At 48.6% G+C, this 52526-nt stretch overlaps 1 long non-coding RNA gene across 2 annotated transcripts; it reads left to right on the plus strand.

Moving 5' to 3' along the window:
* Nucleotides 1-2143: 2143 nt before the first annotated feature.
* On the plus strand, nt 2144-22463 carry LOC112590083 (uncharacterized). 2 transcript variants are annotated; one of them, XR_003113981.1, is made up of 5 exons: nt 2144-2794; nt 3140-3405; nt 3861-4093; nt 18095-18212; nt 21706-22463. It is a non-coding gene; the product is annotated as an uncharacterized LOC112590083 (long non-coding RNA). The 2 variants fall into 2 exon arrangements; XR_003113980.1 differs by lacking the exon at nt 18095-18212.
* Nucleotides 22464-52526: the final 30063 nt, after the last annotated feature.

The following is a 52526-nucleotide window of genomic DNA, read 5'->3' on the forward strand; positions in this document are numbered from 1 at the left end:
CCGTTTCTCATGCGAACGCCGTGTCCATAAAATGTCTCGGGCTTCTCGCATCTTTCTTTCCCTGTGCGCAAATCGTTCGCAAATTTACAAGGAATTTCTTCCGAGAACGGAGCTGACGGAGCAGCGCCGAAACTCGCTCGTGTTGAAAGCGGCGCATCGAAATCGTCGTGCCGATCGGCGAAAATAATAAATATCACAATTTCAACGGGGATATTTTTGCGCGTCAAAATGGGGAGACGACGCGACGGATTCGCGGCCGATTCCTCGATCGCACTTGTCGATTCCTCGTCCGGAAAATACAAGTGACGCACTAATGCGTCAGGAGCGTGCGCCAGTCGATATATCGACACATGCGAGGAGCTGCGCGCGTATCGCCAGATTGATCCAGGAGCGACTTGACAACGGATCGACGCTGCTGCAACATAATGGCCCCAACAACCCACGAGGGGTTGGGTCGGTAGCTCGGTTGCCCTCAAATCATCGCGGGGGTGTGAGTGCAAATGACGTTCGGCCACGCAGAAGTAACGTGACAATGGCTGCCATGAAAGGCCCCTACCGTGATATCTGTTGCTTTGATGTGTCCTCTTGGTGCCTCCATGCCTCTCACCCTTGGGCGACTTCCATTCTTTTCGCCGGCACTTTGAATCCGCACAACCGATTCGTTGGCTTGATAACGTTTAGTGCAGTAAATCTGTTAATTGTACGCTCCCTCCTCTCGACCACGCGCGCGACCGACGACCTCTAATATAAAACTCTATTGCGTCTATATGTACGGCGTCGAGACAAGAGCTGTTTTACAATTTGAGATTATTCGCTCGTGGGGTAAGCGTCTTCGCGTGTTGCGTCAGGTACCTGGACTTCCACGCGAAGTTGAAGGAGCGATCTCAGACTTGTCGTAACGAGTCATGATGTTTCCAGGAAGTAAAGGGACTCTCATGGAGAACAGTCTGGTGGAAAGTGGGCGAGAAGAGTCGCGGTGCGTTAAGAGCCAGTTAGCGTGGGAAAGAACGCCGTCGCAGCGTGTCGCCGTAAGTCGCCTGAATGGCGTATTTATTATCGGCGACTTAGAAAGGGCCGATGCGAGCGCGGGGGGGGGAGGGGGGGGCCGGTAATCCCCCATTGAGAAAAGTTAGCCGAGCATCTCAGGTTAATTCGCTCAATGCTTGCATTCCACTCAATGGCCACACGTGAGCGCCGCTAATGAATGGGCACGCGACGAGATGCGCGGATGGGGTTGCTTTCGCCGGGGATGGCGCGTTCCTCCGAGTGTCGCAGACACGCCGCGAACCGTCCGCGTGAATTCGCGACTTTGTCGCGGCGGTTACGCGGCTTTCGTTAATCCCGGGAGAATCGCCCGAAAATCGAGACCCGAAGAGTGCCGGTTGCTTAACGGATCGCCACCGTTAATAGGCGATAATTCGGCGAGACGTCGCGCTTCGTTCGACTCTGCCGAGCGGCTTCTCCCGACGGGGTTTCCTTTCGCCAGCCTGAAGAAGCTTCGAACGCGATACAACATTCCCGTCGGCCGCATTGGCAACAATTTGTTACAAGCTTCATCCCGCGGCTCTTTAATCAAAGTCCACCGCCTGCGTCGTTCGCAAAAACGCGGCTCAAGCTCCCTCTTCGCTCTCCGCGAGCAGCAAAAATCGATAAACACAATCTTCATCGACTGCAGTCCCTCTCAGCTGCTCTCCGAAAGTGCTCACGGCTCCGACAATCGGAGCAACGATTGTCCGCGATTACGGTGTGTATCCCTATCAAATGAAGATCGCCGAAAAAAGGGGAATTACTTAGCCTCCATCACCGTCGGCGATGCAGCTTGTCGTCGTCGTCGTCGTCGTCGTCGTCGTCATCGTCGCCGTCGCCGTCGTCGTCGTCGTCGTCGTCGTCGTCATCGTCGCCGTCGTCGTCGTCGTCGTCGTCATCGTCGCCGTCGTCGTCGTCGTCATCGTCGCCATTGCCGTCGTCGTCGTCGTCGTCGTCGTCGTCGTCGTCGTCGTCCACCGAGGGACAGACGCGTTCGTAGTCGCAGTTTGTCGGCCAATGGGACCAGACAGAAACGCAATCGCAATGCAGGCCAATCCCTTTGCCCCGTTCGTCCACCCGCTCTCGCTCGCCCTCCCGTGCCCGGTAATGACAATCATTACCGGGGAATGATTGCAGCGTCGAGGCCGCCAGCGCGCCAGCCGTGCTATTGGGGGATGGAAACCACCTTATAGAGTCTCTCCTCGGTCCTCGATGCGAGCGGATTGTCACATGCTCCTGCCACGGCAGAGCGCGTTTCCTCTTCTTCGCTCGCACTTCCTCCGTTCGATTTTGCGGTGGAGGACTTTCTTCGTGGTGTGAGGCACCGAGAGACATGGCGGTCGGCGCGGACAAAAAAAGTAGCGATCGGAAGAAAGTCACGAAGAGCTCTCGGGACCGCACGTTTCCGGAACACCCGCGCCAGCGCGTATCGCGACGCTTCTTTTCGAGAGTGAACCGTTTGTTCCTGTCCTCTCGCTGTTCCCCGCCGACTTCCCGTGAATTCTTCGTGGCGTGAGTGTATCGTACGCGATGGAAGATGGCGGCCGACCACGTGTGTTGTTCCGGCAGAGGTGCGACGCAGTGAAGTTTTCATGCAGTTTAGTGATCGTTTTCCTTCTTTTTTCTTTTCCCTGTCGAATGATCGATCAGAGATGAAGAGTTCCGCTCGGCGGAACTCTTCCGGGAGGCTGAAGGGACGGTGACGGGCTGACGGGCACGTGTTCCGGCCGAGCGTCAACGTCACTTTCCATCGCGCAGGAATCAGCGGGTAAGAACACCAGTTGCGTTTCTGACGACTTATTCGCGAATTGATCGCGGCTGGGCGACGGGTATCGGCGATCGCCGTGCGTACAATGTTACGTAGCATCGCCGTGGCTTTGTTTAGAGTGGCCCTCGACGGCTCCCGGTGAAAAAAGGCCTTCCTCTCGTGCGCGATGAAGACGTAGCCGGCATGGCACACATGTCGCGCTGGCTGCGTGTACACGCTTAGTATTGTTCCGCCGCCGCGGAATTGGCGAACTGCGTCCGTCGAGCGTCGTCGCGCTCAGCCTCGCTGATTCCTAAATTCCCTTCGAGATTCATATACTTAACGGTCATTGCGCATCTGTTGCAGCCGCGTTTAATGATAGACATCACATCGCACGGACGTAAGGTGGCGGCGGCTACACATGGCGTTCGAGTCCATGAGTGGAGCATGAGAGGAACTGAAAGGAGCAATATCGGGCAATATCGTAAACGCATTTTCCAACGGAGAGAACGCGCGCGGTTGCTGCTTGCTGATTACGTAAAGGCGCCGTGATCGTCGACGAATATCTTTTCATCGGAGGACTTCTCTCGTGTATCGCAAATTGGACGGGGAGAAGAATTATCTATCGCCAGGTGATTATGTCAATCGATTCTATCGTTACGTCCGTATGAAGAAAGTCTCGCAGCACTCCCAGTGTGTGGCGCGCGATAGCGCACAATTCAATTGCATAACATATAGATTCGTGCGCGTGGTGCTGTGTCTCTTTGATTACGCAAGGAAGAAAAATCCGCGTCTGAAATGTCAGTCCAACGAGAGTCACTCGCCGGACGGTCACTCTATCGAAGCTGGGAAAAACGTTTCCCCGTTCTCTGACGCGGATGCCACGACACTCATGCGAAAGTAAATTTGACGAAGATTCCTTGGAAAAATCCAAATCTCACGTTTAGTACGCGCAACCGAGTCGCGGAGACGGCCGAACTCGCCCGAATAGAAGGATCGCGCCCCACGAAATCATTCTCTCTCACATTTCCGATCGGCGAAATACCAGCAATTAGCTGTAATAATCACTCCCGATATTTCGGTTCAGCTGTCGCAAGTATTATTGGCGTCGCGCCGAGCCGCGCAAAACTTGGAAACCCAGCCAGACTGCAGCGTTTACGACTTGAGAGTCGGACAATAATTGTCGCTTGAGAACCGATCGTTTGTGGATACCTGCGAATTTATGCCGTCTGCCCGACTGCGAAGGACATCCCTCGGCTCGGCGGAACAACTCTGAGAAACCATTTCGCAAGAACTACGCGGGAGAGATTCGCCGGGAAGGTAAGGATCATGTTTTCTTACGCAAGATGCGCGTATTCTGTGCAGGTCTTGCATGAATCTGTCTTATTTCTGTACTTTGATCGACAAGTTTGATAAGACAAGAATTCACATGAAAAGATAAGCGGCGGGGAAGGCTGCTCGATGAATAATTCGATATGTAATAATTGATGTGGGCCCCCCCCACCCACTCCCCCACCCCCCGCCCCACATGCCCAAGCAGTCGAGTACTCAAATATCACTGCGGTATCATTGAGATTTTTCAGATATTTTTCGATCATCAGAACACTCAATTATTTTGCAAATTGTCTGAATAACGTTGGAGCAATCGAGGGAAAAATAAGCAGATGCGAAGTCAGCCGCGAAGAAGCCAATAATAAATGGTAGAGCTGGCTACCATTTCGGTGCTACCTCGATTTGTGGACCCAAGTACCCCAAGGTATTCGATTATTTCGAGCAGCCGGGGGTGGTACTCGCGTACTTAAATACTCGGTAGATACTCGATAGTTTGCACTGACAGTCGTGTTTATACTCGGACACACAAGCGCTGGTAATAACGGCCTAACTGTATCTCGAATGGACACGGAAAACGCTTAATAAAGTAGTAAGCGAATTAAAGCTTGGCCTGGGCATTATAGGAAGCAAATAAATTACAATAATTGTCGCGTATGACCGATACCGCTGATACACCCGAGGACGCAATTGGCAGAGCAATCGCCGTTAGAATCAATCTCACTGGCGCATTAACTTTCAGATCGTGTCATGATAATGGAAACGATAGTACAAACCCTACGAGCGATTATATTTCCACGTTCGCGAAACGCCGCCAAGTCGATCGCTTTCAGCATTATCTGATCCCGGCTTATAATGATAGCGGCTGTTGTATTTAATCGTTACGCGCGATCGAGCGTTATTTCGATCCTTTTGGTGAAACTGTAATTTCTTCCGGAAAACGGCCGAGCCGGTAGATCAGCTCGATATCGATGTAAACGCCGCGGATGCCAAGAAGTATATAAAAGTGCCTCTCGTCGAAATTATAAAGAATAGACGAGACAAACCAGCACGATTTCCGCGAAAGTACGTGCGCAATTAGATGATGCCATCGCCGGGATGAGAAATTTCGTTTTTTACGGGTTACAAAACGCCAGTTCGGCGTGCTCTTATAACGGAACTTTCTCTCCTGAGATGATACGATGTCGCTGATAAGAAAGACGGTCTTACATTCACGGGGAATGCAGCAACTTAAACATCTTTTTTCCTTTCGAAGTAAGCTGCCTTGTTTCCGGAATCGCGGAATCCTCCGCTTTCTCCCATCCGTACAATAAATTATTATTTTACGCGCGCAAAGAAGTATGCACTCTCGAGTGGATCATGCGAGAGTGTCGGCGTGGAATGATCTTTGGGTTACAAAGGTCCGTTTTCTCAATAAAACTATCTTCCCCGGAGGGAGCAAACGTCAGCGTTACAAATAAACTGCTACGCCGAGCAACCATTATCATTCGCGATAATGACAGATGTCCGCGCTTCTACGGTCTACCATTCCGGTCAGTCCAGTTTCTACTACATGCTTATGTCTCTTTCTCACAACTATCGATTACAAAGTATCAGAGCTCGCCGAGCTGTGTTTAAGGAAATGAAAGAACGTACGGCTCAATGGTGACCGCGTTCTGGTCCACGCCCTGGTGGGCGCCGCGATCGTACACGCCGCTACTGCGTGTGTGCGCCATAATTTCTGTTGTCGTAAAAAAGAGGAGTTTAAGAAAGCGACATATAAGACATATGTCCCAGCTGAATCTAATTCATATCCCGTGCGTTGCGTTAACGTCGCAGGGTACCTCCTTATCCGCCATATTACTTTTATAGAATAGCGGTTCTTCCGTCACATCGCGCGAGCGGTTGTTGAGCCTCGTATCTTCTGGTATCGAGAATTACATTGATGCGCTGCTATAAGAAACAATTTGTCGGAGATACGAATATTCCTTCCCTTGAACCATTCCCCCATTTTTTACCGCAAGACTGCTGTATTATTTAGTGAAAAATATAATGCTGCAAAATTCGCGCACAGAGAGACTTCTTCTTCACGGTGGCCGCGTTCGTTCGTTCTGAAGAAAATCATGATGTCCGCGTAGTAATATTTTCACACATCAATTAATAATATCATAATAAAACGTGCCGTTGCAATCGATGAAACGAAGCACGAATATCCGGGCACCCGAGTACTTTCTTCACCATTTCTTTACCATTTGAGTACTGTTCGAATGTCTCTCAGTGCCCGGATTTTTTAAGAAACTCTTCACGTAAACTCGACCGAGAAATTCTTGTCTCGTGAAGGATCGGGACCGTCGTGAAAATGGCCCAGGATCATCGTGAAAATTCATCGCGATAACTGTGCTCACCACTGAGAGAAAAGGACAGTTAACGCGCTGCTGAAATTTTATAGTTACCTCGGCCTCGGCTACGTCATTTCGTTGTTTTAACAAAAATGTAATTAGCTACGGTGTACACGCATAATGATTATCGCTACAGCTAACACCTGCTGTACGAAAATAATCCTCATGACTCAAATTCTTCCACGTTGTACTTATAAATACCAAACTTTCGTCTGAGTGCGGCAAACGCCCAGGGACGTCCCTGTATCCTTTTCACCAGTCCACTTTCTATCCCCCGAGACGCTCCGAGAGTGTCCGTTCTCTAGAATATTGACTACAAAGTATCAGAAACAGTTCTCGTGAGGATGCGGATTTACGGGAAGCGAGAGGAAAAACAAGGCAATGGCTTTATGTCGCTTATGTCGGGCCGCTTTATATCGGTACCCGCGCGCTGCATGCGCTCTCTCTCTCTCTCTCTCTCTCGTCTTTCCGTTGCGACGCGCACGCTCTCCCGCGCGCCCGCGTTGTGCTGCACATGCACATGCTGCATACACAGAAACGCAGCGCTCGTTCTCTCGTTCGTCGTTGTGCGTCTTGCCGCGGAAAACATAATGATGGCGAGCGAGCGAAGCTGCGAGCGTGCGTTCGTTCGTTCGTTCGTTCCTTCGTTCGTTCGTTCGTTCGTTCGTTCGTTCGTTCGTTCGGCCGGGACTCGCGTTGGAAACCGGCGATAAGGAGGGAGTGTCTACTGCCGCCATAATGATAGCCCTGAGCGCCTCTCCGACTCCGTTGCACCGCGCCGCGCTCTCTACTGCGACGGCAATGCACGCCGCGCGCGTATGCACATGCACCGAGTCTCGGCGCTCCTGCACGGCAATGTGCGCGTTCGTGCACGCACTTTACATGCCGCGTCGCGCATGAGGTAGAGGATCATTTTTGAGGCTCCAGATATCTGGCTCTTTTGAGGACACACTTACGCGCCCCCGGGGCCGGGGGGAGGGGGGAGGGCAAATAAGGTCGAAGCGGTCTTGGAAGCCGAGAGAACCCATTGCTGATTTTCGTTGGGTAAGTGCACGGGAATTTGCAAGTTCTCGTCGTCGGGGATATGAGAGGACGTCTCCTCCGGGAGACGTGGTACTTGTTGAAATGTCGAGCCGAATCGAGCGAGAGCGCGACATGAATGACGAGAGCGTCTCGGCGGAACTTTGATCTCGCGGATTCCATTTTTCTCGGAGAGTCACACGCGAGTGCGCGCGACTTATTCGACTGTGTGTATCGACGTGTGGACGTCCGGATGAAATGTGCAAGTTCATCGCTTACGCAACGAATCGCCGATGGCCGTGCGTAATGTTCATGGGATAAGGCTGAAGGATAAAAAAATGCGTGTAGTCGCGTGAGTTCTCCGGTATTAACCCGCTGCGTACACCTCCGGGGTGGCCTCAGGGACGACACGTAGTTACTTATTGATGAAGCGAATTAATTTTTAAGTGGCCGCTCGTGCGTTGAACATTACTCGCGCACGGCGAGCCCACGTAGGGAAATTTTCATGCTTAATTATTATAACGTCGGTTTTTATTATAATGCTGTGCCGCCGAGCAGAGCAGGTCTATCCGGTGCCTGTTTGGTGCCTGTTTGGTTGCCGTCGCCTCCAGTCGCCTCCACCATTAGACGCATTGAGCGAGGATGACCGCGAGAGAAATGCGCCTCCCTCCCTGAAATAGCGGTCTTCGCGATATATCGGGATGAAGGAGAGACGAGAGATGCTCCTTTATGGAATTCTCGCGGACAACTGAATGAGGTCCAGCATTGGCATCCCGATTGACGTTAACGAAACGAAACGAAACGAAACGAAACGAAACGAAACGACGTTACGTCCGTCGGTCTTACGACATCAACAACAATTTCCAGCCCGGGAGGTTAACGTAGCGCGCATTATCAGCCGAAAAAATCGCGCCATAAAGCTCCCCGCTAATTCGCGCTCAACCCCGATCGTGTGGGACTCGAGTCACCGATCGAAGGGCACCACACCCTTGGCCGGTTCCGCGACGTAGCTGCGAGGGTTACATCGGGCACAAGCGAGAGCGTGGTACGTGGGCACCGCCATTGGTCGGGTCGGTTCAGATTCATTAGCACGCGAACGGCGATTGGCCGGCTGCGAGCCGCTCGTCTTTTTGCTTTCCGCGCGCGTAATGACGTGCTGCGCGTCTCGGCCTATATGCAACCGAGCGATCGTGCATGGTAGATAGGTTCTGCCCGCGTCTGCTGCATGTGCATCGTCTACCGCGCGCGCACACATGTAGGAAGCAGCCCGCTAAAGCTGGAAGATACCACGGGGGGTGTGGAGTTACTTGCATCGCAAATGGGCCTTCGCCACGCAGCTCGGCCCCGAGCAGTTCGAAAAGATATATATATATATATATATATATGTTTATATGTATTTCTCTCACCCCCAGCCAGGCACGATCTCTCGAGGGCGGCTAAATCGTTCGATCGGGATTTTCGTGCTTTGTACGAGAAGGCGTAATTGTAAAAAAATTCGGACCGTCCGGAATATTGTAATTTCCGCGACGGGGGGGAGGTGTGTCTGAAATTTTCAGGCCGGCCTCATTCCGTTTTCCCGTGCTGTTATTAGCTCAGCGGACTTATGCGTGCCAAGAGAATTCATTTCTCCGCTAACTTCCGAGAAATATCTCGTTCTTACGTATATGTAACATATGTAACATATGTACGTGTAACGTTTATCGAAGCCGTGAGTCCTCGGGTACTCGGCGACCACGAGGCGGTCGAGAACCTGCGTACTCGGAAACGGACGTCGCAGGTAATACCTGTTTTGTTGTCGATTTTCGCAGCATTCGATTTTTCATCAGCTAATTTCGTTTTACCTTTTGTTTTCTCGAGGTCATCATTTATGCTAATCATTGTGTTTGAGTACTCGGGTAGTCTGCAAAATAACCGAATATTTGGGCGCCCAGGTATAAGTACCCTGTTATTTAGGATATTCGAATATTGACAGCGCGCTAAAATGCGAAATATCGAATGTCCTTTTGCGAGGGACAGCAATTTTGCCAGACGCAGCAACCAAATTTTCGTGCTGTTGTTCGTAGAAAGCACTCGTAATAAAATCGACCAGCCGGAATGGATTAATTTTTTGTCATTTGCTTTCTTACCCGCGAGCTATTACGTGGCGTAATCAAGCGCCAGACACGGTAACCCCTGACCACTTGTGTGTGAATGAATAAGAAATCAGGCGCATGTGCATGCGAAAGGAGACGCATTAAGGTGCAAATTCGCGTCCGCGTAGGAACACCCACTTGAACCTGAAACAAAGATATTTTTAGTAAAGGTTTATGTTAATTCGAACAATTACGCGTAATGCGCGATTTATCGCGTATCAGGTGTTTTAAGGCCAACACGTGTTCTTGCCTCCATTTAATAGCAATTTCGTGGATGTTGCGCGCCGTCAGATTTATCGGATATTAATGAGGATGTTGCCGACTCAACTGGAACATTGTCCGGGTGTTGGGGGCGCGCGAGGGATACTCCGAAGCGACGGATACAGCACAATCCAGTGTCGCGCAAATCCGACATGAACAATCCGGCTGGCGCGTACTCGTTGTTAATTTTCGATGTGCGCCATTATTTCCTCTTAACGTCGTAATCGGTTGTAGGAGCGTGACTCTCAAAATCGACGCTCGAGGAGCAATGTGGAGCATTGTCGCGACAGTGCGCCCCTATGCACGCTCGAGAGGGCGCCTGCTCGGACGTAGGGTAGTAGTTTCAAAGAGAGTCTTCAGAGCGTCATTGAGAGAGCCGTAGGTGCGAGGCCTGCGAGCGCCGGATTAATGTGCTGGAAACAATTGTTTTTTATTATCGAGCGGCGCTTCCGCGCGGCGGCGCGGCGTGAGCACGAGAGGTGTGAATGCCGCGGAATAATTAATCACGCGGGACATTATCGGTGTTGACGGTCTAACCGCCACTGTTGCGTTCGTTTAATGATACCAGCGATGATAGCCACCGAGCGTAATTAATAATTACCCGGCGGGCACAGTGCTTCTTCGGATATTCCAGAACGCGCAGTAGCTGTCTTCGATCCGAGCAACCGACGAACGCAACTGTCGAAGGAAAATTTTGAATTTTCTTCTTCTTCTTCTTCTTCTTCTTCTTCTTCTTCTTCTTCTTCTTCTTGCAGACACATGGTTTATCGGTACGACGAAAATAAGTGCACACTGTGAAAAAAAATCTCTTCGTGCGGCGGAGTCAAATTTTTGCGCAACTGCGCACGTAATGCCGCACGTTATTGCAATATATAATTATAAATCATTGTATAATTACAGTTATGTGGAAAAGTCTTTCAGAGGAAAATTTAATCTCTTGAATATTAAAATGCACGCGTACACGTTGACGTGGGCAAAAATTTTCAGCCTCGGAAGCACGTCGGCGCACGTGCATTTCGGACGTTTCCGTTGCTGCGCAGCCATCGTGGAATTTTAAACTTAAAATGCGAGGTGGAAGATTTTAATTTCACATTTCTTTTTCCTGCCGCTTCGGCCGCGGCTTCCAGTATTAAAAGGTGAGCAGAGCGCGATGTGTATCAAGTGCATCAAATGATACTCGGAGGCTATGTGTATCATCACCGTGTAAATTCACGAAGCCAGAGCTCGGTGGAGATTACATAAAAAGGAGAACATGTAATTACGAGGCATCATGCAACTTTGTTTTTAATAGCCGCTTCCTTGTCCTTTGTTTCAAGATTTTTCCCAGCCAACTTGGAAGAGCACACATGCTCTTCGGATTCTTTTGTACTTATGTGCGAAGTTTCACTTTTGTTGTCGCATTCGGTATCATCGCGCTGTGTATTTACACTTCATGCACGGACCATTCTCTCATTCACGTTGCTGAAGGAGGGAAACATTTGCGCATGGCGCGAATAACAGCAGCTACTGTGACATCTCTGCGTTGCGACATGTTATTATGATAAAAATCGCAAATTACATTTACGAATATTTACGAAAGGAGCGAACGTAGAATGGCACAGGCTTCTTCTAAATATTGCGATGAATAGTATCGATACATACGAACGATACGAAATCGATACATTTCGCTACATAATTTATCAGGTGATACATCTGTCGGATAGTGTAATGGAGAAAAACAGTAACAATTAGTTGAACAAAGGCTCTCATATATAAGCGTTCAAAATGAAATATGGCGTGAAATGAAACACACACCTATTCTACACATTCAACGTACACATTAATCACGCAAGATTAATGACGGACACGGCAATACTCGAAAATATTCTTCGGCCAATGTCGACACAAAATGGCCATTCAAACGTGACTTCACGTTAGCAGATATGGATCGCGCCCTCCCTGACGGTCGGAGGAATCCCTCTCGGGGGGATGGCAAACGACCAGAGGACGGGGTTGGTGTCGCCATGGCAACAACGATCCCTCAGTAGCCGAATCCTCCTACACCCTTCATTCAACTCTGCCACCCCTATAATCCGCTAGAATTCGAAGACAGCTACTGCGCAATTTTCGCGAGAGGATACTGCATCATGGGGAAGAGACTAAATTCTGGCGTGTATCAATCGCACGGGAAAATTAATCCGACAAGAACGTGACAAAATCCACGAGAGGTGTCTCGAAGTCGTATTTTCGTCGTCGAGTAGTGCTCGGAAACCAGCTGAAATATATTTGTCAGTGTCACGGGTCGACATTCTCGCATGACATCTATTGTTGAACATAACGATAAATCTCACTTGAAACTCGTCGGCCGGGTCGTAAATTTCTATCAATTCAAAGGAGAACGGTAATTGGGTTGGTAAATCCCCAAGATTAAACCGAGTTATTCTCGACTCGTGGAATCGACCACAAAAGAAAGACGCCAATATAATCTCCCGTCAATATTATTATAATATCAATTCACGCGGGTTATTTTATTATTACATTCCGAAATGATTATTACGTCGATATAATGCTCGGAGGTAACCCAATGAGTGAGGCGAGCAACAAGACTTGAAATTATACGCGTTAGCTCTGTCGACGGGTAGGCCGTACAATTTGTGATGCAATTGTAACTACAGATCGTGGATATTTTGCCACGGCGGTTACGTATGTGACGGCAATTAAAGTTACTTCAATAATCGATAGCACCGTGCGCACGAGTGTGAAGACGCGTTGATCCGCAGACAGCGATGCCGTGAATCGCTTCCAGGAATTCAGTACGTATGATCACTCCTTTGTGTGATTGCACAATATGGTTTCCACCTCTGCCATCTGCGTTTTCATCTCCACCAAAGGAGGATTTTCGCTTCGTTTCAATCCTACAAAATAGCGCGTAAGCCATTGTGGAAGATAAAAAAATACAAACAAGTATATGGTTGCACTTGGCAACTTGGACGTTCTAAAATAATAAGCGTAACTATCGGGGATTACAATTACGGTATTCTACAATTCAAAGTATTGAACGAATTGTAGGCGATGCGTCTGAGAACAATTAGACAATATTTGACTGTGCAGGTACGCGAGTCTTTGTTAGAAAAAACTTGACTGATTAGCGGGCGATGTTTTATTCAATCAGAATTGCCGGCCGAGCGATTAACTCTTTCGGCACGGCAATTCCGATTCCCCTAATCTGCAAAGACGAGCGCAAAAGGTGACACGAATTCAAAGCGAGATTTCCCCGTATCGGACTACCTGCGACGATTCGGCAACCTTATCGATCGCGCGTATTCACGCTCGACCCCGTCAGAACAGACGCCGTGAGTTAGACGACGAGTTAGGTGGGACATCTTCGCGACGTCTAATTACTCTGCAGAAGTTAAAAAGGGTACGAGCGATGATCGAAGCCCTTTGTCGAGCGACTAACGAAGCATCAAGCGGCCATTTCTTACCATCCAAGTCTGATCCGGATAAATATTCATAGGAGACAGAGCGGTATCGACGGCGAGACGACGACTCTCGCGCCGCTCTCTTTTCGTTTATTAATTATTTTCTTTCCTCCCACTCCCCTCTCATTCTTTCTCTTTCTCTCTCTCTCTCTCTCTCTCTCTCTCCCTCTCTGCGACGTCCTTTCCCCGAAGAGATGCGCATACATATATGCATACGCGTGTGGCGCAGTACGTGGGCGAAAAATCCGAAAAAAAGCCCCCGGGAGAAGAGAGCAACGCGGCCGATCGCATATTGTAATGTTGCCGGACCGATTAACATAATATCTCTGCTTCGTATTCAAAACGGGCCACCGCCGCGGCCTGGATAATGGTACTCCCGATCCGTGTTTATACTAATGCTAGGTTTCCTGAGACGAGCTCTAAGATCATAATGAGGCTTCGATCGAATTAGGCAGGAGGGTGTCTCTCGACGCGCTCCCTCTCGATTCCGTTCCGCCGATGCTTCTTCTTTTTGTCCGGCTTGTGTCGATTCCTCGTGGGTACCATGATATTCCTTTACAGCGACGCATTATTAAAACAAAAGGGAGAAGCGAGAAGGGGATGAGGGAGCGAGAAAGGCGAAACCTCTGTCCTTCATTCGATCCTCTTGGTATTTCATGAGTCTCGAGGGACACGCTTGTCCTGTCGATGGATTCAGCCAGATTGGTTTTGATGAGAGAAAGTTTCGATACATTGATTGCAATGTTTCTTTCAATTTGTTGCAAACTGTTCGACTGAAATGTCGCGAGTTAATAATGCGCGATGTGTGTAATATTGACATATTTTGGACGGATTTTCATTTTAATTCGATTTGACGTCCAACTCCAAGCTGTGCAGATCTCTCTCTCTCTCTCTCTCTCTCTCTCTCTCTCTTGAGTCACACGAAATTCGTCGATTGATCAATTATTCGAAAAACGATGCAGTGGAAAGGTAACTTCTTATCCGGGGAAAATCAACAGTTTTCCCGCGGAACGAGCTTAAAATCTCCCCCTCGTCGGTCGGAGAAGTGCCATTAGCGGTGGTGACGGTTAGCGAAGCTTTAGAAGCTCTAGCTTCTCCCACGCCGCATCGTCGCGCTTTCGAGTACATCGGTCGTCACTCGTTGTTCTCTCATTGTCAATGACGTTCGTAATATTGCATCCGTTCCCTTCATCGCCGCCTCACCCCTCGTCGGGGGTTGACTGAATCGCTGCCTTTTAATCCTAAGTGCGGAACAATGCCGTTGGATTCTCGCGATGACAAATGCAAACTTTTCTCCGAACTCTCGAAACTCTCTTATTAAACGTCGTCGGAAACAAAGCATTTCTCTCTTTTGCTCTCTTTTCACGTTACTCTCCCTCTCCTCTGATTTTTATTTTTCTATTTCTCAGTTATATAATCGTGAACCAGATTGCATTAGTTTTGCATATTACGCCAGGATTTTAGCAGAAACGACACGCGGCGGTAGCCGATATCGCTGTGCTGTGGACTGAGGTACTCGAGTACCGCCAGTTCCATCTGGTATTCGAGTGTTTCTCGGATATTCTCGAGTACTCGAGTACCGTGATTAAGTGCATGTACATGGTATCTTGAAGGAAGAGATACGACACCAGCCAGTGTGAGAATCAATAACACATGGCGCTCGGATATTTCCCGAGTACAAACGCGATCGCTGGACCCAAGCACGCAAATACTCGATTATTCCGGGCAGTACCGGTTCAAATTGGCGGCACTAATCTCTGCCACGGGAGGATGCGTTCGTCGAATTCGACGCAACTTTCCTCGACGTATGCGCGGACAAAAACGCTAGTGCGCGCGGTAATAGCGCCATGCGCCTTTTACATCGTCTCGAATAGCACGCGTGCGATGCAAAGTCAGCGCTTGGTCGTTTACGTCGTACAGTCGGCATAAAGCGCAAGCCGACGGCACGATCCGGACCAAAATTCGGGATTAATGCGTTTTTAATAGTGACATAACTGCGCCGCCCGTTCGCCGGCGCTTTTTTCCTGGCGCGCATTCCGCGGAAAGCCCGAAACTACATGGCGCCGGCAGAGTGGATTTTTAACGATCCCCGAAAAGGGATGCGGGATAAAGGCAGAAAATCGCGTGCATACGTTGCAGCCTGGAATGCTCCACTTCTTGCGATGCGCACGGAAACCGGAGAGCACGGGACACGCATTCTACCGGTTACGTTGCTGGCTGCCGACGATTTAAGAGCGAAGAGAAATCTTGATGCACCAGCGACTGCGCACTCTGTTTGTCGCGAGAAGACATTTCTGTTCGGTCACTTCGTGAAAGCATCTCTCCCCCTTCGCGTATCGTTAACTGCAACAAGCATAAGGGTTTTCAAAATTTAGTGTATTATTACGTATATATTAAGGAGAGATACGATGAATCTCCCTGTCTTGTTACATTTTGTCTCGAGTCTTTCTGTTTGCCGCCATTTTGCGATGAAGCCGAAGCTCTTTCGTTGCATTAAGCTCTCTCTCTCTCTTTCTCTCTCTCTCTCTCTCTCCTCTCCCTCTTTCCCACTCTCCCCGTGTCCCTTTTCTTTCGTTTTTTCGCGGTCCGTTTCGTCGTCCTAATCATTGTTATTACGGGAGGTCGCCTCGTTCGCACACGCGCTTTTTCTCCCTTGCTCATCCCCGTGCATCCCTCCTGCGCACGGTCTTCTCCACCCTTGGCGATAGATTTCGGTCAAGCCAATTACATTTTTTCCTTGGCCGTGGAAAGAATAAAACCATGATACTCGCCGGTATCGCGCCGCTCCCCAACTGCCCCGAACAACATCGGCCGACCTCAGAAACCCCAGGAACGATCTCGCAAAATTCGTAGGCGCGACAGACGCGCCTAATGCCAATAATCATGGTGGCGGATCATCATCTCGTGATTTTCGTAGTATCGTATTCTAATTCCCGCGCATCGTCTCAAGCCCTCACGGGATTACGTGGAAAAATATCGGCGCCGCCGAATTTCTACCTTAATTAATGCGCGCTCCTTAACATAATCTCTCTCTCGTTGGAAATAGCAACTTCTCTTCCAAGTCACATGAAGATTAAAGAGGCCGAACGAGAGTCTGACGTAAGAGGCATCATCATCTGATTGAGTACTATGACGATTAGAAGCAGCGATGATAAACAGTGCAAGAACTTGCACTTGATTAGGGGACATGCACCATCGAATCCCGTGAAGCGAAAGGTCAAGCAAACATGCGTTCTCATTAAGAGATCATCGTACGAGGCCATAATCGACAAAAATCTAGGTAGCCATAGCGTATCATCAGGGCAGCTCCGGACCAATCAGGAATCACGAAGTCGTCGTGCTTCACACGCGAATCTCGTTACTCTCCGATTACGAGGTCTAACGAGTGCGTCACGGCGTCCTCTTTCGATCTCGAAGACAGCTGGCCGGCCGGCGTAGAAGAGGGCCTCGTCGTCAATTTTCTGCCTGACAGATCCGCGAATCCGCGTCGCCGATCCGCTTCCCTCGATCTAAGGTCCTCCACCCGCGCCCGCCGACCTCGCCGGCTTTCCTTCCACTCTCCGTCCTCGTAGTGTGTTTCCCTTACTCCTCCGGGCCCAGTAATTGATATTATTATGGGCCGGAGAGGCCCTCCCATTACGTTATAAATGTTACACGGGTCGATTACCGTTCTTTGTTCCGGACATGCTTACATTGTCCGCGAACAATGCTGGACCCCCCTTCCTCCGTCACCTCCTGTTCCTTGGGCCTGGTGCATCGTACGTGAAGGAGGAAGAGAACGAGGCAGAGAAGAGAGTTAACCCCTCGGTTTAACCTGCGAGATATCAAGGTATCGGTATCGCGCTCTTTTCTCGGCACGATCACAGTGCCGTCTTCGCCCCGTGACCACCCTTGGCGAGAAAATGTGATATTTATTTATACTTGCGGTGAAAGTGGAATACCTTCGGGGAGAGTGGGGTATTCAGCAGATCAATGGTGAAAATGATACTGATTTATAATTTATAATTACTCTCGTCTACTCTCTGCAATCATGGTCAGGTCCAAAGAGCTTAGACGGTTTTCCCGTCTAATACGCTTCTGAACTAAAGTCATACATACAAGAAGTTGAAGACATTAAAGACTTCACTAAAGACCTCACTTTTCTTTTATTTCTCGAGGGGGGGGAGGGGGTTGCTAATGCAATCTTATTGACCGACTGCAACTTTGGTTGGCGACATACGAATATACTGGATTATGAACTTCGCCCTATCAACATCTTATCTTGGAAGTTCTTCGCATAAAATAGCTCAAGAACAGTCTGAGTTGAACCTTGAATAGCGGGAAAATTGCAAGTAGCAACCGGTATAAACTGAATATTTTTCACACCTGAAGACTTTTATCCGAGTACTTATCCCGATACCTGCCCGAGTACCCATCCGACTACGACCTATTCACCTGCGTACTTGCCGACTGATTGCCTGAGTACTTGCTTGATTTATCTACCCAATTACCTACCCTACCTTGATATGTTTGTTTATCGCGCCGTTTTGGTGATAGAATTTGGTAATAGAATTACAAAGGTATTTTCCTCAATCGCGTGGGGAATAATTGCAGCTGCGATTCGGGTCGACGGGTCGTGGCCAAACAAGCAGATGCTCGTAAAAGGAGCATACAAGTCACAACAATGCCGCGGCAAGGCCGAAAACACGCTGTAGTGGACCCAAACCCCTTCGATTTTTAATTCAGTCCCTCTTCTCGTAGCGTTTTGTTTAATGGGGAAGGCGGTAACCGCGCACAGACCTGCCGACCAATGGCAGACCGGCTGGAAATCATACACGGGATCGCCGGCCGTGCGGAGGCCTCCGAGAGTGGAAGTGAGGTAAGGTTAGACGAAGTTGTGCTCGCTCCCCGCGTATCCTTAACTTTCGACGGGCCTGTCCCGGCACGGCATTGCTCTCACAAGAGGTGGGGCTCCCTCTCTTCGATCGGCGTTAGGTATTTCTTCTCCTTCTTCCACCAACTTCTTTGCCTCCCCCTTTTCCTGAACCTGGCTTTATTTCTGATCCTTCTCTTGTAAACGTATGTCTTCGAGCTCGTCGTCTTTCTCGCACTTGATTAAATTCGCGTTCTGGATTAATATTTATGGCTTTATGGCTATATGGTTTGTGCTAAAGAACGTACGCGAAGTGAGAATTATTGTTTCGATAATAGCACGTTTAAGCCTGAATAATGTCTTGATAATGGCACGTTAATTGTTTATAAACAAAGAAAGAAACATGCACGTTATAAGGATTAAGAGATAGAGACAAAAAAACTGGAAACTCTTATATTATTCAAGCAACATATTATCATAAAAAAGGAAAAAAGACATCTTTGGATTTTGCACGAATTTATAAAGAAAAAGTCAAATGTCAATTCGCGTTGATCCTCATAATTGTAAACAATTGATAATTGCTATTAGTGCTATCAGTGTCTAAATAGACGAATAGTAATCGAGAATTTGAACATCAGGTTGGTATTCAGGGCAAATTGGGCTGATACTCAAGTAAACATCCAAACAAATAACCAGGCAAGTAGCTGGGCAAGTACTCAGATGCTCAAACCAAACATCAAGCATTCAGGCAAATAGGTTTTAAGGTAACTAAAACCTACAAGGTTCGATAGTTAGGTTCATACCAAACCAAACCAAACCAAAACCCAGGTAAATGGTTTGGCAATACTCAGGAAATATATAGTTGGATAAGTATTCGAACTAGTACCCACGTAGACATTTAAATGTATAGTTGGATAGATTACTCATGAAAATACCTAAATAAGTATTCAGGTAGGTATTTAGGTATAAGAATTATTTGGTTCACAGAGACAGCACTGGCTGCTGTTAGCGAGTTTCTTGGTCCTCAAGGAGACCCTCCACTTCTCTCACACACTCCGTCGTTTTTCCGTGATAAACTGCGAAACATTTTTGTCCGATATTGAAGAATACGACTAAACTAGACAATTAAAACGGTCACATGGAAACATCAATGGCCAATGAACCAATCGTTGGTGTCGCTCGGGACTTAACGTTTAAACGATCGATCGACAGAAACTAACCGAGCCTCCATTCGCTAATCCGTTCATGAAGCAATTTCTGACTATAGGATAATCGCGGCAGACATGTACGATAAAAAGGGGTTTCCTCCGCGAGGGTGATATACGACCGCCTTTTTAGCGCGCAACTGAGTAGAACGCTGTCAGTTATAATCGTGCCGCACATTGGAATTACACACACGACATCACTCGCAAGTTACACGCTTCGATCAAAAGTCATTTCTGATGTAGCGCAGTGGAACTGAGACCGACCGTACCAACAGCCATTAAACTTGGAATGCGTTCTCGGTGCATTCCAAGACAGTTATATTTGATGAGTAATTATCAGCTCAAATCCAGCAATACTCTATTGTGATAGTCTCGCATTTGATTCGCAGTTGACTCCACATCTTGAATATGAACTCAGCAACTTGGATTGTTCAGTTACATATACACACGCAGCTACTTCATTGCACGAAAATTAAATAAAAAAAAGTGATACCAGCAAAATAATGATGTCACCACAATCGTTAAAGATTTAGCACGTAGTTGTCGACTGCCGATTGATGCCCGGCAATACGTTCATCGGCAATTTCTTGCCAATATGGACAATACAAAATTGCGTATACCGCGACGTAAGCAAGAGGGATAATGTCAGATTTTTACCGCAGATCGCGTGATTTGCGTACTCAGTAAGCAACAATCACGTGACAATGCGTTGCTCGCGTGCTCCATCTCCGCGGTTCGATCCAGTCGCAGTTCGATGGAAAGTCGCAATTTCGCCCGGTCTATCATCGACTTTAATTATCAATTGCGCACGCGGGTAAAACCGTGTTTTTCATTAACTCCTCGCTGGTATCATGTCGAATTGGCGATTTATCGCTTCCACATAATTGCGGAATCATAAGCGTCGCCGTCGCGCTGCTGCGGAGAGCGCCCTTATCGGGCGGCGTGCTTCCGTAACTTATGCGGGAAGCCTCAATCACAAATTAAACTGAGAAAGTGTTGTCATTGCTCGCTATCGGGACATGCAATTAATGCAAATTAAGGATCGATCCGGCGTAATTGTTAAATTAGGGGGCGTCAATTCATCACGCGTTTATTCATTAACACGCGGCCGAGTAGCTAACTAATAAACTCCACAGACAGTGTTTGTTTAATTATTAAAGTGCCCTCTTTGCGTGTCGTTCCACCGCTAAAACATTCTAACCGCGATTCTCATCGGAGGAATAAAGTAGCGCGTTTATCAGCGGTCATTATAAATCTAAAAACGGCGATGTCGCGCACATTGTAAAGACACGCATGCAGTGAGGTCGAGCTCCTCGCAGGTTTCAATTACTTCGCCGTGGAATCTTTTTTCTATTTTCTGTTTTCTTGTCTCTATTTTTTTTTGGGGGGGGGGAGGAGGAGGAGCGGACAGAACAGAGGTATAGCACACGCACACAGGTAGGACGTCTCGGCCTCGGTGTCTCAGCGAAAGACGCGAGAGACGTCGTGTGAGCGAGTACTGGAAATTAGCATTGCCGCCATTGATGCGCCTGCTTCTGCTGCCCCTTTGTCGATTCTTGCATGTATTGATCGATGCCACCGTAATTTTCGTATCGCGTGCCACATCACCTGCCACCTTTCCTTCCAGGGCAAACCATATCGGCTCGGACATTTTTCCCTCAAAGTCGCATTTTCTTTTTGCCGCGCGGCCGGCACGAGAGCCTCCGAGCGCGCTCGCGCTCGCGCTCACGTTCGGGCGCGTTGCGCGTACGATAATTTTCTCCCGTGGATGTAAGACCGTTTTTTTCCGAAACCACTAATTCCGCGATCTGATTAATTGCCCTGCGCCTCAGAGATAAAGAAATTATGGGGGGGGAGAAATTGCGCATGACCGCGGCTTAATTGCTGCGCTGAGTGCGTAGCACGGGATATTGGGATGGTATATGAAAAAATGAATGGTGTTTTTAAATATGTATATGTATTGTATATATATATATATATATATATTGCATAAAAATATATACTTACACGAGAAAACATTCGTGGGAGATAGATACACTTTCAATAGGAATGTACAAGTCAATTTCATCCCGGCCAGATAGCTTGTATTCAAATTTCATATCCGCCATAATCGCAATGCGGATCAAGACTTTCATGTGGTTGTATATCTTTCCTTAAATCAGCTATCCTGCCTACGACCACCATCATCCGCAACTTCTTTTCACCTTCCTCATGTTTTGTGCCCGCTCTTGTTGGGACTGGGCGTGCGCAGCGGCAACATCATAATCACGTTTCCGTGTTCTTTTATGTTGCAGGTGCAACACGAGACAAAAAGAAAAGGACAGGATGGAAACCTTGAACCAATCGTAAATGGTGGCGGAGTGAAAGCGGTCACTACGGTTTTCCCAGAAGAGCGCAAGTCACGAAAAAATCCAGTTGAAGCTCGCTCCTTTTGCGATAAATAAACAGACCTTCGGCAGTCAGGTAGCGATCTGTATTCACGAAGAGTGAAGAGCGTAATCTCACGTTATCTAATCGTTTGACTAGATAAATATAGTAGTCCCTTCGTCTCTTGCATCATCTCTCGTTTGCGAATATTTTACCTTTCGTCATACCAGCGTCATTTTTGCAAGACCTGTTTAGGTTAACTCTTCTGTCTCATCGTGAGTGCAAACTATCTAAATAGAAAGGAGAAAAATCGGTCGCATGAGACGCTTCGAAGGGAAACTGCAGACAACACGTGACGCTTTCGTTCGAGACGAGATAACACGGTGACACTATGCGGACAATACTCCGTGACTCGCACGATTATACACGAGCACAGCTTAATCACCGTAATAGGGCGAGCATAATGGCTGATACGATCTGTATTTGCTTGTTAGATTCGAGCTATACCTTCCTCTCTCCCTCAGCCACGTACGGAAGAACGTGCTTCGTCTTGTTTATCCGTGTGCAAATAAAAATTACGCTATGTGTTTGCTTTGCGCGCTTAAATAGCGATCTTGTGTGAACGTTTTTGTACCATGATACGTTACAACAATGAAGCGACATGAATTAAACGCTATATTTAGCACAGGTATACATTCACATGTTTACTCCTTCATTTCTTTTTATTCCCGTTATTCGTAAGGATTGGCACTCAACACTCAGAAATTCCACATATTATGTCGATAACGTATCGTTCTCAATATGCATAATAATAAGATTTCTCGCAGATTTCAGGCAGAAATCGGATCTCGAAGGAGTTCCATAAGAATTTAGCTTCTCCTAATACTTTTTTAATATTCACTTCTTTGTATTTTACGGCATATTTGTATCATGAGATAATAATTTTCTGTATAGACATCGGAAGCCACGGCAAAGTATTACGCGTTGCATCAGACTGAGAAGACTGTATGGTACCGAGGGCGTATGCACGCGTAGGTTTCGATTCCAAGGCGCCTGAATTCCGCGGGCACGTCGCCGTCTAATTGAGTCATCGTGTCATTAATCGCGTAATAATCGAGCTTCGCAAGTAACCCTCGATTGGCCTCGATGGTGGTGGATCAGAGTCGCGGAACAGACAACGCGGGGCCGAGGATCGTACGTAGATCGATGTCCAATTAGATCCAATTACACGCACGGATAATCGACGACGGTCGGTGGTGAAAGAAAGATTATTCGTCGAAGCGAGGCGGTACGTTCACGGGCGACAGGTTTTGCAAGACCGCTCGCGTCGACGGAACAAAGACAAGACAATCGCCCAATAAAAGGTGTTAATCGAGCGGCTCTTGCGAAATTTACGGCTGTTCATATCTCGTCGATGCAGCAATTATCAAGTAGTTGAACAGCCAAGTGTGTCTTGCGTCGGAGTGATGCGTTAAATTACGTGAAAATTTACTTACGTTTTGCGATGTAAATTTCACGAAGTGGTGGTACTGCCAGCATAAACCGAATACTTTCTGTATACCGGCAGATTCAAGTCCGCCCAGTATCGTCTGCAGGTACTCAAATAATACTCGAAATGTTCAAGTGAGAACCATTTGTCATCTGTTATCGATTTCTGCAGCAGCTAATTCTGCTTCTCGGTCTCTCAAGATACGACCGACACTAATCATAGTACTCGAATGATTTGCAAAACTTTCGAATACCGAAAGGGAGGTACGCGGTGAAAAAGAAGGCCTCAGAATACCGCCGCAGAATTTTCGCAGATTTTTACCAAATCTTGCGCATATTCCTTCCCTCTGAATCGACTTACAGTTTCGTATTGATCACTCAGCGCGGAATCCACCGATGGCGCCGTGCATGTCTCTGCGACGAGTTGTGTACCAGAATCTGACTGGCCTGAGCGAATTCCCTCTCGATCTGGCATCCGAGCGATGGCAAAACTTTGCACCAGCGGCAACGGCACATCGCGTGTCGCCGAAATATTCTGGGAATATGCTAATTACCAGTTAGTCAGTTTCTTGTGGCACTGCGCCCATTTCTACGATCGCCGGTGCCCCCTTTTCGCTGCCGCCCGTTCTCGTTCCTTCGCTCTACCACAGCTCGTGGCTTCCCTCGATATTGCCGCTCTTTGTTCACCGCAATCCCGAGCAGTCGCGCTTCGTTAAACATGCGATGGATCGCTCTCCTCTTCCGTTACCTCTGACTTTTGTTCTCTCTGGCGACACTGTTTACCGAAAGACTGATCACGTCCGCGTCTTACTCGCGAGCCAGTTCCCCGTCGTTACCACCTTAACGTCCGGCAGAAAGGCCTGGCAGGCTTCAGCACCCGGCTTAAATCCGAGAAAGTGGATGGATCGCGCATGAGCGAAGCGCGATCCACAGGGTGTAGGATCTATCGCGTGTAAACGCAGGCATATTCAATTAATGCAGAGCGGATGTTGTACAGCGCGAGGCGATACAAGCGCAAGGGACGCGCTTCTCATTCTCATAACAGGAGAGCGGCCGTGTACGCGGTGGAGTTAATTAATGGGAGCGAGAATAGAGAACGTGGAGGGCCGCGGTGTACGTACAGCCGAGAAGTAAGTCACTGCGTCGGCAGGGTGTGGACTCGCAAGTGAGCTCGGCGACTAAGAGTGCTCGCGGACTGGACGTGGATGATCTTACGTATTGGAGGATCTTACAGCTACGACGAGTACGGAACTACGCGTTTGACGATCGGCGTGTAGGCCATCCGGAAACAAAGACACAGCGCCATTATCGGCCAGAAACGCAGCGCGAGCCGGCCAAAGTCCCATCGCCGCCGCGGAGTTCCAGGTACAGCAGTATGTTGTTTTATGGTGCAATCGTCGGCACGGTAATAATCATTAAATCCGTGGCTGGGCGAAGCTGAGCGGAGCCGTGGGCCTGGACATTCTCTCTTCGACTATCTCTCGTCCTTAATGTGACATTATTCGACGAATTTGTTCTACGATTGTTTACGCGCCTCTAGCACGTCGGTGAGTTCATCGGCCTCGTTCAGAATTCACCGCAGAATTCACGGCAGAGGCCGCACGCTCTCTCGTTCACGCGAGTCAGAGGTAATCAAAAATAATGAGACGGAAGAGGTGTTAATATTAACAAATTTCTTTGATAGTAGCGGCGATAAAATCCATTGGTCGCTCGTCATTGTGGCTCGTCATGATAATTCCTGAAGAATCTCCTCTTCCACTGCGCCAATTAAAAGCCATTGACCTGCTTCGCTGGAATTTGCAAACTTATTGAGAAATCCCTCTACCGCGGGCGGAGCGTATTACCAGCTATTTCAGCAGCTCTGGCTTCACCTTTCGCTCGTACTGGAAGAAAACGAGATCGGGTGAGAAAGAGGCTGGCGAGGCGACGGCAAAGAGGGTGAGAAGATCGCTCGAAAGAGTTTGTTATCCGCGACGACGTCGCGGCGGTTAGTTAGCCGGTTATGGTGGGTATAATTGCGGTTTACTGTCTCAATAAATATATACGATGCACACACCGCTCTCTCGGGGATCAAGCTGAATGGCGAGGCCTTCCGAGGATTTGAAATCAAGCGACGCGTATATGCGCCCTACCGGCGGAGTTTTATAGTCGCTGCTTAATATGGTTTATGGTGTTTCGTCCTGCTTGCGCCGGCCTGCCGCGGAACTGGAAGGCTCCTAATGATCCGCTCAGGACGTCGCAGATGACTCCCAGGGATGTTGAAGACCCGGTTAGACTCGGTAACAAGGTCTTGTTACACTGCTTTTTTGCAAAATACATAAAGTGCAACCTAGATGTCACGCACTTTGTTTCTTGATGAAAGGTAGGAGATAAGAAATCGGTGTTGTCACATCAACTTTTATCTGAGAGTAACTTTGTCTTTGCTGAATCCACTCGAAGATACGCTTAAGATACGCGCACAATAAAATATTTGTATCGATTAATATTATTGGTTCTTGTAAAATGAACGTTCGATAATAATTCCGCTCATGCTAACTGAATGATCGTAATGGCTTGACCGCATTGGTATAAATAAATTGCAGATAATACACTGCTCGATAATAGGCGGAATGTTAATGGTTCATTTTTTCTGATCTATCGCGCATGCGATACGAAGAAGGACATACGCAACGTATCTTATCACCATATACCAATTACAGGTCTAAGTTTGTCGCTGTAAGTGCACAACGAGCGCAACATTGTGCCACTATCACACATGGTGGTAATTCGTATGCAAATTGCTAATAACAATTTTATCTTAAGCACACACACATACACATACGCACACGAAAGGTCAAAGAATAAAATAATATCGTACGTAAAATCGTCTTAACATGCGAATATTAAGAAATAAATTACGATAGATCGCGCGAGCCAATTGCATCAAATGCTTTACGCTCGATCGATAGATCGTGTATAATAAAATACGGTTAAGCATACCGCGGCATTAGCAATCTTCCTATAAAGTCGCGCAACATATCACATGTATAAATCTAAAATGCACTCTGGAGATGTGTATAATTTGCTTATCGCGTACTTTTGTCCTCTTGCTGAAATTCCATTCTTGCTTCATGCGCTCAATTAAATTACGCCGCACTAGCGATTTAAAATAAGAACCATGAGCGAGAATAATAAGACGCGTATGATCCGGGCAACGTAAAAATTATACAATGCGCCGGAGAATTGATACGTACGACAGCGTTCGTACGCAATATCGTTATCGATAGTGTCAAAACGTTGCCCGTGTTTACGGCTAATTTATGGCTAAAATTAACGACAAGGACAGCCTAATCGGCTCGTATTACGCACGGCCGTATAAGCGGCGTTAAGCGAATAGCCTCGATTCAGCGGTGTATTATCGGCACTGTAATTTTAATATACTAACATTTCCAAAAGATACCCGTAACCAGTAGGTTCTACAATAAGTTACTTGTAGTGAGAACTCCACAATAAGGTAACTGCAGTATTCGCGGTTATTTGTTGCATTTTCGATAAACGCGCGTTAAACCCCCCGCCGGTTGAAGCTCACGACGCATTAACTGGCGTGGCATGCGTTAATTCCGCGTCACTGCGAAAGTGCGAGGACTCTAACAGTTTTATGATTTATTTTATGTTCTTATAGTTGTATAACTCGCCGGTTGAGTATTATTATGACCGGTACGATTAGCAGCGACTGTTTAGCATGCGCCGGGATTTAATAATTATTATACCGTCGTGCAATATTCAACAGACAGGTTAGTAGTTTGCGGGTCAGCGGCCATTACTTTGAAGAAACTGTCACGCTACGTCTAATAGTTTGTTTAACGTTAATTTGCAATACATATAATTGTACCATTTAATAAATGTACGTCAGTCTCTCTTTCTCGTCACAACTCCGACTTCCGTTGCTGTGTAATTTCGCCAACGACGATTATGTTTGTCCTCGCGGTTTAAGAAGATGCTTCGTGTCGAGTTTTCCCGTTGCGACACTTCAGCCGATATCGTGTAGTCGCGGCGTTTGTTGACTTTAAATTTGCGATAAATAAATAATCTCTTTTTCTACGTAAACAGCCAAAGAGACATTCGACGCAGGATTTAGAACACGAGTTTTCGCTTCCTCGCTTTCTCGTCCCAGCAATATTTTGCACTTCTAGTCGTCGTTTCGTAATATGTTTCCTGCCGTTGGCGCGTTAATGCCCTGTTGCGACCGTTCTTTGTTCCGTCGTCGGAAAATTTGGAATCGAAGCAGCTTGGGCGACCCTAGCATTAAGTCCGACTTATTTCCCCGTAATGACAGTTCGCCGCGGACTGTGCGGTGCCTCCCCCAACGGAGACTCCTGCGCCTGTGCTCAACAACACACCGTAGTCCTTACTCACGACATTCCGATCTAACTGCGTGCGACGCACGAAAATGAAGCTATCCTTACAATAATAGTAACTTGAATCACAAGCATCAACATCATCCGTGCCCCGCGTTTTGCATTAAGCCCAATCTCTAAAGCGTCTTCTTAGCGTCGTATATCTGCTTAAGCATGAAGCTCAATAACAACGTGATTAGATCGAAAAACTGGAAACCCCTCAGCGCACACGCGGGAAACTAATGACCGTTTGAGTAGCGTAGCGATATTTATGCTGATTTTTCCCGCCGGTAATACCGTACATCGCGTCGTGCACGTTGCACGCGGTGGCATTACGCGGATAAAAAGGGAATTCTATAACGCGTCGTGTGGAAGACACATTAACCTTCGCCAGTAATCCTATTACTCGTCTTCATCTCGGCGGTCTTTCTATCCGACGCGCCGCGAGACGCTTGCGCGTGACAGGAAGAATGCAGCTGCCGCGATAAGAAGAACGCGGGCCGTGCATTCTTACATAATAATCGTGAGCGTGAGGCTTGTAAACTGCGCCGTATCCTGGCATCACTCGAGTTCGACGAAGAGGAGGAAAATAAATGAAATTTATGTTCCCCCGGCGTGCCACGAGTAGCGTGTCCCGCTTGTTTCTTCCCTGCCAAGCGGGGCAGATAACGCGAGTGCGCATGCGCGCGCGCGCGAGCGAGTGAGCGAGCGATCGATCCGGCGGAAAAGCGCGCGCGGCGTTTCGGAAGAGAAGCGAGGAGTACGCGCGCGCGTGTGCGCGTGCGCGAGTGCGTATCGTAATGCGGGTAAAAACGTTTCGTGGAAAAAAATATCACGCGATATGTATCGCGCCGGACGTATCGTCGTGGAGAGTTCCGGATGTGGATCCATCGATCGTTCTAGCCTCGTTTTTCATTCTGCGTGACACACATGCATAAATAATCCAGCAATAGCTTTTTCTCATCTCACTCGCTCCGGGCTCGGTATGTCTGCAGTCACGTCACTGATGATACTGTGAGAACTTGCGTATTCGTATCAATCGATTGCATTCGTTCGATAGTACCACCCGGTGTGTAGAAGCCAAATAGTTCTCGCACTTTGTAGACACCCTTGGGTATAAAGGTATCGGTATTACCACTCAATTTAAGTGTTATGGATGAGCTTAAAGGATGCTTAATTTTCTAGAAAAGAAAAGTTGCTCGGCTGCAGGATAGAATGACGAGTTGATCGAAGCTTAGGTAATAGCTCGGGTCAGGTGTTTCGTACAAAGAATTAGGGTAGGTGTTTGTGTTTCTTGGTGCCATCTGGGTATTCAGGTAGTATTCAAGAACCCAAATTCGCAGGTATTACTTGTGTATCCGGTATTAAGAGCTACGGATGCTACCTGAGTACTCAGGTGATAGCCGCAAGAAAGCTCTTGAAAGGTATTATTTAGATAATATTCAATGATGCATTGGTAATACTTGAAATTGATATCACAAATAAGGAGTTGTGGAATGTATGCAGGATTTATAGGACTGTTACATTATCGATTCAATGTTTGAGCCATCCATTGTCATTGATTTGTGATTGTGCCTCTCGTTATGCACACTTAATTAAATTAAGATTAATATTAATTGTCAAATTCTGGAGTTTATATCATCTTAATTCTCAAGCTGGACGGACCTCTTCTTCTTTCTGTACGTCTTAATTAATAATACGATCACTGTCACAATCGACAGCTGTTCCTTCTGTAATGTCCACCCCTCCGACGTCTATATATACGTTCGATCCCCACAAAGAAGCTCCTGTCCGTAAAAGGACAATACATCCGCAATGTGTCTATAACCACGAGGACACGTATCCCCGATAACTTTCGCCGAGTAATCTTTCTCGCGGTGAGCGACGAGCGGTGCGATCGATAGCAACGGAAAAAATGCGGTCGATGCTGCAGAAAGGACGCGTCATGGACACGCTCGAGGGAGGGTGCAATAGTGTCGGCGCTTTCCGTGAATGTCGGCGGTTTCGTTTGATGCTTTTTACTGGGAACTCTGGGTACCGAGCGTTCCTGCAGTTTGATTGGATCTTTCCGCAGATCTCGACTGATCATTGGTCCTTCTCGGTTGAGATTCGGTAGCAGAGTCTGATAGTTTACGTACGACGGTTATGATAAAATAAAGGGTTTGTACCCTATCGAACTTTGTTCATTAATTTACCAGCAGCAGTTATCTACTGTATTTATACCGCTATTATGTTCTCATGTACGGTAAAAAAAAGTTTACATTCTAAAAATTTACTGATCTGAATCTGAAAAATTGTTCCACCATATTGGATATTGATAATCTTTGTATATCTCTTAGATTCCGCGTAATTGAGTTTTACATAACAAATATTTAGAGAGAAAGAGAGAAACAGAGAGCCAAGTCGTTTGGTAAACTATTATACATACAACATTTGATTTTATCAACATACAAAAATATGGGAGAATATAAAATAAAGTTTGAAGCAAATGGAAAATCATTAGCCTACTTGAGTCGGTTAAATGATTCTCGCTTCCTTCAAAGTGATTTACCTCAGTCGAGATTAACTAGGAACAGATAAGAATTGTGCATGCGGAATGTTTCACACGCGATCATTTGTGTGATACCTGATTTACATGCCACTACCACATACAAACGTGACGTTTCGCCGTCACTAACCGATCCTCATATTCACCATAGTTTGGTTCCCCACTTCCTGAAGAGATGGCGCCACCAGGGATAGTATCTTCAGCGTGATCTTAGTACCGCACGCGGCCATCTAAATCCCTCCTCATAATATTCTCCTCGCGAGAAAGTCGCCGTGGCGCGGAATACACAACCGGGCAACGCGAATATATCAATGTCCACATGGACGCGCGCGCGTGTCTCCCGTCGTTTCACCGGATAATAACAGAGGATTTACGCCCGGAGTAATTAAGATAACATCAATTAACGGAAAATTAACGCCCGATAATTCTCAGCGAGGAGCGAACGCGAGCGAGCGAGTGAGTTCGGCCTATAAATCATCGCGAGAGCCCGGCGATAATAGCGCCATCTGTTTATTTTCAAATGCTCGCGATGCCGCTGAACGCGCGCCGAGTGCTGAACTAACAGTTCGCGGCTAAAATCGCCGCGAACGGATATAATCCGCAGTTGCTGTGCGATAAAGCGCGTGTAACGTCGCGCAATAAAATCGCAATCACCGCGATCGCCCCGACGACACAACGAATTAACCACATGCTATCCCTGTTTGCGGCGCGCGCGCGTCGACGTATCAGTGCAGCGATTAATTATGCATGTGGCGCTATTATGCCGTGAACAGCCGATGGCGAGCGGAACGCGCGCGCGCGAGTATTCGAGTTTGAGCGCCGTGGAGCGCCCGCGGATTCGCGCGCAAATTGGACCGGCAGGTAGTTAACGCTCGTTGATGAGAGTAGCACCTTAATCGCGATTACTGGCGTACGCTTCACCGGTTAACTGCGCTACGACGCGGCGCTCGAAAGAATTAGCTTACCGGTTTGTGGGTGCGAACGGAAAGACGGAATTACATACGCGTGATCGCGAGTAATTAGTTTCGTGCGCAACTTGCCGTGTTATCGGGCGCTGCTTACCCGGATTTCGCTTTTCGATTTACCTCGAGGTCCAAGACACTCGACATCGGGTCTCGCGCGCGATGCGACGGCAGACAGTGGAAATTTGCAAGGCACGGCAAGCACACGAGTGGGTGAGTTCCTCGCCTGGCGAGAACTCTTCTTGGAAGTGAGCCGCTGATGTAACCTCGTATCACGGAGGAGCCACGGAGGAGGCTGCGGCACACGTGGAAACTGCCAAAGTCGAAGTGGTTACAAAACATTCAGCCGCAAGAGGTGGAGGAGGGGTCCCCTCGCCGTTCCTTCAATTCAATTGAATTCTATTCCGCCGTGCAGTTGATATCATTGAGGTCGCCACTTAAATCTTCATTGTCGTCCGTCGCTTATTGTTTCACCCTTCGTGTACCAGCGTACACGCATACGTACGTTTCTCTTTCACATCCGTGCCCGCACCTCTAACCGGTCGAAGGAGAGCAGACTGGAGAGTCCGTCGCAGGGCATCGACAGCGAAACAGTAGCTGATACTTAAACAATGCCATCTCCCAATTGAGAACATTACCGTGCACATAACCTAACCTAACCTAACCTAACCCAATCCAATCCGCCCAACTTGACTGCATGGCGTGCACGGATCATTTTTCCTCACATATACGGAACATGCCGCGAGTGGTCTCGATTCAAAATATCGACACTTGACAATTTGGCCATTGTCCTCACTCAGCAGTTAACGAGTCCCTTAGGCTGCTGGAGGTTGACAACGTAGTTGAAGAGAAAGACGCGACACGGAAAGACGAAACTAGGGGAAAGGAATAGCGAGCGTGAAGAAGGAACGAAGCGGCCGGTCGACGTTCCCATGTATTACCACGAGGTCGATCAGCACGGTTTGTTCGAGCGAGCATGTGGGCCAACAATGCCCACTTCGGGAGAGCGACCGCGACGCACTTCACTCCGTCCATTATTCCGTACACGTTTTCATGCGGCCGCTGTGGCGGCGGGGGTATTCCCCGTCGCAACGCTGTCGACAGCATCGAAGGGTGCTCCACCGGCCGTGGTTGAAAGACGCTGAAGAGCACTCGTGAAAATTCGCAACGCGGCAAGTAGCGTCGACTCGCGCAACACACGCGGGACTCTACCTGCGCTTCGGTGGTGAAGTCGGAACTGAAGTTCTCTCGGCGGAGGAAGTTCGACGGCAAAGTCTACAATTCAGCCTAGGATCCCAAGTAATCGCGGTGACCCCTGTCAGGTTCGGGGAAAATACTGCGCGCGATTTGGAGAATGTGGATCAGCTCTGCGTTATGACTTTCTGTCTGATGCCGATTATACAGGACATTTTGCGAGAGACGGCGAGATCCGCAAGTAAGACGAGTCGCGAGTAAACGTAAAGGATTGAGTAAAACCAAATCCTTTGGACCCCACCACCCGCAAAATGTAAATTGCGCACGAGTTATGCGCAATACCGATTGTCAGTGTTGTTTATCAGCGTTTGCTTATCAGCTCATAGCTAGTCGGAGGGACGAACGGTTGCGAACAACAAGCGCGATGAATTTGATCAATTTTTGCGACGGCGATTGACGGCGTGTTGACAGAGAAACGCCGCTAATGCGTCTTTCACGTAGGACCGAGGCTGATAAATATCAATGCGGAGGAGATCCCGCGATACCCCGTGGCGATCATGTAAAGTGAATTATCCCATCAGATTATATCGTCGTTGTCATTAGGGCCCGATCTCTATCGCCTTCTCTTCGTCCCAGCCACCTACGGTGCCCCCGTTAACAATTCCACTTGATTCCGTCATTGGCGACGTTGGAGTTCCTGAATGAGTTCGTAACGAGATGCACAGCTAGAGGGCTGGCCCACGTCGGGGTTGCCAGCACGTGTCCTCAATGGACCAATCAAAGCTCACCCTCTTCTCGTCGAATCTCTCCCCGACGTCCTCTGTTTCTCACTCTGTCTCCGTCTACGCGACTGCCGGTTTATGCACATTAGGTTAATAAGGCGCCTTCACTGCACTCTATGAATCCGAAATTTGAGTTCCTCCTGATGAGCATTCAGGAGGTGTCACGCGGAGCTGTCACTTTTCTTCCCGCGTATAAACCGCCCGCGCCGGGCCGAAATTTATCATCTATCGTCTTTTCTTGTTGGATTGTGCTCTAGCATTTCAGCCGCGGTAGAAGCGATAGATCGCGGCGGCAATAAGCGATAATCCACAGCGGTAAGTTAAGGATCTCTGCGGTCGCGCGTTGTACTCGCTGAAGCGTTTAACGAACCGATAGCGATTACGAAAGATCTCGTAATGAGAGAGCAGCGGTGCGCGCCTGACTTTTTCTGTATTTTAATTTACATAATGGCGCCGTCGACGCTTTGATTTTTTGGGTCAGTAAGAATCACTTCCAGCAGCAAGTTCAAGAATTACTGCGGTCGCGCGGCACGGTCGTTCCCGCGCGGAGCGATCGAACGAGATCGTGGCGCGCGCAGTTCGTCATTTTCTCCAGCGAGAATCCGTCGCCCGACGGTTAACGACTCGTGAACTCGTAGTTCGTAATTAATCATCGTAATGCTAATGATGTTCCTTAATGGTAAAATCTCGCCGCTTGCCCGTAATATGCGGCCGGCTTGAAAAATGGGTTATCGCGGGTGCCAATGATTCGTTCTCTCTCTCTCTCTCTCTCTCTCTCTCTCTCTCTCTCTCTCTCTCTCTCTCTGTCTTTTGTTAAATCCCCGCCAAATTAACGATTGAACGGTAAGAATTTATAGCCCACGGTATTATCGTTACTCTTGCGTCGGCACTTGTTTTACAAGCGCCGAATCCAACATCAAGCGTAACAATGCATGCATTGTGTGATCTTTCGACGGGAGATTCTCTCCTGAAATTTTCAGTAATCTCAATTGCGCGTTGTCGTGCTCATAAATTGCAATTTGATTTGACCAAACGAGAAATCGACGTTCTTCCCTCCTCAAGGAATAACATTCCCGTCGAGAGATACGCGTCGAGAGAGAGATGCGTGTCCCGTTACAGGCGAGTCGTCCTTTTCCCTTTTTCGTTTCCTATGGGATGTGTAACGAGGGGTTAATGCAGCCTGTTGAGCGACGGTGATTCGAGGACCAATGCGCGCCGCGTTCAGGCGGACGAAAAAGGCACGAGTCGCGCGAGCGTGAACGGGCTTGACGGGACTCGGCCGATTTCGCACGTTAATCAACGAACCATTTAATTGTTCGAGCCACGTCGCGGTTTATCGTTAAAGTTACGGCAACGAATTTTGCGGATTAAGATCACTTGAGCGAACGCACCATTGAGCGAACGTGAAAGTGGGAAGGACAAAAGTTTTCTTTCAATTCCGAACGAGCCCGATTCACGTCTGTGCGCGCGCGTACGTTAATTCAAAAATAACTTTTCTCTCCCGGCTGACGAAGTGGCACAAGACCGCAGCGTGATGTTTAATCGTCCGTTGTCTCTGAATTACGGAATTCGTAGTTTGCGGATGTGTTTGTCAGACAAAGCTCGATGAGCGTCTTCGAGGGTAAATACTTCGCGTAAAAGTTCGCGGAATTCGTGTCACCTCAGCCCTCAGACTGCACGGACCATTTCCTTCCTCTGATTTACGTTGCGTTCGAGCGTTGCGCGATCATGCGTTTTCTCGCTTCGGCGGCGGCATGCATTTACGGGCGTGTTAAAAGCACACGGCTGTACTCCGAGCATTACAAAGTCCGAGAGATTACAAAAAGACGCACGAAGTTGCGCAGCTGGGCGCAGTCGCACATCATCGTGCTGGCACGGCGATTGTGACACGACTCTTAACAACCACTCTCGGCATCCACGGGAGAAACTTGTGACATCAAAACTTCGGCCGGCTCTCGCGATTATTGCCGCCGACTCGCCGCGATATCTGAAGAACCCGCCGCCGCGCTCTGAATGTGCCCGGACGCCAAATCGCGCGTTCTCCATTGTCTTGAGCCGCGTTGTGCGGCAAGTCCTGGGAATCACGCGCTTCTCACTTGATCGAAATCCGAATAAGCGTACCGTTTGCCTCGAAATCGAGGCGTTTCGCTTGCTCGCGAGCGACGCGAGCGACGAGAAATCGACGGAATTAGACGGCGCACGAGGATGCAAGAATAAACAAGACGACGCTTTTATTTCCATCTTGGCTTCTGAGGTGTATATCTCGTTGCTCGCGCTCCTTCGGTTTTATAAAAGGAAGCGCGCTCAGCGAATAAAACGAGCAATTACATCCTGATGAAGTTCATGTATGTTTAATGAGCCACTCGTTACCCGCAGGATTTCGCGCAAAGTTGCCGCAAAGCTTTTTCTTCTGCTCCGCTATCTACCCGTATGTTACTTGATACACACACAGGTGCAGTTTCGTTAATTTGGTCGAACGTGTCGAACGTGTTTTATGAATAATGCAGTCTACTTTCATAGCGGCGGATTTTTTTTCTTTCTCATCAGATAAGCCAAGTGCGACTGGTAATTGCATCCTCAGTATTTTGTCTCGAACTTCATTATCGGCAAAAAGAGCTCGTTATTACAGTTCGCTGTTCAACACTTGGCAAATTATTGGCCAATATTCGTGCAACAATAATATTGGCAATGATTCGTACGAAAAAGGCGGGAATACGCTTCTTGTTAGTGGAATCTTGCAGAAATGGGCTAATAGGAAGAGACGCGATGGTTCCGCAAAACTACCGAATTACAACGTAGTGCATCCCGAATGTATGATTCGGGAGCAAGCAGATCTTCGCAGGCATCTCGTCCGACGCTGAACACGAGGCTGAACGTAATGTAAGAGATCATCTGCACATTTGCAATCGCACACTCCCTTCAAGCGTCGTAGGAACATTAAGTCGCCCAATTGGTCGCATCTGTTGACTGGTCACCGGGTGACCTCGGCTCTTATCAAATGCGTCGGCGACGCGATAGGAGTCGAAAGAGCCGTCTGTTGTGCGTCCACGTTCGAGCAGAAGCGACGGCAGCGACAATGACGCGCGGAGAAACCCGATCCTGATTGTCCGGTCGATGTCTCAGGCCTGACCCTTCGTAGGGTTCTCTCCATTCTTCGGTCATCTGAAGCTGCGGCGAACGGTCACGTCAATTAGACAATTAGCGAGAGAAAGTCCTTTGAATCTCTGCGACACGGCTGACCCAACAACGGCGAGCGAATCATCTCCGAGGCGCGTGTGGGCCCGAGGTCGAATAAATTAAATTCGTCTCCTTGCGTCGATGCGCGCGCGCGCGCGCGCCGCGGCGGATAAGTGTCTTCGTGGGATTTGTGTGTCGCGGTTTCGTCGTGTGGGATTCAACGTGCGTCGCGGAAACTCATTAGACGCGATGAGCTCTGCACTATTCGTCTCCGCCGTGCCCTCCCCCCCCCCTTCGCCCCCTCCGCCGCCGTAAAGTAGTGGTTTTGTTCTTGTTACCGTGCGCGCTCTTCTATCGACCGTAATTTTGGAGATTGCGTCGCGCCGGGTTGACAAAAAATTCAGTAGCGCGTCCTTCTCAACGTGACGGCGTTCGATAGAGACAGAGAGAGAGAGAGAGACAGAGAGAGAGAGAGAGGGGGGAGAGAGAGCTTGTTTGCTCTCGCCGGATTTGTGATCCCAGGGATGGAAGCCGAAAACTAGATTGCTGGCTGCGATTAGCGCGAAAGAAACTCCGACAACAGCTTGACAGATGTTTCTGGTGGGCACCGGGCGTGCGCAGGAAATATTTCCTCTTGCAAATCTTACGCTGTGTGACACGTATCCCATAATTTCTTTTCATTAATCGACGCGGCTTGCCGGCGTGGGAGAAGAAGCGAATGTCGGGAAGAGGCCGAGGACAGCGCGATTAATCGAGGAAATTCGGTGAAACCGTAATTAGCGGCGGCGGCGATCGTCGTTATAGTCAGGCCACGAAAGTTCGCCGGACCGGCGGCCTGATGAACTTGTTACATATTTACACGTTGTTCGTGCCTACCGAGCGCGGCCTGGCGAGCGCAGAAAACCACATCGAATTAAGAGGTCCTCTCGCAAATTGCAGACGAGACACGAGAGAGCGATTTAAGCTCATCGATCCACGACCGACCTCTGAAACCGCTTCGCACTCACTCGTGCTAATGATACCACACAGCTCGATCGTCAAATAATTTCATCGACGTAAAACACTTTCTTTCGCCGGTACTCGCCGGCTCACACACACACACACACACTCTCTCTCTCTCCCGCGTGTGTATGCGTGTGTCTGAAATAAAATAATTATGTTTAAACCCCCTTCGACAGAGAATGTTCATTACGCGCGCGTGCGCGCGCACCAGCGCGCGACAGCACAGATATCCCACTTCATCGTGAGCGTTTGTTTTAGTAATTCCCACACATTAGCTATTCAAAATACTCGTTTCATCCGGCGGCTTTATCGCTTATGATGAACCGCACAACTGCACAAGCGCACAGCTTTCCATCTCTCTCCCCTCCCCCCTCCCCCTACCCCTGTCGCCGTCTCCTAAAACCGAAGATCAATCATCGCGCTACGAGAAAATCCGTACGTCGCGCGCATTCACCGGCTAAGTACCGGCTCTCAAGCGTAATTATCAAAAGTCCGCTAATAATCGCGCTGGGGGCCGCTTCTTCAATGAAACGTCGCTTTTTATCTCCTCGAATAACACGCGAGGAGCTATGCGGAAGTAATAGGCGCCGTGACAAGCAGACAGCTTCGACGCGCCTCGCGCGCGCGCGGGGTGGTTTCGTGCCGTCGAAGTTGTCGTGGATCCACTCTGTCGTCCGGTCTTCCGAGTTCAAGGTCACCGAGTGCTTAGGAGGGTCGCATGTCCAAGAACGAGCGACGATGTATTGGCGTTCAGTGGTCGGCCACATGGTGAATTAAGGGTCAGCCCATTACCGATTTGACCTCGGATGACCCGGCAGTGTATACAGAGCTGGTTGCGTGCTGCTTGATTCAATTAACCCCACGACACACAAACACTCACGTGCACACGCACGCGCGGCGCGGTGTGCATACGCGAACGCGTTTGCGCGTGTGCGCCGGCTCGCTCGCTCGCTCGCTCGCTCGCTCGCTCGAGAGAGAGAGAGAGAGAGAGAGAGAGAGAGCCGAAGCCGTCGTCGACGAGGCGACGAAAGCGCGTGAGATGCAGCGACTAATCGATGGGCCTGTAGCCACCTCTTCGGGAATTGAACGAACGCGAATCGCGGTGAGCGACTTGTCTTCCGGAATGAAAGCCGGCCGACTCGGCAGAGTCGCGCACGAATGCGTCTTCTCCTTTGGATGTTCACCGTCGGGATCGATACTCGTCCTTCGGACACACACTCGTGATTGATAACTCGCGCGTTCCTTCTTCCATCGTGATTTCTCGTCGTTATCAAACACCGAGTAAAAGTGGCCGGATAATGCGGACGCGAATGCTCTGTACATACATGTAATTAGCCGTCTCCTTCCGGCATCATTGATCTTACCGGAAATATGCGCGTCTATCGCGTTTCCTAAGCCGCGGGAGTCGAGTGTGACCAATATTTCTTGATTAGAAAGCCGCACGGCATATCGGATGTGCGAAGGTGTCCGCGCGCGGCTGAAAAGGAACAAGAGGACGAGGAAGAAGATGAAGAACACGGGGAGCGAAGAACGGGATACAGGCAACGCACGCTGAAGAAGAGAGAGAGGAGTCCCATCTGGTTCGCCGTGGACCACTCGTAGAGAGGATCCATCAATCACACGTATCCCGCACCTCTTGCCGGTAGCAAGAACCTGCAGAACCTCCTCGCTTTTACAACGACGTCGCCGAGGAAGTCAAGTCCCATCCTCTGCCCCTTCATCGTCCTGAGGTCCCTCTCGCAAAAAGAAGGCGTAATAATCCGCGGCCATTGTGCTCAGACGGATATAAAGAAAATAGTATATGCGCGTGTTCTCAGTCGCCTAATCCAGTGTCTGCTGGAAAGGATCGTGCGCGCGGCTATTGACAAATGGCCTCAGCTTCCGTAAGCTTGCCTTCTCCGCAATGCGGTGGGCGACGGCTGGTATGCATTCGGGACTTCATTCGTAGGATTATCTTAGCGTTGTAACAGCACCGCAATCGTCGTGCCCGATATTATTATTCGTGTATTATTCGCATTTGGTTCAGCCGGTCGTCGTTACTCACTCACGACTTTGCATCGTCTTCAGGGTTTGCGTGTTCGTCTCCTCTCGCGTTTGACTCTCGCGTGTTTTCGTAACGCGCACAATGAATGTGTTCTGTGCTCTCCGGTCCAAAATGTAGGAAACGCGTGAGGAGAAAGTCGCGTAGAGTAGAGAGATGTTGAGGAACTCGGGGGACTAGGACAGAAGAAGAGGAGAGATTGTCCAGTATGGAGAGAAGACCATGGCTCGGCTCTCTCTCGGAGGCGAGATTGTGTGTTAATGTATGGCTGGCATTCGGACGACAACCGTGACAAATTGCTTTATTAGGTTGGCAACCCGGGAGCCTTTCCACTCGCAGCTCGCACCTCAGGGCCGCCACTCATCGTGATTGTACGCTCTATTCTCCTCCGCCTCCTGTTCTCTTCTCCATTCTGCTTCGTCTTCTCCTTTCGGCACGCGGCGGAAGACAACGTAACTCACGGCTGGATGAATGGATGAACGGGGGGATGCGCGCCGCGGGAGGCCGGTGCTTTTTTGAAATCGAACCGATCAACGCGCAGGTTGGATCCCGCGGACCTGCAACACGGGATCATATTGATCCAGCGTTATTGGGGAGCTCATGCGCGCTCCTTTAATCGTCCGCCGCCCCGAGTTTTGCAATCTTTGAATCTTGCGTCACAAACAGCGCGAAACAATGTATTACGTTGATATCACGATGCAGATTACAAATGAACGAATAAGTGTCATAACGGTTGCTCTCAAATCATGCACCTCGCTGACCGAAGACTGATTCTTCGAGGCGTGATCTTTTGAGGAAGATATATGCAAACACGTAGAAAAAAAAACGAGCGATTTTAATCACCTTCGGCTAAATGTGGGAAATGAACTCACGATGATTTTTGATTTTTCTAAAATGTCCAAATGAGACGAGTTGCGTTGATGAAGGTATCAGGGAACCTTCCCCGCACAGCGCGACACCTTTCACATCAATGATACGTCTCCGATTATGTTCGGGTATATCAGTTCCCAACTCGCGTCCGCTCGCATCAACAGTCGCTGCTCAGCGAAGTGACAAACAGTGATGTGGCGAGCCAAATATACCGGATATACCGATGCCGTCCGGATGAATTACAAAGTGTGATTAGCTTTGACACGGCACAAAAGATGTTGCTACCGCGCGGCGTTGAGCCCGCTTCAGGAAGCCGATACATCGGCTGGATCGGCTACCATTACGTCATCTGGACAAGGTTGCTACCTTGCAGCTCGCGCGACCACATGGCAATCCGGGCGAGAAGGCGCGGATTATTAATGTTCGCGCTGGCCCGTTAATGGATCGGGGTCTTCCATTCGAACACGGAGCAGCGTAGTATGCGGGTCCAGCTGTGGACGCGTTATAAGATCCTTTTTTGCGCGGTACAATGTCCTGGCGACTCCCGGATGCGGCGAGTCATTAAGTCGCCGCTCGCCCTCCTCCCCTGGCCCCCCCTCGTCCTGGTTCACCGGTTTCTCCGCGAGGCGAGTCCGGGCGTCACTGGAGACCAGCCACGGTGCCGAATACCAAAGCAGGCCGCTTTTATGCTCCCGGTCAGGTTATTAACTCGAGATAATCAGCTTTCGTTACTTGAATCGAGTCAACTGTCCGATAATCTATCGTCACCTCCTCCGACATCGCTCTCTTCCCTCAGCGTCGGTTCTTCTTCGGCAACGGTAGAGTTGCAAGTCGTGCACTGCACTTACAACCTGCACTTGAGCGAGCCAGGCAGGCGTCCTTCACGACACATCTATACGTTAACGGAACGATACGTGTGACAGCGGTGATGTTTAGGGTTATTCTTTCCACGGAATGACTGATTTATTTAAAGATTGTTAGGTGCCCGTCCGGCGACAAACGCGCGCGCCTCAACAGGCGTCTAGCGCTACCATTGGGCTTCTGCGGGAACGTTTAACGAACGTCAACTTGACGTGTCCAAGTGAACGACGCAAATATACTTGTAGAAGTCGCGGGTAAGCTCCGACGGGCGCGATTAGCGACGACGAGACAAATCCGACGAGCGAAGCGGGAGCATCCACAGCCCGGAGGAGCTTCCAACGGCTATAAATATAGAAATGTTTGCGCGCGATCGTTATCGAGCGTAATGTTGACTCCGGGGCTATCAGACATCGTCTAAAGTCAGACGCGTGCGATTGGACCAAATGCCATAAGTGGAACATGGGAACAGTCCGGATTTCTGGTCCACGATCACGTCGGGCACGTCGGGCTCGTCAATGAATAGATAACGAAGGAGAATGAGCTAGTTGAGGCGGTTTGATACATCGGCGACATCGCCGCAACATTCATCTGCATAATTCATTCTTATCAGTACGACTCCCTCAAGCAGAGATTCTCAACCGACGATGTCGAATACCTGGAGGAACACGCGCGCAATTTTACGTGCATCTTCCGACGTGCTCGCACCGACGCACGATGACGATGCCGCCTTGGTACATTCTTGAGCGCGCATGCTACAGCGAGTACATATGAATGCTGCCATCTATCGTGCATTTTGAGCATGTAAATATAGTATATACGGGGTTCAGTAGAAGAATTGACATTGAGCCGTCAGTCGCTGCTGTCGAGTTGTTCCTCGTCGAGATACATTCTGAAGAAATTGCGACTGCCTGAGAAATAAACTCTTGTTTTAAAAGACGTCTTATTTTCCTCATCTTTATTCGGCAACGATTCGATTTCGAATCGTTGCTGAATCGAATGAGATTCATGAATCAATATGTTGAAAATTGAGGATTTGCCTTTTAAGATAAGTCGTAAGAGAGAATAAGTTTCTCGATGTCATCCGATCAATTTTTAATTTTCGCAGTTGCGAAGATGTGAGTAAGGGTCACAAGAGGGAAGAGAGAAGCTGAAGCGACAGTTCCGACACGATGAGGCAATATTAAGCGCGGTTCACACACAGGTCGCGCGGATCGCGTTCTCCGCACGTAAGAGCAGGACGCCCACCGTATTTACCCGCTCTGAATTCCTGAGTCGTGGTTCGCCCCCTCGCGAATTATTGCGTAGCGCAAACCCAAACTCTTAACTTTTCAGCTCGCATGACTCGCTGACTTGGCCATATACCAGGTGCTCGAAAACGTCCGAATAATCTATTGCAGGCGATAACTCGCGAATTAATCGCGAATCAACGCAGCGCAGATGCTGAAATGTCGCCTCGGCTCGAAGGATACAACGTGGAATAAGAATTCGCAAGAGCCTGACCAGCTACCAATTGACAATTGACAATAACAACAACAATAACACGTACGAATTTCAAATGCTGCGCCGTGAGCAACGTGACAAAATATTCCCGTCCGCCCGAGGCTCGTGATCGTTTATGGCAGCGCTCGAACTGGCATCGTAAATATTTAAATTGAAGATAGGAAGTCAGCTCGTGAAACGTGCGAAGACAAATCGAGGTACTTTAAGAACACCCTGTACTTATACAGATGTTTAAGAGCTAAGCAACTACTCAGAGCGAGTGAGTTGATGCGAGCCGCGTATCACGAGAAGGAAGTTCAATTTAACCCAATAAAGGACAATCAGAGGCCGACGGCGACCAGAGACGAGTACCTACTACTCTTCTGATGGTTAAACGGATCTGCCGAGGGACTTCGCCTTCGGCTCTTTTCCATCAAAAAGTCGAGAAACCGCTCGTTGACGAGAAATCACACCGTTAAAAAATATCGCGTCATTGGGGCTCGCGTTCGCTAATGATAATACCGGAAGTACCCTGCGGAGAGAACCCGCTGCACCTCGCTTTGATTTCACGTGAATGCAATCACGATTAGCTAAACCTTACCAAGTAGCTGAAAAACCTATCGAAATCAACCGTGGGTGTCGTCACATGTTGTTGCGGGAGACTGAAAGCAAGCGTCGCACACATCACGCCAAATCACGCCCGTTAGATTCAGACGTTAGTCAGAAACGTTATTAACAAGGTCGGCCTGTTTAATATCTGCGCGAGAGTGGAACGCGCGCGACGGTATCCTGCTATTCCGCAATAATAAGAATGAGGAAAATGTTCACTTGACACACACCGCTGAGGTCTCTCCTGCTCGTGGAAGCGTATTACGGAGACTGGCACTCTGTGCGAAAATGGAAAAGGCCAATTCCAGCCATTCTTCGAGCTCGGCCTCGTGCGAACGAGGAGGAGCACGGAGCTCACGATGCACCGAAGCGTAAAACCGGTGACATGGACCAAGTGGGTTTTCGTGCAGCAAATTTCTCACAATAGACCGCAAAAAGGACGCGCGCGTATCGCGTGGAAGTACGGGGCGGCTTAAGGCCGCGGGAAAGGGGATGCGACGAAATGGCTCTCAGGATCCGCGAGTAGTGTATCGATCATGTCGCTCCGCGGGATCGATCGTTGGAAGTAATCCTTCCCGACGTGCGCGTCCGCAAATGGACGGGCGAATGAGAACGACGAATAACGACGTTATTGTGGAGTATGAGGTATGGAGTTTCACGATATCGGGCATTCCACTTGGGACAAATTGATCCTTATCTGCACCTGCTTCCGCCTGATTAGCGCCCGTTGGACACTGAACTCTCCTACGATTATGCTAATCGTGCGAGTGCTATCGGGACGCAACCGAAACGGCAATACGGCACCGTGAGACTGTTGACAATCGCGCCGGCACCGTTTTACAATACAGGACGCTTCTGAAACGCGTCATTTTACGTCGTGGAAACGCTGCCCTGACTTTCGTCACGTCACGTATCGACGTTTATCTCCTGCTCATGCTATATGCACGAGAGCAGTGTCGGCATCGAGATCTCACGAGGTCCATTCGGGAGCTGGTGATGAAAAGAGCGAGAGGTACCTAGTAGATTAGCGGGGGCTCATCCTCTGCTCACCCCGCAGGTTGGATAAGGGGGTTCGAGCATTAGCGATTATACGCACCGTGGCACCCATACATCGGGTGTCTCCGTGTGGAACTAAACAGACAAAATGGCCACGCTCTGGCTCACCCTCGATTCCGTTTTCCTTTTGCCAGAGGCGCGCGCTCTCTCTCTCTCTCTCTCTCTCTCTCTCTCTCTCTCTCTCTCTCTCTCTCTCTCTCTCTCTCGTCTCTCTCTCTCGCTCCTCCTCCCTCGTACTGCCTCGTGCCGACGAGAGCGGCTGCTATCTTCGTTTAGGAGATATTTTCACGAGAGGGAAGAGAGTCACGAGATTTTCGAAAGTGCTCCATGTTTTTTACCGGAGAGAGATATACGCCTCTGTAGAGCGGTGAAAAGCGCGGTGGTTCTCCTGCGCGTCACCATTCGCCGCATTATTGTTGAACATCCTCAATCACGCACTTGTAACTCGAAATTATGGAGAACAACGGTTCGTGCTGACACATCACGGCGTGGCATGTTGGAAAGGACAATGAAGGACATTAGCATATAAATAATAAATAATAAATAATAAATAATAAATAATGTTCGGAGACGTCAAAGTTGTGTGAAATGTGCGATATATATTTACACTGAGGTGTCCAATATTTCCAGCCTGTCGTAGGAGCCTGTCGAAGATTAAGAGAATGGAAAAAAAAAAACAAAGAAGCTCGGGCGCAAAAAATTATTTCCTACGTATATTGTTATCGTCGATTCGAAAAATCATCGTCGTTTGATTCGGCAAATTCGACGACTCGCGGTCGTCGACGGGAAAAGCACATCCCTCCGAGGAGCGCGGGCGCTCCAAATTTCCTGCAGGATTCCTGCTCGCATCCTCCGCGCCATGCGACAGCTGCGAGCTGGCCTCGTTTTCGGGCTCGGCGTCCTCATCTCATTGTCAAGGACATCGTAAGAATGCCGTGAGATCACGCCCCGCGTCACGTACTTCTTTCTTTCCCTGCGGGAGACCGACGGGGCGCACTCTTTCGTGTGCAACGGATATGCACGCGGTAATCCTCTTTCCATCGGGGCCGGTAAACATCGGCCATTGAGGAGGCCACTCGACGACCCCCCGGATAAATTCCAGGCCGCGTTTAATACGATTATTTCGGAAATCGGATTTCGAGGTATTGTCCTCGTGAAAGGGATGACACCGATCGTACCTTTCATATACATTAAGGCTGCCCCGCTTACTGATGCACACCGCAACACGGTGTGACAGTCCTTTAAGGAGCGGGCCTTACCCGACACGAAATGAAGCGCGAGGGATGCGGGTGTTATTGAGAATAAATACAGCGGGACGATTTATCTTCAACAACGAACAACGCGATGCACGAACATCGTGCGACTTCGAACGAGCTCGTCGAGATGTTTGCCTCTTGTTTTTTCACTTCCTTTTTTTTCCCAACTTCCGCGCTTCTACGATACGGTGATAAGTCAAATCAGGTAGCAGAGTGACCTTGCTGACATCCGATTTGCACGAAAGGCCAGACGAGTCGCGGGAAAAACCGTTAGCGCGATTTCATCGCTTGCGCAAGGCGCGGCTTCTTTTTTCTTCGATAAACGAATGCACGTTTGTTCGTGAGCTAATGCAATTACGAGCTACTTTATAAGTGCCCGCAGCAAAGGACGTATTGCCGACAAAGATCAATTATAATATAGCGTTTAATAAAGTGATTACAAAGTTTCCTCCGATGGCTATCTGTGTTTATTGATCACCGATCGATAACGGTAATAACGATGTTTCATTGCCCATGCGCGCTTGCGCGCGATAAACTTTTCTAGCCTGCCTTTTAATATGCCGTGCCGTTGCGTTTGCTCTTCCGTGACGCGAGCTGCGGCGAGTGTTAAATTTAAATATAAATTAATGGAAGCGCGGCTTAACGGAAATAGGCGATCGCGAGATTATCAGCTATCAAACTCCTCTCGTGCATTCAACGACGAGAGCCTGCGAAAATAAACGATCATTACGCTTTTTCTTCCCTCCCGCGTCGTTCGTGCCGCCCTGATTTATGCATGTCGATTATTTACCATCGGATCGCGCTTAATCGACGCAGTGAGAGTTCCGCACAAGACGTCGTTACGCGATCATCCTGCATTATCGCGTGGTGTGACCGTCAATTGCGTAGGCTCGCGTCTTTACAGGCCGCTTCCGACCTTCGAAACAATTACTCGCAATTAAAGTCGTCGCGGTAAAGGCTGAAGACTCGTTGTCTTCATTTCGGCACGAACTTCCTCCGCGCGAAGGAGAGAGAGAGGAACGCGACTTATGGGAAGTCGAATGTGTGCGATCGGCTTCATCCGGCAGCATTGGAGAAACCGAGATGCATAATGCATAAGTTCTTCGATTCTCTCCTCCTTCTCTCTAGTCGCGCGTTTATTCGTAACGAGAACAGTTGCGAAAATTGTGTCATCTACATATGCGAGCTCCGTTATGATGAGAGAAAGAGAGAGAGAGAGAGAGAGAGAGAGAGAGAGAGAGAGAGAGAGAGAGAGAAATAAAGAAAGGAGGAGGCATTTTTGAAAGCAAGTTAAACAGATATCCTGGACGAGGCATTGCCATTACATTCGCCCGCCGCGTCGCGGTTTAAGTTATCACAGTTATTACAGCCTAAGGAGCCCGCGAGTGCCTGCGAAGAGTTTATCTTGAAAATGTAGCAGCGTTATTATTTCGCGTAAGTGCCCCCCGTGCCTCTTTAAGCCCTAATAACTATTCGCGGCAACTGCGGGATGACGTGTAACGTCCTCCCGGTCCGCGCACGAAATAAATTATGGTCAACGTAACTCCTGCGTAACTCCTGCGTAATGTCCCTGTCACGATGGGAATTATCGTTCGCCACTTCGGCCGCCTGTTGAAAAGTTACTCCCGCTCAGGAGCGAGCGAGCGTAAACGACAACGGATGATAAAAAGCGCAGAGAGCGGACAGAGAGAGAGAGAGAGAGAGAGAGAGAGAGAGAGAGAGAGAGAGAGAGAGAGAGCGAGAGAGAGAGAGAGAGAGAGAGAGAGAGAGAGAGAGCGGTGTGCACGGCACTTGATGCTCCTCTCCGCTCTCTTTGATCCCACGACGCTGTCGAACGAACCTCCGGAGGCTTCAAGGTCGCGCGGCGCGCAGATGTAATTTCGCTTTCGGCCATTGTGTCACTTTTGCACAACAGCTACGTGCGCAAAACGCGCGCTCGCAGCGCGTGGGGCTCTTACCCCGCTCTTCAAGTTCCGGGGCACCTGCGAGTAATCTAATCGAGCGCCGGCGCGGCGGCTCTTACCCCGCGTGAGATTTTATTCCTTGCCGACATCGCTCGCCGTCGCGATCAGAGACTCGGGAGAGACGCGGCAGCGATCGTGATGAGTCTCGATCGACGAGAAAGAAAAGGCGCCTGCGTCGCTTTCGAATTTACCGCTCGCTCTTAATGAACATCGGAATAAAACGCGAGCGCGGCGCTCTACTTTTTGCTATTGAGCGCGGAATCAGAGGAAACGTTTTCCCTATCGTTAAGATGACATGCGCAGTGCTCGTGTAATAACGACGACGACGACGACGACTTACTGTGGCCCGGTCGGCGTGAGTAACGCTAATGGCGTACATTTAACTGTACAGTCACGAAGGCAGCTCGACTCGATATAGCCGATAAGCGAGTTCACGAAACACCTTCGTGAATATCGCAGTGCTAAAAAAAAAAAGCGGCGTTTAGTCTCACTGTGTTATTAACCTCGCGGAATTGCCGGCAATCCGAATGCCGAGCCCGATCCGACGATCAAAATGCCTCCCGCGAGAGAAGGAAAGAAGCGGACGCGGAAGGCCGAAGGTGAACGAAATCTCTGAGGTTGAGGAACAACCGTCACGGGGATTATTTTCACGCTCGCTTCCTTATATGCTAAACAAAATATATACAACTGGCGGAAGAGACTTTGCTTTTACATCGTAGATTTCATTCAATGAATCACCTCTGCGCGTTGATTCTATCATTTTCAACCGCCCGTGTGCTCGAAAGACTATTAACATAATAGTTAATTAAACATCTGCGCGGTACGACGCGGTGTTTATGACAAAAGGGAAGGGAAAATATAGATTGCTCAATCAGATTATATCAATCTCATCGGCCGCGCGAGCGACGAAGATCCTCGTTAGAGAGGAGCGCTGAGAACGCTTTATTTCCGCGCGCGTGCTGTGGCATAAATTAAATCTCGCTGGAATTTAATTATATTCGAGGCGCGTCACGGAAGGAATATGAAAATCAGGTATTGTTTGGGATTTTTCATGCCGCCTCACGCGGCAAATTCCTCAGCTTATAAGGCTCGAGCGTGACACCTTAATCCCGCGTATCAGAGAGGTGTTTTATTTATTTAGGATAACGAAGTATCCTCCGACATCATTCTTCACACCTTAATCAACATCTCCACGCCACGAGTAAGCAGTGGCAATCGGCGGGTGAAGAATGCGTGATATATCTCGTAAAAAACGCGTACGAAGGCCGCAAGGTAGCGGGTCTCCCGCTCGCTCATCAGCGCGGCAGCCAGGTATATAAGCCGAAGGGATTCTGGGATTCATTAGTGTAATTAACGGGCCCTCATTAAGCGCATTACGGAACGAACGGGCCCGTCCTTAGCAGCGGGACGCGGTACATCGGCGGTATAGCAGCTTTCTGCAAACCGGAATCACGCGTCAATTACATTCGAGTCGCGTGCTTCTCTTTCGGCGCACGCGCGCGCGCGCGCGTTCGTCTATCGGCAAAAAAAGCTTGCCGTTCGTGCAAAATTTATTTCGCGCAAGCCGAAAGGGGTTTGTTACACCGCTTGTCCCTCCTACATCTCAGAGACATGTTCAGGTATACGACTCTAATTCCGACTCTATTAATTAACGCCGGAATAGATTTGCGAGCTGCGACGCCCTCTGTACTTATGACTTTTCTTTCATAGAGTCAAGAGTATACTTTGCAGATCCGATTGTATTCCGCAAGATTTTGCACCGCAAATACGCACAATGTGACAAATTGGTTTACAAGAGAAAGATCTCGAGTGAAGCGCAATATGGAGAATTTGAGGTAAACTCAACATGTTTCGCGGAAAGTAACTCCGTTTTCACGAAAATATTTTCGACAGCACTTCTTTATGATGTGTGTGTGTGTGCGTGCGCGCGCGCGCGCGCACGCACGCACGTGAGCTAAGCGCTTACGCAACGCGGTTGAATGTTGAATATACGCGTATTCGAATATTAATGATACATTATCGAAAGAATAAGAAAAAGGTACGACCTTTCCGTCCAGCACTTCAGCCACGGGCGTTTTATACATTTCTTTGCGCTGCTCATCAATTAGTCTCTTGAACAAGATGAATCTATGCACACATATAGGCATATATATTGCTATAAATATTCTTGCCTGTCTCTCTTAATAATTTCACAACGTGCAATAAGAATGTTAATAAGCATGCAGCTACGCGTAGTTGTGCGGAATTGTAACTAAGCGCAAATGACTAGTTACAGAGTGGACATAGATATTATCGCATCTGCATATTATTATAGTTTGTACACGAGCTCGGGAGACATGCGTAATAAATAATACATTTGTAATTAATAGATATTGCAGATTTAGGAACTGAATTACACTGCAGGAGACAAGAGAGAAGGACGGAGATACACGTCGGACGGATCGATCAATCTAAGAACATGTAAAAGATTTCGTTTTTTATTATTACCGCAATTCAAACAGGAGACAAATAAACAATATTGTCGTTACCTTTGATTTGCCTTTATCGCTATCGCAGCGATTCCGCTCTAATCTTGTTAGCTCTTATATTCGTGAATACTAGACCAAGGGGACGGGATGTAGAACGAAGCACGCGCCGCGTGCGTGCGACAAAGGCTTAGAGGCGCAACTTCTTTAGGGTTGACGCGTGCCGTTCGACCCTTGAAATCGGACGCGATGATAGGTTGAAACAGTGATCCGACACCATTCTTATGAGTTATCAAGCGACCATAGGGGTACGTAGTCCTCGGTCGCCAGCTTTTCATCTTACCGGCGAACTCTTCATTTACTCATTAAAATAATTCCCTTGACACCGTCCGTTGAAGTGATACATTTAACACCGGGAAACAACAGCAATAATCTTACCGAATTCAGTCCTTGAAGGAATAAATAAGCACACAAATGTATCGAATAGCTTTGATTCGTCTATCAATCGGAAAAGATAACAACTAGCAGCTTATCATCGCATTATCATACTTGTTTATGTCAACCCACGAGTTGGGTTGAATAATTCAGATTGCTTAGCAGCAATTAAAAATTGACCACGCTTCCTCTTGTTAAACGTTTAAACGTATAGAAAAGGGAACGAACGTCTCTGTTCCCCTCTGGTCCACACAACTCGGCCGAAAGTTGATCTCGCTGCCTCCTGAAGGGGCGTGCTCGAAAGTGGGGGATTAACGGACGGGTGTCGCCGCGAATATTTTATAAATTAATGTCAATGCGCCCGCGCCGGCAAGATCGGATTACACCGGAAGTGCCCGGTACAATAAAACGCGCGTACGACTTGCAGTTGGGAGTTTGCAAGGAAAAGACACAAGACAACCGAGGGGTGGAGGACAGGCTGGGCGAAAAAAATGCTTTCGATCGTACGTGGATTCCCTCCCACATTGTAAAGCAAACCCCCGTGCACCCTCCGCTACGGGGTGGCTTTTTTATCGGCGGCAGTGTGCGCCGCTTTTTCTCCCGCTGCTCCCTCTGCTCCGACCCCCCTCGCGATTGTATCCGTGACACCGGGGGCGTGAACTCTGGCTGTCAGGAGTAACCTCGAGGCGTTTTTCGCATTTGCAAGCGCCGTCCAAGTTGAGCCCTTGAGACAGGAACCGTTGAAGTTTGTGCACAACTCAGCCGTTGAAACTTGGATGAAACTGAAGCGTGCATCGAATTCGCGTTGTCGATTATTACGCGGGTATATATATATATATATATATACGTTGCAGTTATTTTTACTTCATTTATATTTATATTTTTAAATTAAATTTATATCTATATTTTTACTTAAATCTAAATTTGTATTTATATCTTACTTATATTTTTATCATGTGAGATTTATATTCGGTATATTTTCAGAGAGTTTGATCGATCTCTCCCTCGCGCAACGACAGCCGCTCTTTGTATAGCGACCGATTATTATTGTCGTACTTGTTGACGATCGATAATTTTTTGCTTATTTGAAAATATGACGAAACACGAATCAGCGGATGGCAACCGTTCAATTACACGATACGTTCTGATCTTATGGTCCCTTTTGCGAGTAATTGCTGATAAAAAAATTACACCAGTCCTTCCCATCGATTCCTCCTCGGCGATATCGCTCCCCTAAAAACACAATCCATCTTAACTTCCAATCAATTATTCACGCGTTCGCCGCGCACTATATGCCCGCTCCTGCTTTCCTCTGCCCTTAGAAGTTTACATCTGAAGTTTCAATCTGCTTCTACTTGTGAATTTAGACTTTAGAGATAAGTGAAATGTTTTTCTTTCGAGGGAGAATACAAAGTACCCTTGTTCAGGAGAAAATTTACAAGGTTTTTTTTACTCATCCTCTCAGTGCACCTTGAGATTATTTCGTAAACACCAAGTTGAGAGACTAATGCTACTTGCCGGTACAATTCTCCCATTCGCTCAATCTTCCTGTCAGCATGGTGCAACCTTACACGCTATTGTTCGATTAATAATTAATAGACAAGTGTAGGCTTCTGGTAGATTCCCGTGGCTACACTTTTGTCCCTGGTAGGTCCCCGATTGGTCAGCTGATACGATCTGTCTTGGTGCGTCTAGACAGTTCGCTAGATCAAATTTAAGGTTACGGCGGGTCTGTTAACGTCGGATTAGTGTCACCGACCTTTTCCCAAAATGACTCGTTTGAGAACCGATCAGAGGATTGGTCGCGCGCCTGCCGTCCAACGGACTTTACGCTCGCTCTGCGTCGCTTCATGGTTTTTACTTTGCCACCATACCGTCGAGCGAGGGCCGAGTTTCCTGTAAATCTGTTTATTTTGCATGGTTTTACCTGACAGGTAGGTTCTCGAGACCTGACCCGAGGAGAGACGTCGCAGGCTCGTGTCGTCCTAAACTCTCGAGAAAGTTGGCTGCATCTCTTCGAGATTTGCGCGCTAATCCTTTGATCCTTTCTTACTACCGAGGAGAAAGAGGGAGATTCAAAGGGACCTTTCAAAAGTACTTCCACTTGACTTTACAAAGTTACAGGCGTTTGAACTTTGAGAGTAATAGTGCGATTTGTGCTTAATCCACGTGCACAAGCGGAT

Source organism: Harpegnathos saltator, unplaced genomic scaffold, assembly GCF_003227715.2.
Source record: "Harpegnathos saltator strain DR-91 unplaced genomic scaffold, Hsal_v8.6 scaffold708, whole genome shotgun sequence".
NCBI lineage: Eukaryota > Metazoa > Arthropoda > Insecta > Hymenoptera > Formicidae > Harpegnathos > Harpegnathos saltator.